Raw genomic sequence first — 72,089 nt, forward strand, 5'->3', positions numbered from 1 at the left:
ATTCATATAATACATAAAAAAGCATAAAACATATTAAAAAAAAGCATAAAAACATATGTAAAAAGAGCATAAAACGTATGAAAAGCATGTAAAAAAATAGCTATGCCGACAGCATTGTCGTCGGCATAGAAACGACAGGGTTTTGGGAGGAACCGTGCCGCAGATCGGTGACGTGGCGCCTATGCCGACGGCTGCCGTCGGCATATCTACGCCGCAGATCGGTGACGTGGCATGCGGAGATATGCCGACGTCCGCCCGTCCCGACCGTCGGCATAGGTTTGACGGCGTTAACGCTGGTCACAGGCGGGGTCGCCGGGCCCACTTTGTATGCCAACGGCTATGTTATACCGACGGCAGCTGTCGGCGTGTTTGTAGATAGGCCGACGGCCGTTCTGTGCCGACGGCTGCCGTCGGCTTATATCAGGATAGCCCGATGGCCAGGCTACGCCGACGGCCAGGATGAGGCTGTCGGCATATCTCAAACTAGACCGACGGCAGCCATCGGCATTGATTTGGCCGTAGGCATAGGTCAGTTTTCCGGTAGTGGCTTGACCATGGGCCCATCCATCGCACTCGCACCGCACCGGCGCCGGCGCGTCGTCTGGCAGCAACGGGTCGCTCTTGTACGGCGACCACAACGAGCCCTCACGGCTCGGTGTGCCAAAGCCCAATGTTCGGGAGGTCTTTACCGGGCCACATGCATGCGGACACGTATCAACCCAGCCACATGTCCTGACTTTGCTAAAAAAAACCACAGGTCCTGACTTTCAAAAAAAAAAAAGGTCCTGACATGTTAAGAGCAACTCTAATGGAACGACTCATTTCGTCCGCGGCCGTCCGTTTGGCTCGGCGCGGATATAAAAGGCAGCCTAACGCATCGACCCAAATGGACACGCGTCCGTTTCTTGTCCGTGGACAATCCATTTCCGGCCTATTTTTGAGCCGGATTTGCGTCGACGTGGACACGCGACGAACGCGCGCGCGCTCGCCTACTCCTGTCCCCGGGCCCGCTGGTCTGTGGCACATTGGCCTCCGCTCACCCCCGGCCAACAAGCAACCACGTCGCCGCCCATTTTTGCCGCCGACTCTTCCAGCTGCCGCCGCCTCCACATCCGCCCAGCAACGTCGCCCCTTCCCCCGTCGCCCTCCGCCGCCGGGGAGCAAACTGCTTCCCACCGCCGCTTCCCCCACCGCACAGCCGCCCGTGACCAAGAAGCCGCCTCGCCGCACCTGCCACATCCGACTGTCACGCTCGTCGGACGCTGTCACACTCATCGGACACCGACAGGGCAGTTAGCTGGTCTGTGGACACCGCGACTCCCCTCGCCAGCCGTCTCCTTCTTCAACGCCCGCAAGCCGTTTGACAGTTTGCCAAGGTATGAAATGGACTCCACTGACGAGTTCTTTTTTCACAATTACCTTTGTGACTCCGACGATTCGTCGTCCGACGATGAGGAGGAGATATTGGCTGTCGTGTTGGTCCATCACCACCTCAACAGCCAGCGGTCGTTGTTCCGTGACTCCATTCCGGGCCACCTTCCGACGTTGAATCGCAACCGAGAGAGAGGGCATTTCCTTCTCTGGAAGGACTCGCCGGTGTTTGCTAGGCTTGCCGAAGGCAACAGCCCACCAGTGAACTTTACTATCAACGGTCACAATTACGACAAAGGGTACTATCTGGATTACGGTATCTATCCTCAGTGGACCACTATTGTCAAGACAATACCCAACCCTGTCGGAGAGAAAAGGAAACGATTTTCCCAAGAGCAAGAGAGTGCTAGGAAGGATGTCGAGCGTGCCTTTGGTGTTTTGCAATCTCGATGGGGCATCATTCGGTATCCTGCTAATACTTGGAGCATGCAAAAACGGTGGGAGGTGATGACTGCTTGTGTGATCATGCACAATATGATCGTAGAAGACGAGCGCCCGAAACGTCTGTACGATCAAGGCTTTCAGTTCTAGGGTGAGAATGTTGTGCCTGAACATGGAGTAGGGGCAACATTTGAGCAGTTCACTCAATTTCATGAAGACATGCGTGATTGTGAAACTGACGTGCAACTGCAAAATGATTTGGTTGAGCATATGTGGGCTCATGTTGGCAACCAATAGATGTATCTTCTTTTATTCGTTTACAAAACTATGTGACAGATTTTTATTTGTATTTGGCTTGTAAAACTATACTATTTATTTGGACGGCCAGACTATTTGGTTTGTAAAACATTTTCATTTGACAATATGTTGAATGCAAATCAATGTAAAATTAGGCGGCCAACCGGCCACGCCGGCACATATGAATCGGCGCGTTGGGCGCGCTGCCGATCCATATCAAAAACAGGGCGGATGCCGGACGGGCGACCGACCCGGACAAAAAAGGACGAAATCGCCGTCCGTTTGGGTCGGCCCGTTGGAGTCGTCTCGCTCTTCCACAGGCATCTCATTGCCATTTTCCACTCCTTTCTTCATTTGTCTTAAAAAACACCCTCCTCCGTTCGCGCCACGTCTCGTCCCCCCTCTTCCCTCACAAAGTGAAACACACCGGAGGACCTAACTATTTTTAGATCAGATCAAGCTTGAAGTTGAAGCTCTAGTAGATTCTTCAAAATGGACCGATCTCTAGAAATATTGTTTTATAAAGAACATATTGCAAAGTTTCACTGTAGCAAAATTTCGAATCGGTCGCCGCTAATATTTTTTGAGAGAGCTTTAAATTAAGCATACATGTTTGAAGGAAGTGGGGGACGTTTTGACATGAACTTCATAACTACTTTTCTTTTTAGAAGAAAAACACTTCATAATTACTAGAATTATGGAACTGCGGGAGTATCTAGGTGTGCTCCTCCTCAACTATCTTGCCCGCAATTGAGAGGGTGCTTGGATACGTTTTAGTCACATGACTAAAAGTAGTGGAACTAAAACTTGCTAGCATTATCCATGCTTGGATCCAAATACTGAAGAGACTAAAATCAAGTTAATGAGCATTTATTATCCTCCAAACCCTCCAATCCAAAACTCGTCTGTGTTAAAAAAAAGGAGTTAAATGAATAGAGTGAGGACTAATTCACATTTTAATAGGGGTACCCCTGACTAAAAATTGTTAGTCTCAAGACTAGTTTTAGCCCCTCTTTAATCAGGGGTGCTTGGAACTTTAGCCTCTTAAATAAATTATTTTTAGTCAAACTAAAATAAGTCCCTTAAATCCAGGCACCCTCTGAGTGCCACCTCAAGGAATAGACAATCATCGTCGGCATGTGGTTGGGGGATCTCGTGCCAATTCTTTCCCCGCTGGCTCACACGACCTCTACTTGAAGGTGGAGGAAGGGAGCAGAGGCACGCACCGCTTCTGCCCGCATTGCTCCTCCAAGCTCGCCACAAACGTCACATTCTTCGCGCCGCCCCATCCTCCTTGCCAAGCTCACCGCATCCTTCGCAAGCGCCACCTAGGACATGTCGTGTAACATACCAATATTTACTTCTTGGTTTTCTATGGCTTCTATTTTGTTTTCCTTTTTGGCGGGTTTTCTTTTTGAATTTCTCTTGTTTTTTCATTGGCTACCTCAAACTTTGGTCACTTGGCATGATAAAATCGACATGGATCCCTTGTCACAACCATGACACCACGCATATTCCAAAGCCAAAGTCATAGCCCATGCGAAATAATTCTTTCCCCGTTAAAGAAAATCATTTTTAAGTGAAAAGAAAATCATATTTTATTCTACCATAATGAAGCAACCCCTACTAATTGAAAAATTCCAAGAAAATTCATGGAGCTCCGCATACTCATAGAATGCCTATATACACACAAATATGGGGCTTCACTTTTCAAATATTGAATTTCTATGGAACATCCTTTCTCCAATCCGCCCAAAGTCTTACAAAAAGTGAAAACCCAATTTCTACTTCTCCCATGTAGATAAGACTTTGGCATTTTGTCTTTAGTCATCCAGAACACCTACACTTGAATGCCATGGTTAAATAGATCATCCTACGATCCAATGGTCCAACTAACTTTATTCCTTAAATAATAGCCATGTCGTTTACAACTTCGGGAGGAATAAAGTCAGGAGTATCAGAATTCAGAAGAACTCAAACTAAAAGATTGTCTAGCTAGGCGCTCAGCTACCTGGTTGGCCTCTCTGCTACAATAAAACATATCTGACACTAGCAAATTCCATCGCCAACTGAGTTCGATCAGGACCAAAATATGCTTCAGGATTGCTTAATGCTTCCAACGCATGCTATCAGACTCGATGACACTTTCATGCACCCAATGTTTGCTGCATTCCAAATATGTAGGTTTCGTCAATACAATTAACCGTTTGCAAAGAACAGGGCCTTTTGCTACATCTTCTGTGTAGAAGATGATATCGTTCTTTGGCCTGACAAGCATATGAATATATGATTCCAGTTGCTAAAAAGAACGCTTCAATTATTACTTTCACATGACCATTTTAGCAGCACAGCACAGCACAGGCAAAATTCAGTCGTATACTGTAGAGACTTGGCCCAGTCTTCCTTAAAAAGTAAGTAAATTGTAATGTTTACCTGAGACGCGGCACCATCACATCACAGCAGGGACGAACAGAGGAGGTTTTTTCTCACGATCGAAGCAGTTTTCCTTTCCTTCCTAGCGGCTGGAACCCTAGCCGCCGCCGGGGAGGCCGATCTTCCAACGCCGCTCTCCGGCGGCTCCCCTCCGCCGGCGACCTCGGTCGTCGGTGGTGAGGGGAGTCGCCGGATCCACGCGTGTGGATCGCTTTTACTCTCTCGTAGTTTAGGTTTTTAGATTGTTCATCGTCTTTGCGTCCGTGACGATGATGACAATGCTGAATAAAGATTCTTCGGATCCTTCCCTGACGAGGCCATCGATCCTATGGTTGGGGATGGATTTGAAAACCAGTCTGTTCAAGCAAGGATGGAGTGGCGGCGGCGGCATCCTCGTGGTGGACCTGTGTCCTCGGGCTCTGCCGTTGCGACGGCGTTTGCTCCAGCGTCGGCGCGGAGCTTGGGAGGTAGTCCAGGAGCGGATGCAGATTGTGGTCTGCATCGACGACATCTGGAAGACGGAGCATGTGCTGAGCTCGTGGTTGGTGGATGGCAGATATGGTTTCCTCCTTCGGTGTTTTAGTCGTGATGGGTCGCCAGATCTGGAGTTCGATGGCGTGTCCGGGGTGTTGCCCCGGTCTGCTTCGTTCAACGGTAAGGGTTTCACTTTTGGTGAGCCACCTTGGAGGTCCGCAAAGCTGCATATCAGCGATGGAGCCGCGTCGAGCTCGGATGAGGAGGTGATTCGTCATTCTTTTCTTCGGTGGCTGCTGTGGTGGTGCCGGAGGCAGGTGACGGATGTTGGTGTCAAGCTCAGAGATGTTCTGCTATCTTTTCAGTTTTGTCATGTCGGTCTTTACGTGACTTGTACTTTGTTCTTTATGATATGAATGAGACACGTATTACCATGCAAAAAAAAATTGTAATGTTTACCTAACATGTTAATCTGGATTCAACTTGTGGTGTCAGCCTTGTAAAGGCATGAACATATTATGAGGAATGAGATTATTTCTACATCAACCTTATCAACAATAAGAAAAGTTAATACAGAAACAGAAAATATAGTGAAGCAGTACATAGTATTGTATCGTGGGGCTCTATATCGGCTTACTTTTGTTCACGACAGAAGTAGCTAGATATCTTTTTTTTGCGGGTAGAAGTAGCTAGGTATCGACCTGGAGTTTATGAGCACAAGCTCACATTCACCCCTGGGAACAGTAAAATTCCAAAAAATAGTAAAACAAATAAAAAATGAATTTTTTGGCAACAAACATTCGATGTGTGTTTCACATGTGTGCAAAATTTCATGATTTTTTGCCTGTTCTCCACAAATGTCACTCATCGCGGAAATTTGCATGCATGTGAAACTCATATCATTGTTTGTTGCCAAAAGTTTTGGAATGTTTTTTGAATTTTACTATTCCAAATGTGATCTCGTGCCCACACGAGTACTTTCACTAATATCTTCCAGCCCCAGAAGGCAAGTACAGTACATACATGTAATTTAAAATTATGTTTCACGACATGTTTTGACAAATGGTAATATATTGATATGAGATTATACCAATTACAGACGGTCCTGCAACGACACAAATATCTGAACATAGTCCACAGCCAAAAAAGAAAAAAGATTTTTGATAAAAAAAAAGATAACAATGATAAAAAAAGGAGAGCCGACATGACCAACAACACACAACAAGCAACAACACCATATGACGCCATTGACAACACGGGAACTATGAGAAATATTTTCCAAAAGCAATGTTTCAGGAAAGGAAGGACGCACAAGCTCCTCGCCTTCGAATCGAACTGCTGAAGATCAGAACAAGGGTTTTCATCTTGAGTGCACATATGAGGAATATCCAAAGCAATGCCCTCAAGAAGGAAACAACACGTAAACACCGCCACTACCAAATGCAACCACCGAAGGCGTAACCCTTGATTTTCACCCCGAAGTTTGAGACATGATACTCTGGAGAGGGTCGAACATCATCGACAGATTCAACATCTTGCGTGCATGTGATCCAGAGCCAGTCTGATAGAGTCTGATGAGACATAGAGGCCGAGATGCGGCAAGCCATAGCCACACCATCCCAGATGTACCGCCCCGAGTCTCCGCTGTTGCTATTGCATTGCCGCTGCCATAATCGAACAAGTCACTGCCCACCTCGCGAGCTGCTGCACGCCAGATCCGCGGTGACCTGAGTCTGCCGCCACATCACCCGTGCCGTTGCAGTTAAGCATTGCCATCAGGGGACAATACCGCATCGTTGTGCCGGAGGAACACGCCACCTCATGAAAACTAAGGATAACATGTGTGTTGCTACTGAATACATAAAAAAATACATTTTATTAATAATTCATTAGATATGACATGCAATTTTCTTTTTCAAGAAACTGAAAACTTTAATATATAAACATCTTGCACACAAAAAGGGCAACTAGATGTACTGAACAGATGAGTTATTTTATTCCTTTGAACATACTGTGGAAACTCGGTGTCTTGTGTATTTTACCAAACATTTCAGATAATTAATTCTTGTCATATTGATGAAGACCATTGATAATTGTGTTGTAAAAATCATAAGATTAAACAAATCAATCAATACAAAGGAATAAAAGATGTTTTTAATACCATATGGATATGCCTACGAGAAGCTAATTACTCCAACTGTGACCATGTCAAAAAATTATAGAGATGGATGGAGATGTACAAACGTAGTGACACACACACCCATCTTAGCAAAATGGCGAGAATGAATGCACAAGGTAGTAGGGCTGCCTTCCACTTCAAATAATTGATCACCTCGTAAAGAGAGAAAAAAAACATTAAGAAACATATGTTACCGCTTTGTCCAGTTCCTCATTTGATAATTCAATTCCAAGAAGCCCCCACCGAATGTGTGTGGAACAAAGAGAAGCGTTCGGCGGGTAGGAGTGAAAAAAAAGAGAATAGAACATAGTCTGGTGGATGGGATAGATAGTAGAATTATCACATCATCTTGTTTCGAGTGCATGAGCATTTTTCAGATACACGAATTTCATTTTTTGGTATGCATGAACTTTTTTTTACAACAATAATTTCATTTTCTAACCAATTTATAGAATTATTACAAATTCAATATAAATTTGGAGTTTGCAATGAAAAAACATTGTGCTGTTAGTGGACCGTGCCGAATATGGCTTTGAAGTCCGGTGCACCTGCGATTCTACTGGGCCGGGCTGAGCGGAGAGTTGGGTCCTTTGCCTTCCCCCTAACAAAGGAAAATATCGTGTGTTGCTCAAAAAAAAAGTAAAAAATAGCGTGTTCTCGCCCCCCAAAAAAGGAAAATAGCGGCGGCGGCGGCGGCGGCGGCAGCCGGAGAAGAAACGACGGCGGTGAGGGCAGTGAGATAACGACCGCTGGGAGTTCGAAGACAGGGAGTGGCGAGTCCGAGTTAAGCAAGGAGCTCTATGAGGCCGCAATCTGCATGTAGGAGAGGATCCGCGCGTTGCAGTCCGCCGGTTGGATCGGCAATAAAAGGGAATCGATGGAGCCCCAGAGCAAGATTCGCGACGAGGACGACGAGATGGAAACCGGAGGGGAGCTTTCGACAGGAAGGAGCAGCGGCGAGTCCCTGCATCTTGCCGCCGCAGTCGAGACCGAGTGGAGGATCACCGGCGACTCCGACGAGAACTCGGTGTTCATCCTGGAGGAGACCGTGCACAGATTGGTTAGCGACATCATGCCGGAATTCGAAGCAAAGGTCGGCGACGTCGCTTCAGTGCTCGAAGCAGAGGAGACCCGGAAAGAGGCACTGGCGGCGCTGAGCTTCGGCTTCAGACTGCAGTTGTTCTCCGAGCAGATCGATGAGCTGCGGCACGAGATGTGCAAGTTGCTGAGGTCGTTCTCGCCGGAAAACAAAGATATAAGGAGCACCATGATCAAATTTATCTCTGAGCCGTACCTAGGCCGTATCTGCAAATTGCAGTGGATCTCTGAACGTGTCAGTATGCTCCAGCGAATGGACCCAGACTTCGACTCCAAAGTGAAGTCAACAATCATCAAGCTGAAATCGGAATCCTTCTTGTTAGCCATGGAGGAGTTGAAGGAGGAGGAGGAGGAGGAGGAGGAGAGCGGCAGGGAAGGAATCGCCGGAGAAGGTCGTGGAGACCAAGAAGTTTCCATGGAGATGGAGGAGAAGAGATTCGCTTCCTACCGCCGCTGCTGGGAACGTTTATGGGGCAATGACCGCAGCTTCGAAGACCAGAGTGAGTAAAGCGTGCATGCTGCTAGTTATCTACTCTTAGTTTTCTTCTTTATACTTACTGCATGTCTCAAGCAAGCTGATTCCTTAAAAGTTAGAATTTACTCCACTTGTAGTATGTAGTCATATTGATTCTACTTTATTCTTCTTGTATGCATAAAAGGATTCTGGCCGCTATATAGTTACTTCATGTTCAATCTTTAACTCATACTTAACTTGGATGCAGCATTATTGAGCCCCATGCTCTTTACACATTGCACAGCTAGCCGCATCCCGAATGAAGCTGTCGCCGGGAGTACCTTGCAGATCCACTCCATCAAAATCTCAACAGCAAAAGAGCTCACATTGCCACTGGAGGTGTATGGGGTGGTCGCAGTCCGAGATGCTGTGGACCATCATCGCAACCCTCTATTCCTTCGTTCAAGAACGCATTGCCAAATCCTTGAAGAAAATGTATGTATGGTATTTTTGTGGTCTTAATCTTTTCTTTGTTGCCTGGCTGCCTGCATCCTTGTTGATTAGTTAATGGCAAACAACGATGCTTGCAGGATTCATTTTTGCGCTTGACTGGCCCGGTTCGTGCAATTGTGTCGATGGATACTGTTTACATCGAAATCCAACTAAAAGTAAAGGGCGCAACAAAATCTGAAGATACAACATTGATCAGTACATTCGGCTTTTACAATGGTGACAGTTCTGGTACCTTTCTCCTGAAAAACAGTTTGTGCACAGTGGAGTTATGCTATGAGCAACTTAAACAGTCGGTCCAGGCCACTATCATGGGTGTGTTTGTTACACCCAAACAGGAATCATTGCCTTTTCCATATGGTGGCCGAGTTATTTGCTCTTCACTGCCTCAGGATGATAATGAAGATATCGCTGGGCTTCCATCTAGGGAAGTCTTGCTGCTTGATTCGAAAGGTGGAAGAATGTCTCTGACTAATAATGGCTACCTTAGTCTGGCAAGAAGTGTAGTTTCTGTGGAGTTAAAAGGAAAGCTGCAAGTCCTCATAATGGCTGAATCACCATCACAAAATGCTGAGATTGCTGCGCAATTCCTCTTCACACCCGAAAAATGCAACATAAGTAAAGGTGAATGTTACCTCCCTGATGGCTCTAAGGTTGAGATTACTGTTGCTTGGTCCCTCATTCCCTCGACGATGCTACAGTCAGGTGACAGTCGTGAGGACAGTGGGATGGTGACCGGAGGATATTCAAAGGAAAGGACTGGCGGGTCCATGTTAAGTGAGGAGGTATGTAAGGCTGGAATCTTAATGCAGGAGAGTATCCGCTGGGTCCAGGCCCGGGAGGAGAAGATGTTAGAGATTGGACTTTGCAACTCCGTGGAACACTCGAATCTTCTGAAGTTGAAATTTGATATGTTGGAGTTGTCGGAAAAGATCTTCGGTCAGGCCGAGTACGAGACCCATTTCAAAATTCGCGACAAGGGTAAGATGGAAACTGGAGGGAAGCCTTTGAAGGGAAGGAGTGGCGATGTTGAATTGTTGAGGATTTGGCAACGAAGGCAGAATGTTGAAGACACTGAGCAAGATTGGTGACGGGGGCAAATTGTTCTCCAAGCAGTTCATGGAGCCGCTGGTCAATTTCTCAATTTCTGTAGCCAGATCTGTCAGAAACATGATTGAGGAGGAGGTAGAGACTGAGACGGCAGGGGTGGTGCCGATGGTCAGCTTCAAATTACATTTGCTCTCCAGGCAGTTTGATGAGCTGTGGGACAACATGGGCCAGCTAGTCTCAACAGAAGCAAAATTTCTAGCGATATGCATGCTTATTCATGAGCCCTTCGCATGCTATTGCTCCACACTGAAGTTTATCTCTGCAGTTTTCAACCGGCTTTGTCAATGGGTGCCAGATTTGACATCGGCAATGGGATCGATAAGGGAACACGAGGAGATAGAGGACGGGGATAAGGATAGGAAGGTTGTGAGTGAGTATGAGGAGGAGAAGAAGGCTGAGGAGTTCTATTTCAATGCCCACCGTGAAAACTGGGAATTTAGTCGCAGCAACTTTGGCAGCTTTGAAGACCCAAGTGAGTAAATGCGCTAGTGATATGGTCGTAGTTAGTATGCTTTTCTTCTTCCACTTACTGCATGTCTCAAGCAAGCGAATTCGTTCTGTAAGCGTAGGGATTTACTCTACTCAGATTGACTCTTCTTTATTCTTCTTGAATGTATAGTAGAAGCAATCTGTGCACTCTTTAGTTAGTTCACGTTAGATTTCTAACACATACTTCACTTGGTTGCATGCAGCGGTATTGAGCCCCTTGCTCTTTACCCACTACATAGCAGGCCACACCCAACTGGGTGCTGAAGTCGGGAGGACTATGCAGGTCTACTCTATTAAAGTCACAGAAACAGAAGGCTATGCCCTTGAGTGGCCGCTGAAGGTATACGGTGTAGTCGGTGCACGAGATGTTGTCGACTATCGTCGCAACATTCTCTTCCTTCGCGCTAGGGATGACTGCCAAATCCTCACAAGAGAGGTATGCACCTGTTCCTTTTGTTATTCCTTGCATATTTATTAACAAGTTAATGGAGAATAGTGATGTTTGCAGGATTCTTTTTTGCACTTGACTGGCCCTTCTCGTGCAATTATGTCTGGTGGCATATTGGAGAACAATGTTACTATTGAAGTCCACCTAACTCTAAAGGACACAGTGGAGTCAAAGGATAGAACATTGATCAGTAAAGCCTTCGTTTATGACGAAGATGATCTTGGTAGTGGTGATGTTATTTCTACGCGTCTTCTCCAGGGCCTTTGTTCAATAGAGTTATGCTGTGAGCATCTTGAACAGTCAGTCCAAGCCACTATCGTCGGTGCTTGTGTTGTAAAGGGCCCATTGCGTTGTGGCAATGGCATCAAGGTCGTTTGCTCCGCTCTACCTGAAGGTAAAACTGAAGGCAGTGTCAAGTGCCCATCTGGGCGTGTTTTGCTGCTTGGTTCACAAGCTGGAACAGTGCCTGTGGGTGGTTATCTAGATCTGTCAAGGCAAGCTGTATCCGTAAAATCAAGAGGAAGACTTGAAATTCTCATACAGGCCGGACAAATCAGTGGAAGTGTCGTCTTCAAAGCTGAAGACAGCAACATAAGTCGAGAAAGATGTCGTCTTGGTGATTGTGAAGTGGAGATAACTGTTGCTTGGTCCCTCCTTGTTGAAAGCCAGCATGATATCTCGGTGATGGGATATATAGCGCCTTATGCAGAAGAATTAATTCCACCTTTGCCCGTCATGAAGCTTTATAGAAGGCCCTCGGTGATGATGAAGCCATGCATCTGATATCGTGTTTACTGTTCCATCATGAACTTGTCTGCTAATTCCTGTACTATGATATATTACCTAGATAAATCCGTTTGAGCGACAAGTATTTCCGGATGGAGGGAGTACAACACTAGCATATGCTCGTTTTTTTCTTAACTATGGTCTTGTGTGTACTATGATACAAGACAAAGCCTATGTATATATTGCTGTTATGCACATATATGGTGTTGTTGTTGAGCTAGGTAAGCCTACTTTGGAATTTCTAGCTTATTGGTGGAGCATCTTATTGGTGGATTGTATGCCAAACCTGTTGATTCATCATGGATCTGGAGATATAGCCTTGTGCTTTCCTCTAGGTTGTACTGCTAGAACCTAGCCGACAATAAAGGATAACCGTTTTTTTCGATTAATAAAGGATAAAAGTTGAAATGCGATATGACAACTCAAACAGTAACAACTCCTAGGGGTATTTTTACTCTTATTATAGATGTGCTTTTCTTATTTTTCGATGAAAGCATATAGGCGCTTTTCTTTTTGGAAAAGCATAGAAGCATAACATGTGCTTCCTGTGAAAGCAAAGTTGCGATTCTCGCGTAATTATAACTATGCTTCTCACATAAGCACATGCTGTATTTTTTTCTTTTTTCGGTGGAAGCACGGATGTTTTTCTCGCGACTATGTTTTTCCTTTTTGAGAAGCGCAACTATGTTTTTCCGCAAAAGCACATGTTGTGCTTCTCGCAAAAAAAACACTGCTTCCTAAAAAAAATACTTTCAACAAAACCTAGTAAAAAACAAGCAAAAACCGAAAAGTTGAAAATAAACAAATTTATATATCTATTCTATACCTAATATTAAAGGACGGAGGCGTTCATAGTTCTCCATACATCATCCCTTTATATTCCTTCATTTTATATTGATTATAGAGATTGACGGCCGAGATTGAAATCCCTTTGGTTCATCGCTGTTTCCTTAGGAATAGATTTAGAAAAAATTCGTCTGCTATAAAAAAAATGAGGTAAATACACCGGGAGTCACAAAACTTACATGCGACCTTCAGTTTGGTGCATAAACTTATAAAGTACGTGATTCTGGTCGTCTAACTTGTCTTCTCATTCATATACGGTGCTTTCTATCATATCCGGCCGTATTCCACACACACGTGGCGTGCCCACGTTGTGGGGGCCCATTGTCAGTGTTTTTTAACCCTTGCATATTATTTATTTATGCAGAAAATTCTCAAATAAAATTAAAACCAAACTTTTTCTGAACCCTTGCATTTTATTTACACGGACATTTCTCAAATGAAATTGAAAACGCTGATACATGCTGGGCTTCGAACTACTCGACCAACCTGATTTTTGGTGATTAGTACGCACAGTTAGCTGCATATAATATGGACAGTACGAAGAAAGTACTCCCTCCGTCCGGAAATACTTGTCGGAGAAATGAATGTATCTAGACGTATTTTAGTTCTAGATACATCCATTTTTATGCATTTCTCCGACAAGTATTTCCGGACGGAGGGAGTAGAAATTAAAACGGGAAAAGCTGTGCAAAACAGATATAACCCCGGTTCAAACCTATGACCTCCTGGCTAGCTCGCCGCATGTGCAATTAAAGAGATATACACAATTTATCTTCTGTATTCTTCTTTCTTTTTTTCTATGTAAGAAAATAACTTATATTCTCAATAAACTTTTCGGACAAATCACTAAACTTTTGTTTGAATTCGAATAATATTAAATTTGAAAAATATAGATAAAAGAAATACAGTGCAGAATGAATGTACACATTTTTTTAGACAAATCAACTAAATTTTTGTTTAAATTCGAATAATTTTAACTTAAAAAATCTAGCGCAGAATGAATGCATGTATTTTTTTGGACAAATCAGCAGAAATTTTTTATCGAATTCAAATAATTTTAAGTTTTTAAATCTAGATAAAGGAAAATATAGGTCAGAACGCTTGTACGTAAATTTTTCGGACAAATGAACTATTTTTTCTGAATTCAAATAATTGCAAATTTAAAAATCTAGATAAAAGAAGATATAGTGCAGAATAAATGTACGTGAACTTCTTTCAGGCAAATTAGTGAGGTTTTTTCGAATTCAAATAATTTTAAATTTGAAAATCTAGATAAAAAATATAGTTCAGCTGATTTTTCCAAAAGAATTTTAAAATTTGAATGATCTTATATTTGAAAAAAAATTGATCACTCAAACAGAATGATCCCACTCTCCCCGTGATAATGTGCATAAATTTCTATTACCTGCGTGTTTTCTTAAATAGAACAAGATTAATAACAACATACACACGAACATTTCTATTCCCCGCATGAATAATTTTTTGAAATGCGTGAACATTTCTAAAATGCAACTTACTTTTTTAGTTACACAAATATATTTTTAAATGATTAACTTTTTAAATATCACATACTTGTTTTACAACGTATGAACATTTTTGAAATATAAGGTTGTTTCTTACATCATTTTATTGCTGTGGGGAATACACGGACATGTTTTTAGTTTTTGTTTATTCCTTTGTTGGGCCGAGCGAACACATTTGTAAGTTTGATATCAATTTATTCTTGGTCAAGTACTCGAGTGGTTAGTGCAGTTATCTCTTAGTTTGCAGGACGTCCGTTCTAGTACCCTGGCGCTATTTTTTTATTCCTCGTCCTTGAAAGATACCATGTGCCTACATGTGCATAATTAAATAAAAATTAAGGATGTTTTTTGTAGAAGAAAGATAATGCATGGCTCACCCAACGCCTCACCACTCACAACCACTGACATGTGGGCCGTATTCATGCTGACACAACATGTGACCACAAGATACGCCTAGATACGAAAGAAGTGACCGTATCTGCACCCATAGGCAAGTTATGTGACCGTAATGATGTATTTTACAATTTTTAGCACCAAACTGAATATTAGATGCAAGTTATATGACTATCACTGATATTACCTCAAAAAAAAATTTGCACGCAGCGGGAGTCGAACAGGATGGCGAGTCATCCGAATGAGCCAACTCACGCCAATGCTTTTGAGAAATGTTAGGAAGTCCAGTCTCAGAGCATCTCCAACAGCCGCGCTAAAGCGCCGCACGCAAAAAACCTGTTAGCGCGCGCGCTGCGGCTGATTTTGCGCGCCCGCCTGCGCTAGCTTCAGCAGCGGCGCTATAATGCAGCGCGCGCGCGCCGTTCCAGCAGGGCGCAAAAATACAGCGCGCGCGCCGCACAAGCCACATATACATTTCAAAGAAGATGAGCAAAAATGATCAAACAAACAAAATAAAAATCAATAACAAATAGTTCAAAATAAATCATTACAACTCAAACAAATAGTTTATCGTTTAGTACAACAACAAATAGTTTAAAATAAATTATTACAACACAACAAATAGTTCATAAATAATACAATGTCGAGTGCAGATATCATCATGCTCTTTGCCGTCCATGCCATGCCCACCACTTCTCAATTAGATCATTCTGAAGTTCCTTGTGCGTTGCGGGACGCCGAATGGCATGATAGAAGGCAACAAAACGGGCTACCCTTTCAGCCCTCCGCCGCACTCGCACGGGATGTCCCAAGAGCTCATACTGTGAGTAGTCTAAATCTTGGCCACGCTCATTCTCGATGATCATGTTGTGCATGATCACACAAGCGTGCATGATGTACTAAAGCATTTTTTGATCCCAAAATCTTGCCGGTCCTCTCACAATAGCAAATTGGGCTTGCAAAATCCCAAATGCTCTCTCCACATCTTTTCTAGCCGCCGCCTGAGCATTGTGGAAATCAAGATTTTTCTTACCTTCCGGTTTTTTCAACGGCTTCATGAAGGTTTGCCACTTTGGATAGATGTCATCCGCTAGATAATAGCCATAGTTGTACGTACGGCCATTTGCTACAAACTGCACAGGTGGCAACTCACCGTTTGCAATCTTATTCATCAGTGGTGACCAGTTGACAACATTGATATCATTCAAAGATCCAGGCATTCCAAAGAATGCATGCCAAATCCAAGTCTCCTGATCGGCCACCGCTTCAAGGATTATAGTGGAACCCCTTTTTTGGCCGTGGAATTGCCCATGCCATGCCTTTGGTCAATTCTTCCAACTCCAATGCATGCAATCTATTGAGCCAAGCATGCCAGGAAAGCCGCGCGCTTTGTTCATCGCCAATAGCCTTGCGGCGTCTTCAGCAGTGGGAGATCTCAAATACTCCTCGCCAAACACTTGCACAATTTCCACAGCAAAGCGCTTGACACACATGATGGCTTGGCTCTCACCCATAGCCAAATGATCATCAACTAGATCAGCCGGGATACCGTATGCCAACATACGCAAAGCGGCTGTCACCTTCAGAAAAGTGCTATGCCCGAGCTCTCCGGTGGCATTCCTCCTTTGCTGGAAAAACCGGTCATGGCTCGCTAGTTTCTCTGCAATGCGCCTGAACAAGTCGGTGCTCATCCTAAACCGGCGACGAAAATACGACCCCGGGTATGTGGGATTCTCCATGAAATAGTTCTTCATCAATCTGTTATGGGCATCAATCCTATCTCTCCAAATTTTCTCCCGACCCATAACCGAACCACCGTGCTTCGGTTTTTTTATTGATATGCATAGCTACGATCATTGCAAGATCCTCCTCCTCTTCCATATCAAATTCTTCTTCGGAAGAATCATACGACGAACTCATCTACAATGTTCAATACTATACTATAAAAACTACAATTCAAAACATGCACCAAATTCATGAAGTTTGAGCAATACATACCTTGTAGGCGTTTTGTCAAACACCTTGCGGGCGTGGCGCGGCAGCGAGCGCTCGGGCGCTGTTCCTCGGACGACGGAGGCGCGCGGGCGCCGGCGATACTAGGAGGGGATGGGCGGAAGCGCGGGCGCGCGGGGATAGGCCGGGGAAGCCTGAGACGGTCGCCGGGGTGCGCGGGCGGCGGCGGCGGCGCGGCCGGTCGGGGGTGGAAGCGCGAGAGGAAGAGCGGGCGCGAGCGCTCGAGTGTGCCGCGCGCTGTAGTGGGCGCCCGAAATACGCCGCGCGGGTAAGTGTTTTTGACCGCGCGCCCAACCCGTTTTAGCGCGCGCGCCGTTTTTGCGCGCCCGCTGGAGCGCCCTGACGCGTTGCGCGCGCGCTAAAACGACCTATTTTGCGGCGCGACGCTAGTTTAGCGCGGCTGTTGCAGATGCTCTCAGGCCCAGTTTGGTCTGCTATAATTTAACCTTTTTTAGGCAAAGATAAAATTTAACTGGGCTGACCTCCAGACGCCCCAGTTTGGTCTGGCCCACGTATGCTCTGCTGTTTCTTTTCTTTTCTGTTTATTCTTTTTTGTTCCTTTTGCTTTCCGTATTTCCTTATTCCTTTTCTATTTTTCTATTTTGTGTATTATTTAAAGTTCATTGCGTGTTTATAGACGAAAATATTCATCGTATTTAAGGAATTTCTCATCCTATATTATGAAAATGTTCATCATATTTCATCAAATGTTCATTTTGTATTTTAAAATTATTCTCCATATATCACTAAAATGTTCAGTATGTATTAGAATATTGTTCAGTGTATATTACAAAAATGGCCAATGTGTATTTAAATATTTTCCAGTGTATATCAAAAAATGGTGTGTATTTTAGAATTGTTCAGCGTATATTACAAAAAATTTCAATATATGTATGTAAAAATTGCACATCATATATAAAAAAATCAATAAATATTCATAATTTGAAAAGTTTCTTCATGTATTTCAAATATTTGATCACTTTTTTCAAAAATTGTCAACCGTCCCATGTGAGCTGTCGTGTGCCCGCAAAAATTAATCGAGTCATCAAAACGCATTGGTAACGGATGCATGCAAAACAATGCTATCGAAACTTACGTCCTCCATGTCTGCTTGGACCGAAATAATCAACCAATTATGCTAGCTATTATATTTAATATATACCCATAACCTCGACCCAATCGTCTCCTAACCGCCGCCTCTCCCCACGTGCTCCAGGCTTTTCAGGCCGATGATGTCATCGCCTCCTCCATATACGCCTCGGGCCTTAATCGCATAGCAAAGCTACGGGAGTGACATCCAGATTGTCATCGAGCTGTTTGAGGTGGCCATTGAGGTGTTCAACATGGGACTGCACACCGGTCTTTTTTTTTTGAGGGTCTGCACACCGGTCTCTCCTATCGTGAAAGCACATGATTACTTGGTGTGACCGTGTGAGCATCACGCCGGACTAGATGGCCTTACGCATATGTACACCATGGACCAGGTCCAACCGTGACACTGGTCTCTGCCGTCGCGAATACACTCAGCTATATGATGACACACTCACACACAGCTGGACATGATGCGGTATTGTACATGCATGTGGCGGGATGACACGTCGGGTAGCATGTTGGCCCCGACCTCAGACGTGATAGATGTGCATGGCAAGGCCCATAATCACAATAGTGCCGGTGGTCTTGACGACTGATCCTTTGCCCCACCATCTATAATTTAAACATGAGTGCTTGCACAGCTAGCTATAACTTCCAATCACCAGGTATGTCTTCTCCAATTAGTTTCTCCTTCTCCACCTTGAGCACATTTTCTAATTTTAGCTGAAACTTCTTAATCGAAGACAGTACATCCTAATGAGATCTCATATAAAAAAACATTTATGATATTAATATTTTGCATTTGAGACATTAGGGACAAGCGCAAGTATAAAAAGCATCTCTAATTGTTTGCACACAAGTGATGGTTGCATCATGAGCTTGGTGATAGACGAGCACATGATTTTTTGTTCTTCCGTTGCAACGCACGAGTATGTTTGCTAGTAAAATCTAAAAACATGTGCAGAAAGAAAGACAAAAAAAATCCCGATGGTACACCTAGAGTGCGACACTGGGAGTCACCTGGATATACCACTTGACGTGCTCAACGCCACGAAAGTGACCCCGCAAAAAAAAAGTGACCCTTGCGGTTGTCCCTCAAGGGGTAACCATTAGCAAGCTGCTCCCATGGATCTAACACATCCCTTGTACCTGAATCTTAAGGACAAACGAACGACTAAAGCATCGACTGAGACTGTTAAATCTCAATCGGCTAAGATTAGCAAAGCCATTTCTTTTTACTCTGCCCCTCGGGATGGCCTGCCCCTTTCCTTGTCCTTTTGGTTTTCTTTTCCTTTCTATTATTTCACTATTTTTTCCTTTTTTTGTTTATGCTTTTCCTTTTTCTAGTTTTTTTCTTTCATTTTTCTTTTTCTATGATAATAAATGAAAATGGAAGAACAGTGTGGCAAAAATGCATGATATTAGGAACAGTATAATGGAGCGAAATATATTGCTCAAAACGTTTTGACGTTCGTGGCCATCTAATTAGATCGAATTGGTCGTCCACAAGCCTCATCTAGTGTTTTTACGTCCGATGCTCCACAAACTTACCTGTTTTTAGAAGTTCTTTTAAACACAGTACAATCGAAGACACTCACATACACTCACCCACAGAACACAAGCACGCACACTCTACATAAACTTACCTAGGTCTGCTATATTCGATCAGGCTGGAAATGAACGATGGGTCAAACCTGGGCTGACGGTACACAACACGAGACAACATATCTTCCTTGCGAGCCTCTTTCTAGTACCAATCTACATATTGATGATATTCCTTTTGCGGGATAAATTTGTTCTTGGATACTCCCTCCATCCATATATATAGGGTTTAATGCGTTTTTGAAACTATCTTTGACTATTGATAAGATTAATAGTATATGATATGTATAGTGTGAAAATTATACAATTGAAAGATTCTTTCACGTACGAATTTGCCGGTATGCTTTTTGTAATTTGCATGTCATATATTATTACTTTAACATGTGGTTAAAGTTAGCCTCAAAAAACGTATTAGACCCTATATATATGAACAGAAGGGGTACTACTTGTACTCATGTCCCTCTCCACCTCTCACACATCACTACACGACAAACTCTTTGATGCTTTTCCGGCCACCACCGGTAGAACCAAACACCTACCGGTACTTTCCATTTCTTATTATAAGATTTGCTCAAATCCAACAAATTTTGATTTAAAAATAAAAAGGAAATCTTTGATCGCTTTTATATAGGGTTAAAATAACAAAAGGTTTCCAATAGTACCGTTTTTTCAGGAAATCCGCATTTCGAGAGCTTTAAGAAAACAACAGGAATATCTATTCTTTATATATGTATATAGTCCAAATCTCCGACATTTTCTCTCTCTGGATAGACGGTGTGGCAATGGTGCCTTTGTGTTCTGGTAGTCCTTTAGCATAGGACGATGGTTTATATGAATCAAAGGAAATTCCCATGAACAGGGAGCCAAACCCGAATCAAATTAAAGCGGTCTAGAGCCGAAAGGGAGTGGACCGAAAAATCCATGGTTCATATCCTTTCCCCGCCTGACGTCCCCTGTTTCCCTAAACTGACCCCACGTCCAGGCCCGCCTGTCAGACTCCGACCTACACGGGCACCCGACCCGGACCGGAAAATAAAAAAACGAAACGAGGTCATTTCAAACGCCGAGACCCTCCCCGAATCGAACGCTAGGGTTTGTTCCTTCCACCATCCCCTGTTTCCTCCCCACCCCACCCCCGCCCCCGCCCCCATGGCCGCCGCCGCCGCCTCCGCGGAGGCCGCCGCCATCACGCGCCGCCTGGCCTCCTGCAACACCGGCGCCCGCGAGCGCGCCGTCCGCCACCTCCTCGCCGACTTCCTCCCCGCCTCCGCGCCCCATCTCTCCGCCACCGACCTCCTCAAGCTCTGGAAGGGCCTCTTCTTCTGCTTCTGGCACGCCGACAAGCCGCTCTACCAGGCCGACCTCGCCTCCCGCCTCGCCGCCGCCGTATCCACCGCCGCGACGCCCGCCGTCGCCGCCGACTTCCTCGCGGCCTACCTCGCCACCATCCGCCGCGAGTGGTCCGCCATCGACGTCCACCGCCTCGACAAGTTCTACCTCCTTAACCGCCGGTTCCTCCACCACGCCTTCCTCTTCCTCGGCGCCCGCTCCTTCGCGCCCGACGTCACCGCCCAGATCGTGGCCGTCATCTCGGAGAAGGCCGTCCTCGCGGAGGCCGACAACGCCACCGGTCGTGGACTCGGGTACCATGTCGCCGATGTGTTTCTCGACGAGATCTTGCCCGTGCTCCCGATTAGCTTGCAGTCGATGGAGCTGCTGTTGGCCCCCTTCTTCACTGTGCTGGAGAAGTCGACCGACAGGGTGCTGGTGAGTAAGGTCAGGTCCAGCTTGTTTGAGAGGTTTCTGGAGAGCGGCAGTCAGCTGCTTGAGATGACGAGGAAAGGTGAAGAGGCGGAGAAGGGGAGCGTGGAGGAGAAGCTTGGGAAGGTCGGGCTGTTGTTTGGATTCAGCAAGAGGTTCCTGGATATTGGGGCGAGTGCTGAGACCGTGCAGGGAAATCGGAAAGTGGTGTTTGGGCTGAGGGATGCTTTTGTTAAGCTCGAAAAGGGATTGGAGCTGTCTGGGGTTAAGATCTCTGAGCCAGAGTTTCAGGGCACTCAGGTGCCAATGGTGGCAGTGGTAGAAAATGGCATGGATTTGGATGAGGCAAAGGTGGAAAAGAAGAGGAAGAAGAAAAAGGCAAAGAAGGCTGCATTAGTTGAAGGTGGGGAGGAGGAGGAGGTGAAGGCTCCGAAGCAAGATAAGAAGGTGAAGAAAGACAAGAACAAGAAGGAGAAAAAAGAAAAGAAGAAGAAAAATAAGGTTGAGGATAGTGATGGAGGGGATAGCAGTGAGCAGAGTATAGATGCCACATCAGAGGACCAACAGATGGGCGATGACACTGATGCCATTACATTTGATGAGGCTTTGATGTCCAATCTTCAAAAGCAGTTTGAGAAGGCTGCTGCAGAAGCCGGGATGCCGGTGACACCAGTTACTGCTAAAGTGGCAAAGAAGAGGAAGCGCTCAAAATCTTCTGATAGGTCATCAGAAGTTTCTGGTGGAGGTGTTGGTAGCGAAGGTAATGTTCCTGCTCAGGATGGAGATAAGAGTGGTAAGAAAGTGAGGTTCTCAATGAAGAGTAATCTAGTTTGGAACCCTCCAACTCCTTTACCACCACAGTGCTTGAGGCTACCACCATCTGCTACTCCAAGAGGGAGTGCACTAAAAAGTGGAGTTCGGCCTGGGCCTATAAAGGAAAGCTCCACTCCGGTGAAGAAGGCAAAGGCAAAAGCAAAGTCTGCAAAGAAGTTGTTGAAGAAGAGCCCTTCCTCGGCTGTGAAGCGCTTGCGGAAGTTGCAAACCTTCTCTGCGTGAAACACTTGAATGTATGATGGCATGTTGGCCGTACCATTCTGCGTTTTAAATTGTGCTCCCATCATAACTTAATTCTTCTCCATTAGGTAGTCTTATACACTGTTGGCTTGCTACCTTTGCATTATTTATGGATTGCTTAATTATGTGTCTTGTCATAGTGCATTCTTGATAATCATGTGATGATTATTGTTTCGTAGTAGCAGAGCCCTTTTGATTTTTCGCTCTCTGATAATTCCCTTTTGGTTCTAACTTCATTTGCATCATGGCAATGGCTTAGTGCTTGTCATAGTGCATTCTTGATAATCATGTGATGATTATTGTTTCGTAGTAGCAGAGCCCTTTTGATTTTCCGCTCTCTGATAATTCCCTTTTGGTTCTAACTTCATTTGCGTCATGGCAATGGCTTAGTGCTTGTCATAGTGCATTCTTGATAATCATGTGATGATTTCGTAGTAGCAGAGCCCTTTTGATTTTTCGCTCTCTGATAATTCCCTTTTGGTTCTAACTTCATTTGCATCATGGCAATGGCTTAGTGCAGTTCATGATTTATAATTGACTGATTCGTACAAAGTACAAACTGCATATGCAATGTCATATTGTTAGTGCTGAAGACAGGCTGATTGTTCTCTTTGTTCCACGTTGTTTCCTTTGGAGGAAGTTAGACATAACAATACTTAGAAACCTTGCATGATGAAGATAGCCCTTGATATATTTTGCTTCCTTTTGATGGGCAATACTCATGGGCTGCTTTCTACAGACTGCAGCCGCAATCTCGTATTGGTAGTGGCGAATCAGGCTGATTGTTCTCTTTGTGCCTGATTGTCGGTATATTTTGATGGGCAATACTCATGGGCTGCTTTCTACAGACTGCAGCCGCAATCTCGTATTGGTAGTGGCGAATCAGGCTGATTGTTCTCTTTGTGCCTTGATGTTTCCTTTTAAGTTAGATTAGACGTCACAATCTAGAAGCCTTGCATGATGAAGATAGCCCTTGATATATTTTTCTTCTGTCAGTATACTTTGATTGCCATGGCCCCTGATTGTCAGTATGTTTTGCTTCTGTAGTATGCTTTGATCGCCATGCCCCTTGAGCCTTGATTGTCAGTATATTTTGCTTCTGCCAGTATACTTTAATTGCCATGCCCCCTGATTGTCAGTATACTTTGCTTCTGTCTAATATATTTGGATGTATGTTTTTTTTTAATATTGGATGATTTTTAATGGATTTGTGGTAAGTAGTTAAATCACTCTTACGGGTCGTACATCTGTTTTGACCTGGTTTGGGAAATGACCAACTAGATGTCTTCTGCAAGACTGCAACTTTTGGTTTGATTCATGGGTAATACTTGTGAAGTTCATCTTGCAATTCAATATGAGTTAATTGGATTGTATGAATGATGATGTCTAAGGTAGTAAGGTTATTTTGTTCAAATACCCTGAGCCTAGGATGTTCCTATGTAATCTTACATTCTGAACTCACAAGCTCATTGTCAAATTTGGTGGCTAACAATCATATGCGTCTTGGGCGATACCCCCCCTGATTGTCTATATTGGATGGATGTTATATGAGATTTTTGTGGTAAGTAGTTAAATCGCTGTTATGGGTCATGCATCTGTGTTGATCTGGTCCGAAAAAATGAGCAACTAGATAGCTTCTGCAACTTTTGGTTCAATTTAGGGGTAAATTAAATCTGTACCTGTAAAGTTCATCTTGCAATTCAGACTGCATTACTTGGATCATATGAACAATGATGTCTTTGGTTATTTTGTCAAAAACTCTGAGCCCAGGATGCATAACTTTTTTCTGAATCGGATGTAATACAGGCACCTTTTATTGTGTTCACTCATTTCAGTCCGTATGTAGCACATATTGAAATATTCAGAACATCTTATATTTGTGAACGGTGGAGTACCTATGTAATCTTACATTCAAAACTCACAAGCTTAGTGTTGAATTTGGTGACTAAATTGTGTTGGTTTATCTTATCAGTCGTGTGACTAGCAATTGTATGCATTTTGCTATCTTCCGCAATGTTGTCTTTGCTGTGTTCAGACTTTTGTCTAGATCATGCCGAATTTCTCTCTGTCTGTTGCTGATCATCTCTGAGCTGGAACTTTCAGTCCTCCAAAATTACTACTTGCCGTTGCAGGGTGTCGTTTCAGCCTGAGCTTCAGTGCCGCTGCTGACAAAAACATAGTGTCATTGTCATCCTTAATGATAGTGGAAAAGCTATTTTGTTACAGTATCTTTCTTTGAGTTATTCATTCATCCTCATCGGCTGTGAATTGTGATTGAACTCGTCTATTTTGAGTTGTATGATTGGGATAAGTTTTTCTGTGTGGTATACGGTAGTGCCACTTGGTCGCATCATCTCGGCAAACTTACATTAAGAAATTGAAATTCGAGAGCAGTTACTAAAAATTAACCTGACCAAATATGGTTTCATCTATTTTTAAGCCCTAGATACCTCCATTGCACCTATGAAAACCTTAATGCCGTTTCACTTCTTTTTTTCTCAGCATAAAGCTTCTCTGTGACCCCTTCGACGCCCTCCAAACATCAACAGCTGCACATTCAATGCCAAACGGACGATACTGCCCGTCAACGCTGTTTCGTTACATCTCTGTCAGTTGATTCGCTCGTCATTATTATATACTCCATCCATTCCTAAATATAAGTCTTTATAGAACTATAGACTACATACGGAGCACAACGAGTAAATCTACACTCTAAAATGCATCTACATACATCCGTATGTGGTTCATAGTGAAATCTCTACAAAAACTTATATTTAGGAACGGAGAGAGTAGTACAGTTACTCGACGTTGTAGTGTCACATTGGGTGGTTTCAATAGATGAATAATGAGTTGTATTATTATTGGGAAAATTAGCGTGGTAGACGATACTACGACCATTTGATCACACCATTTCGCAGTCCAATTTCCGAAAGGAAGTACCGAAAATTAGCTACAGATCAAAGATAGCTTTCCTCTATTTTTAAGGCGCCGGCTGACCTCCCTCGCGCCAGGAGCTCGCACGCCCTGCACCGCTCGTACGCCGGGCCAGGCAACAACCTTTTCCTTTTCCCTCGAATGGTTTGACTTGGGCGCGCCGCCCATGACCGACACGAGATGATAGCGATGCCGTCGTCGGCGTCCTCCACGCCGGCCGCCGACGTGTTGGGCGTGCCGCCTCCGCTGCCGCAGCCGCCGGGCGCGGACGTGTCCATCATCGTGGGCGTGCTCACGGGCGTCCTCCTGGGGCTCTTCCTCTTCCTCATCTACGCCAAGCACTGCAGGCAACGCGGTGCCCGCGGCGCGGCCGGCCGCCTGGGCCTCGGGTTCCGGGCGTCGTCGACGTGCGACCGGTGCTGCTCCGGCCTGAGCCTCTCGGTCGTTGACGCGCTCCCGGTGGTCAGGTTCGGGGACATGGGCGGCGCCGCGGCGGCCGCGCAGCCGGAGTGCGCGGTGTGCCTGGGCGCGTTCGACGCGGCGGCCGACGAGCTGCTCCGGGTGCTGCCCAAGTGCCGCCACGCGTTCCACGCGGACTGCGTCGACACGTGGCTGGAGGCGCACTCGACGTGCCCCGTCTGCCGCCGCCGCGTCGGCAAGGAGGACGCATTCGCGGTGATCCCCAAGCTGGAGGCCGGCGCGGATCACGGTGACGCGGAGTGGTATCCGGCCCGCGAGGCGGAGATGCAGATCGTGGTGCGCCGACCGGCGTGACCAACCGAGGGAGCGGCATTCGACCGATGCATTTCCGGGTCACCATGCACGCCTTCGCCGTGATACCCGAGCTCGACGCCGGTCAGGCTGAGCTGCAGATTGTGGTGCACCGACCGGCGTGACTGACCGAGGGACGGTGGTTGGCCACGAGGGGTTCGGTAGCCGTCACTGTGCGGTCTAGCTGACGGCCGTCATTCGTTCATGATCTTGCTCCATTGCACGCGCGGAATGTCGCCGGCCGGCCGGCCGGAGGGAGCGGGCTTTTTGATAGCTATACTAGGCGGGCGTTCACCGTTCGTATGTAAAGTGCACAACACGCGTGTATATATAGTTTTGGAGTTGTCACGTGACATACAAGAACCCCTGAAAATCTCCACGTAGGTTAGTAACAATAGCTCGTGCAAATAAAGAGCTTACAAAAATCAGATTTGTTACCTCTAAATGCTAAAGCTAAGCTGTGGCGCCTCAGCTTAGGGAGACCGGAACACCCCGTATTATTCCAGCGCAGAGTTCAGGTCTTTTGGAATACGACACTGCTTGGTATAGAACAAATCAGCTCTTTATTACAAATACTCAGGGTACAAGGGTTCAAGTATTACAACGGCATATCTCGGCACGGCGACACTACGTCTGCGAAAGTAGCACTATGCTAGCAACAGAACAATTCAAAGCAGCGGAATAGCTTCTAGCAGCGGAACAACAACGATAATGATGGACTTCACTCCGCAGGGACTTTGGCTGGAACGCGTATCCTAGCTCGCAAACTCGGGATCTTCGACAAGCAAGCAATCACGGCATGACCTGCAAACTAGCATGACATGCCAGGTGAGTACTTTGAATGTATTCACAAACTCACAGCAACCAAGACAAACAACATCATGGTATTTACAGGCTAAACAATGATGAACATGACACTACTAGAACAATACGAGATGAGCATGGCATGGACATATTACTTAAGATGTGGACAATTATGATACTAACATGCAGCATGTTTAAGATATCATGATCCGACTTACTATGTTCAGAGGTTACCTCATAACCACCATAGATATCAACTTACCATCATGGACATCACACGATCACCTTAGGATCAACCAAGCTTGGTATTAACAATACCATAGTGAACATCACATGACCACAAGGAGCTCGATCTTTACTCGCGGTCATCACATGACCCACAAAGATCAACCAACTTCGGTATCAACGATACCATTGTGATCCTCTCACGATCACATAAAAATCAACCAACTTCTTTCCTCATCGAGCCAGGGTTGTTTATTAGTCAGGTTATTTAACTGTTGACCCATAGTGTGACCTATTACGAACTGGGCCCATACCCGCGGGCACGGCTATCGATAGATTACACACTCTGCAGAGGTTAGTACATTGTACCCACACCACAGAACCCATGTCATTGTACTCCCATTCGGGTGGACCAACTGTGTTCTAACAAAACAAATCTATTGCATGCCACTCTCCTGGCCACTCTGACAAACTCCCCTTTGGGCTAAGTCATGGGTGGCCTTGGATGCCACTCTGGACATCAAACAGCCACCATCGTGGCAAAACAAAACTAAACGGTCCCAAACAGGGACAATGGATCCATACAACTCGGGTACACAAGGTTATCGCCGCCTACCGGGCCAGGGTAGCACGCGCACATAACCTTCCCTAGTTGGAGGAACCGGCGAGAGGCATGGCAATAGAATGCATTAAGGCCTTCCCATACAGGCAAGTGTGGCTGCACTGGTCAGCTCGATTTGATGGCACTATGACTCAGCCAACATGTGTTGAAGTTGTATTAAAGTACGATTTAACTTGAATGCAATGAGCTGAGTCATAATAAAAATGACATGATGAAATGACAATGCATATGAGCATAATATCAACATAAACATGGATGTGCAACATAACCATTTAATATATAAAGCATTAGCATCAATAATAATAAAGCACTTAGTCTACTAGATGCAGATGAACATGGCATAGTGATGATCATGAATAGCACATGAACTTTTTTTCATAACAGACGATAATAATGCATCAGAGAACATCACTATTACCAGCATGTAACAATAGCAATAATGGCATATGAGAATTGACGGAGATGTGCCCTAGAGGCAATAATAAAATGGTTATTATTATATTTCCTTAATCATGATAAAGGTTTATTATTCATGCTAGAATTGTATTGACCGGGAACTTAAATACATGTGTGGATACATAAATAAATACCGTGTCCCTAGTGAGCCTCTACTAGACTAGCTCGTTGATCAAAGATGGTTAAGGTTTCCTAACCATAGACATGAGTTGTCAGTTGATAACAGGATCACATCATTAGGAGAAAGATGTGATGGACAAGACCCACTCGTTAGCTTAGCATAATGATCGCTCAATTTATTGCTATTGCTTTCTTCATGTCAAATACATATTCCTCCGACTATGAGATTATGCAACTCCTGAATACCGGAGGAATGCCTTGTGTCCTATCAAACGTCACACATAACTGGGTGATCATAAAGATGCTCTACAGGTATCCCCGAAGGTGTTTGTTGAGTTGGCATAGATCGAGATTAGGATTTTTCACTCCGAGTATTAGAGAGGTATCTCTGGGCCCTCTCGGTAATACACATCATAAGTTTGCAAGAAAATGACTAAGGAGTTAGTCATGAGGTGATGTATTATGGAACGAGTAAAGAGACTTACTGGTAACGAGATTGAACTAGGTATGAAGATATCAACGATTGAATCTCGGGCAAGTAACATACCGATAGACAAAGGGAATTACGCATGTTGTCATAACAGTTCGACCGATAAAGATCTTCGTAGAATATGTAGGAGCCAATATGGGCATCCAGGTTATGCTATTGGTTATTTTCCGGAGAGGTTTCTCGGTCATGTCTACGTAGTTCTCGAACCCGTAGGGTCCGCATGCTTAACGTTCGATGTCGATTTGGTAATATATGAGTTATGTGTTTTAGTGACCGAATGTTGTTCAGAGTCCCGGATGAGATCACAGACATGAGAAGGAGCTCCGGAATGGTCCGGAGGTAAAGATTGATATATAGGATGATGCTATTTGGTCTCCGGAATGGTTCCAGAATGCACCAGAAAGTTATCGGAATACCGAAAGGGGTTCCGGAGGCACCGGGAGAGTATTGGGCCTTATTTGGTCATGTAGAGGGAACACACCAGCCCACATGGGCTGGTGTGCCCCCCTAAGGCAGCCACGCCCAATTAGATGGAAGGGGGAGGCGCCACCTCCTCCTACCATATCTCCGGAAGGGAGAAAGGAAAGAGAAGGGGCGCCTTCCTCCTTTCCTTCTCCCTTGTGCATTATATGGAAGGGGGGGGGCACCACTAGGAAAACCCTAGGGTGGCCATCGGCCCTATTGGAGGAGCCTTAGGGCTGCCTCCTCCCCTCCCACACCTATATATGGGGAGGGGTGCCACACAATACACAGCTTATTCCACGCCGTGTGTCGGCACCCCTCCGCTCTAGATCGTCGCAGTGCTTAGGAGAAGCCCTGCAGGATTGCTTCACCACCACCATCACCACGCTGTTGTGCTGAGGGAACTCATCACCACCTTGCGATGCTTGCTGGATCAAGATGGCAAGGACGACACCGAGCCGAACCTGTGCAGAACGCGGAAGTGCCGTGTGTTCGGTACTTGAAAGTGCAACTAATCCCTGGGTGGTTGTGGTAATTCCTAACAACATATAGCTCATTGAACTAATATACTTTCAAGATGTTTATTTCAGAAAGTTCAATGATTGGCATGGAATGGACTAGAGATGTGGACCCCTCAAAATGCTAAGGACAAATATTGGCAAAAGCTCAAGACTCTTCATTTCTATTTTAGTGATCCAAGATCACATTGAGTCCATAGGAAAGCCAATACTATTAAAAGGAGATGAGATGTTGCTTAATGGTCTACTTGCTCAAAATGCTTAGTGATATGCTCCAAAGCCCTCAACCATATTCTCAAATCCAAATATGTCCTAAACCTAAAGTCAAACTCGGCCCCACCGATTTGATTCATCCGGCGCCACCGAGTTCACTTGACATAAGCCATAGCCAGAAACCCTAATCAGTTCGGTCTCATCGATAGGGATCTCGGTCTCACTGAGATGGGATTGCAAACTCTCTGTTTCCCTTCGCAACATTTCGGTCTCACCGAAATGAGCGATCGGTCCCACCGAGTTCGCAATGCAAATTCTCTGTTTCCCTTTCGTAACGTTTCAGTCTTACCGAAAGGAGCGATCGGTCCCACCGAGTTTGTCCGACCCACTCTCTGTTTGCTTGTTACTGAAATCGGTCTCACTGAGTTGAAGTAATCAGTCAAACCGAGATCAAGTTTTGCCCTAACCCTAGCTCATCGGTCCCACCGAGTTAATCATGTCAGTCCCACCGAAAATCCTAACGTCCACATTTTGAACTGAATCGGTCTCACCGAGTTCACATATTTGGTCTGACCGAGTTGGCTCTTTTGTGTGTAATGGTTAGATTTTGTGTGGAGGCTATATATACCCCTCCACCCTCCTCTCCGTTAGAGAGAGCCATCAGAACGTGCCTACACTTCCATCATTCATTTTCTGAGAGAGAACCACCTACTCATGTGTTAAGACCAAGACATTCCAATCCAACTACAAGAATCTTGATCTCTAGCCTTCCCCAAGTTGCTTTCCACTCAAATCATCTTTTCACCATAGACAAATCTGTGAGGGAGAGTTGAGTGTTGGGGAGACTATCGTTTGAAGCACAAGAGCAAGGAGTTCATCATCAACACACAATCTATTACCTTTTGGAGAATGGTGTCTCCTAGATTGGTTAGGTGTCACTTGGGAGCCTCCATCAAGATTGTGGAGTTGAAGCAAGGAGTTTGTAAGGGCAAGGAGATCACCTACTTCATGAAGATCTATCCAAGTGAGGCAAGTCCTTCGTGGGACATGGCCATGGTGGGATAGACAAGGTTTCTTCTTTGTGGACCCTTCGTGGGTGGAGCCCTCCGTGGACTCGCGCAACCGTTACCCTTCGTGGGTTGAAGTCTCCATCAACATGGATGTATGATACTACCACCTATCGGAACCACGCCAAAAATCTCCGTGTCTACATTGCGTTTTCCACTCCAAACCCCTCCCTTTACCTTCATATGCAATGATTTACATTCTGCTGCTATACTCTTAGAATTGCATGTGTAGGTTGATTGCTTGACTTGTGCTAAGTTGTTAAAATCTGTCAAGACTTAAAATTGGGAAAAGGCTAGATTATTATTTGGTCAAGTAGTCTAATCACCCCCCTCTAGACCTACTTTTGATCCTACAAGTGGTATTAGAGCTTTGGTCTCCATTTGCCTTGATTTCCATAGCTTTGGTGATCATAGCCTTGGTTTCACAACCTAGGAGAGTATGGCGTCTAGTGAGGGAAATTACCACCGTAGAGGTCCTTATTTTGATGGCACTAATTTTGCTAGTTGGAAACATAAAATGAAAATGCATATTCCTAGACATAACCCCGCTATTTGGGCTATTGCATGTATTGGCTTGCAAGGTGAATTCTTCGATGGAAGGGAACCGAATCGTGAAGCTACCATGGAAGAATTGAAGATGTTGCAATACAATGCTCAAGCTTGCGATATCCTCTTCAACGGATTATACCCCAAAAAATTCAACAAAATCAGCCGTCTTGAGTATGCAGAGGAAATTTGGGATACTTTGATTGATATGCACGAAGGTACCGACTCCATCAAGGAATCCAAATTGGATGTGCTTCAAAGTCAACTTGACAAGTTCAAAAATAAAGGATGGTGAAGGTGTCGCTGAAATATACTCTAGGCTTGCTCTCATCACAAATGAGATTGCCGCCTTAGGAAGTGAAGAGATGACCGACAGATTCATCAAGAAGATCCTAAGAGCCTTGGATGTAAAATATGGTACCGTGTGCACATTGATCCAAATGATGCCCAATTACAAAGATCTCGAGCCAACGGAGGTCATTGGTACAATTGTTGCTCATGAGATGTCACTCAAGGATAAATAAGAGCTCCATAACAAGTCTAGTGGTGCTTATGAAGCTTAATGTGATGCTCCTACATCATCAAGTGAGAAACAAGTCTTCAATGAAGAATTGAGCCTAATGCTGAAGAACTTCAACAAGTTCTACAAGAGTAGAAGCAAAGAGAGAAGTTCCAAATCAAGGTCCTACAATGACAAAAGATCTTCTAGTCATGATCGCAATTGCTTCAATTGTGGAAGACTCGGACACTACTCAAGTGAGTGTACGGCTCCCTACAAAGGAAGAGAAGACTCACCTAAAAGGAGAAGCAAAAGAGAAGAATCACCCCACCAAGAGAAAGAAGGAGTAGAGATGATCGTTATGAATGAAGGTCCTCTCGCAGAAGCAAGGATTCAGAAATGAAGGACAAGTCATCAAAGAGCTACACAAGACGAAGACATCAAGCTCATGCTGGTGACACTACAAAAAAACAGACACATCCGTGACATTTTGGGCCGAACGAATTTTTTTCCTGTCATACTTATGACACTTCTATGACAATAATTGTGACAAAACTCGGTATCATCATAGATGTGGTGGGCCCCTACTTCTATGACAAAAAATCATGACAGAAAATGGGCTTTTCATCCTGGGCGGGCCGGAGACGCAGCTGCATGACATTCTTTGGGCCGTCCATGACGGAAAAAACCGTGGTAGAAGCGAGGGCGAGGAAACTTTCGGGGAGTTCCCGGTTACGGTGGGTGGTCGGGGGCCGAGCGATGCGTGTTTGTCTCATACACGTACGCGCGTGTGTGCGAGGTGTTGGCTCTAACTGAACCCGAGCGAGGCGTTGGGCTCTAACTGAACCCGAGCGATTGCACTGCAGGCTACGCGTTACTGAACCCGAGCGATCGATCGATGACTGTTAACTGAACCCGATCGAGCGATTCCTTCGCTACTGCTGCTAACTGAAACCGATCGATACTGCCTCTGGATGAATAGTGAGCGTTGCCGGGGGGGGGGGGGTTGGATGAATAGTGAGCGGTGGGGGTGGATGAACAGGACCCCGTGGCGTTGCCTCTGGATGAACAGGACCCGACCAATCGAGCCGGTTGGGGCTGGATGAACAGGACCCCGTGGAGGGCTGGATGAACAGGACGACCCCGTGGAGGGCTGGATGAACAGTAGACGGTGGAGGGGTGGATGAACAGTAGCCCATGGAGGGGTGGTTAAACAGGAGCCCGTGGAGAGGGGTGGTTGAACAGGAGCCTGTGGAGTAGCGCGCGGTGGAGGCTGGATGAACAGGAGCTCGTGGAGGCTGGAGGAGGTCGACGGTGGATGAACAGTAGCCCGTGGAGGCTGGAGGAGGTCGACGGTGGAGATGAATAGTATCCCGTGGAGTCCTGTTTTGCGGTACACCACACCCCTCCCGATGAACAGGACCCCCGTTTCGACCGTAGCGCTCCAACACAAGTCCGTTTCGTCCGTTTTGCGGTACGCCACACCCCTCCCGATCAACAGGACCCTGTTTCGACCGTAGTTGGTCCGTTTCCTCCGTTTTGCGGTACGCCGGACCCCTCCCGATGAACAGGATCCGGTTTCAAACGTGGCTGGTCGAACACAAGGCCGTTTCCTCCATTCTGCGGTACGCCAAGCCTCGTTTCCATCGCGTGTTCCGTCCAAGCCGGTTGGCTCCCACGCGTTCTGTTGCCTCCCGATGAACACGACGCATTTCGTTGCCTCCCCATGAACACGACGCATTCCATTGCCTCCCCATGAACACAACGACGATGCAGTTTCTCCATTCCGACCGAACCATGCACACGAGCCCTGGCCGTACGTATACGCGAGTAGGCGTTCGAGACCCCGCCCGTATGTACGTACGTGGCCGTATTTACTTTCTTGCACCCTGGCCGTTGTACGTACGTGTACATGCTACGTGCGCGCCTTTACTACAACACATGCGTGCCTCTACATCGACCAGTATGTACGTACACGTTCGCGACCAGAATGACAACGCTACATACGCTTCGACCAGGTGGGTCCCGACTGTCAGGCAATTCCTTGTGTGCGAAGATGTAGCTGGTGGGTCCTAGCAGTCAGGGGGGTGAATCATTTTTTTTGCTCGGATGCACTTCCTTGCGTGCGAAGATGTAGCTGGTGGGTCCCAACAGTCAGGGGCGAATCATTTTTTTTGCCCGTAATATGGACGCACTTCCTTACGTGCGAAGATGTAGCTGGTAGGTCCCAACAGTCAGGGGGGAAACATTTTTTTCGCGAAATACGGTGGCCGTCCGGTGGGTCCCCGCTGTCAGGTGGAGGAATAATTATTTTACGCGTAATAAGGAGGCACTTCCTTGCGGCTGCTGTGGACCCAGCTGTCAGCCTCTCCACGTATAGTACTCTTCCGATGGAAGTCAGTCATTGACCATGTTGACCACGCCACACCGAGAGCACCACGGCAGTGGACGACGGCGAGGCCTAGGAAGGGGACGACGCGTAGCCGGGGAAGACGCGACAGTGGATGCCCACGCGGAGAGGAGTACGAGGGTCCACTGGTTCAACTGCGGTGTGAGGCTGCCGTCGCCGCAGAATAACAGGGGGTGTGGGTGAGTAGAGGGATGGCCTAGCCAGCGGTGGGAGTAGTAGGAGGCGGTGAGGCCTCCACGGCATCACAGACGGCCATGGGAGGCAGGAGCATGCGACACGACCGGCGCTGCTTTGGGCGCCTGGAGCAATAAGACCAGAGTTTGAAGAAGCACTACGGCCGTTGGATGGACATCGTACGATCACTAGAGCTAGAATCGTTCATATTGACTAAAGTTGACAAAGGCCTCCGTCCCAGTCAACTTAGTAGGCCCACAAGTCAGCCTCCCACCATGGTTGGTCCCAGCTAGCAGGGGGAGTATTCATTTTTTTGTGCATAATAAGGAGGCACTTCCGGTGGGTCCGAGCTGACAGCGGTGGGAACGTTTTTTTCACGAAATAGGGTGGCCCGTCCAGTGGGTCCCAGCAGTCAGGGGAAACGTTTTTTTGTGAAATACGGTGGCCCGTCTGGTGGGTCCCAGCAGTCAGGGGGGAAACGTTTTTTTCACGAAGTACTGGTGGCCCGTCCGGTGGGTCCCTGCTGTCAGGTGGAGGAATAATTATTTTCCGCGTAATAAGGAGGCACTTCCTTGCGGCTGCCATGGACCCAGCTGTCATCCTCTCCACGTACAGTACTCTTCCGATGGAATTCGGTCGTTGACCACATTGACCACGCCACACCGAGAGCACCACGGCGGTGGACGACGGCGAGGCCTAGGAAGGGGACGACACAGAGCCAGGGAAGACGCGGCAGTGGATGCCCACGCGGAGAGGAGTACGATGGTTCACTGGTTCGGCTGCACTGCCGTCGCCGCAGAATAATAGGGGGTGTGGGTGAGTGGAGTGGAGGGATGGCCTGGCCAGCAGTGTGAGTAGTATGGGGGCGGTGAGGCCTCCGCGGCAGCACAGCCGGCCACGGGAGGCAGCAGCAGGCGGCATGACCGGCGCTGCTTTGGGCGGCTGGAGCAAGAAGACCAGAGGTTGAAGAAGCACTACGGCCGTTGGATGGACATCATACGGTCAGTCGAGCTAGAATTTTGCATATTGACTAAGTTGACAAAGCCCTCCGTCCCTGTCAACTTAGTAGGCCCACTATGCTGGGTCCCAGCTAGCAGGGGGAGTATTCATTTTTTTTGTGCATAATAAGGCGGCACTTCCTTGCGTGCGAAGATATAGCTGGTGGGTCCGAGATGTCAGCGGCGGTAACGTTTTTTCCGCGAAATACAGAGGCCCTTTCGGTGGGTCCCAGATGTCAGGTGGACGAATCATTATTTTGCGCGTAATAAGGAGGCATTTCCTTGCGTGTGACCGTGGACCCAGCTGTCAGCCTCTCCACGTACAATCCACTTCAGATGCATGTCAGTCGTTGACCACGTTGACCATGCCACGCGAGAGCACCAGGGCGGTGGATGACGGCGAGGCCTAGGAAGGGAACGACACGGAGCCAGGAAAGACTCGGCAGTTATTTCCCACGTGGAGGGGAGTACGACTGTACGAGGGTTTACTGGTTCGTCTACCGTCGCCGAAGAATAACAGCAGGTGTGGGTGAGTCGAGGGATGGCTAGACCAACGATGGGAGTACGATGGGGCGGTGAGGCCTGCGCGGCAGCACAGCCGGACGCGGGGAGGAGGGAGCAGGCAGTCCCGCCGACGCTTGTTTGAGCGGCTGGAGCAGGAAGAGCAGAGATTGAAGAAGCACGACGGCCGTTGGATGGACATCCAACAGTCACTGCTTGTGCGTCAACCTTTTTTTAGGAAAGCCTCAAATCTGTGGAAAACAGCATATAGGCCATCTGCCATGATTTCTAATAATTTACAACTCATTTGCTAATTCTTACGGTTTTTTTGGAGCCCATATTATTTTTGTTAGCATTACAGCCCATATTGTGGCCATGGTTAAAAAATTATACGAAATTGTGCATATGTCGGTGCGGTCTGAACTGTTTTTAATCCCGAAATTTTGAGTCACATTCAGACTGATTTTAAAAATAAATGTATATCAATATAAAATCCAATAAATTGTCCACACATAAAAATCAATGCAATTTAAAACCTCGGAATGAAAAAAAGATATTTGAACCTATTGCCGGTTTGATGTGTTTTAAAAATGTACAGCCCATTTCTCATTACTGATAGGCCATTTTCTCGGCCAGCCGAATGAAGCTCTCCTCGTCTTGAAAGATTTGCAGCCCAACAGGCCTGATAAAGCGACTTACTTGACAAATCACAAAAAAACTGGGCTAGCCATTTTCAGAAAAAAAAAACTACTGGGCTGGTCTGTGGTAAACATAAAAGAAAAGGCTGTCTAGACAGGCCAGAGTGTCCCGCACAGCCCAGTTGACACCCTGCTTCTGTCTCAAAAACAAATTAGATAATTGCCACTCCAATTATGGCGATTCATAAAAATGCCACTGCAATTTCCAAACTTTGAAAAATGCCACTGCAATTTTTGCAAACTTTGAAAAATGCCATTGCAGTTTGCAAACTTTGAAAAACGCCACTCCAGACTTCGAAAAATGCCACTAGAAATGGCATGAAATGGCATTTTTCATAGTTTGGAAATTGCAGTGGCATTTCTCGGAAACAACATATTTGGAGTGGCATTTATCAAATTAACCTAACACAAAAATAACTGGGCGAGATGCTGGGTCCCTGGTGTCATCCGCTCGTTGTGCAATTCTCTCATTTATTGACTACGTTGACAATGGCATGGGACCCAGATGTCAGAAATCCACTAGGAGGAGCCATTTTTTATTGGCTTGAAATAAGGAGGCACTTGCTTGTGTACTGCCATGACCTTGGCGGGTCCTTGCTGTCATCCTCTCCACGTACAATCATCTCCTGATTGTGTACGCGTCAACTTGGTAGGCCCACAAGTCAGCCTCTAAACCCATGGAGGACAAATGCAACCCATTTAAAAAAATAACAGCCCATTCCATACATTCAAACAGAAAGTTCAACATTCAGAGCAAAGTAACAGGTCTGATCCACATATAGAGTACTGAACTTCCACGTTGACAACCATCATAGCCAAGTTAACTATCTACTCACACTAATACTCTAGTAGCGTACAAGTACTAACTTACTCTTAGCTAACTAGATGATGCCGGCCGCCATCTGCGGTACACGCTAAATGCCGGCACCGGCGTCCTGTGCCTCGCCTCGGACTTGCCAGAGGTGCGATAGGGCGTGTTGCTCGCGCGCGTTGGCCCTTTCCATGCCGGCGTGGTCCACCAAAGCTTCGGCTTCCAAGCGGGAAACCCACTTGACGAGCTGGTAGTAAAAATGGGCGTCGCGAAGGCATGCGTGCCCGACAGCCTCCAGGGCTATTTGCCGGGCGACGACCTCCACATAGTCGGCCCAGTTACCTGTGCTCTGCTTGCGACTCAGAGCGTCCGTGCACTGCTGCTCCATGTCCCACTGGCGGCGCAAATTGGCGATACGCTGCTCCTCCGCCCGGCGATCGCGCTCCAAAAACTCCTGCTCCTCCGCCAGGCGGTCGCGCTCCAACAAGTCCTCGATCTCCGCATTGCCATCTAAAGACAGATAGAATGACTCCTCCCTCCGTCTGCCTTCCGCTGAAAAACCGAACACTAGTTCCGGCGGTGACCGCCTCCGGCGTCGCCTACCATGGATGGGCGGGGGCATGGCGGACGTGGCAAGCGACGTCGGGCCGGTGGGGGCTTATGAGAATATGGCGAGTTGGGTCACGGTGCCACCGGAGAAGGCCGGGAAACAGTACTTATAGGCAGAAGGTAGCGCGATGGTCATCGGAATTCAATGCATAAGCAGGCATGGCCTAGCGCGCCAGCGTGCCGTGGAAAACTAGAGAAACTAAAATTATGACTGTGTCGTCCCGTCCCGTCTGGGTCGCACGCCGGCATGACGGTCAAACGAGTGCACTTTAATTATCTCCCTCCTTGTCAATAATGATTCCACGGATTTAAAAAGCCCGCAACAATTAAAGCGCATCATTTTTCGCATCAGTTAGCTGCCTTAATTATGGCCGACTGCATGCAGGCACTCAGAATCGCTCGCAACCAGTATGTGGAGCAGCATGCAACGAGTCGCAGCCGAGGGCACGCATGCAGCCACTTAAATCGCTGGAATTAATTAGGCTTAAACTTCTGCATGCCGTTAATTATTGCCATGCCTTGGTCTTGCTGCTTTGCTCACGGGACTAATAAACCCAGACGGAGGGAGTACCTTGGTTGGTGAGAGGTTTGAATTAAGCCCTGCAAACCGGAATGGAGGTACTAGTACGTGCGTGATCCGCTATTTATTCGTGTAGGATCGAGTAGGTCATTTCTTGAATTGAGCCCTGCAAACCAGAAAGGAGGTAGTACGTGTGTGATCCGCTATTTATCCGTGTAGGATCGAGTAGGTAGGATAGTGTAGCTTGTCATTTTCTTCAGAGGTAGGCGTTTTTATTCAAAAAACTGCCACTTCGGATCTTGCGTCGCAAATAAAACTGCCAGGAGCACATTAGTAGGCTAGCTAGTGATCGATCAGTAACTTGTAAACACCGAGCAAACAGAAATAAGTAACTGTTAATGCATCTCAATGATTCACAGATCATATACAAATATGTAGCTCCAAAAGCAAAGATCAACCACTTCGGATCTTGCGTCGCAACTTAAACTAACTAGTACAATTCCCATACATAAGATCAACATGTTAATGCATCTCAATGATTCACAGATCATATACAAATATGTAGCTCCAAAAGCAAAGATCTAGAAAAAACATCTGTTCTTCCTACTAACATGGATGCTTCTCTTGGCCAACATTCAGTACAGACTGAAAGACAAATTTGTTTGTGAAGTCTACAATTCCTCTTGCAAACGTAAGTGGTTTCACCAACAGCTGGAACCATGAGAATGAACCACACATGATGGAGGAACATCCACTGCAATATGATTTGGTCTTCTCTCGATCACACCGCGAGACTATTTTCGGAATACAAACTTTAACTTAGGCAAAATGATGCCCATTGTATAATCAGACCAAAGCAATGAAGCACCTAGTGTTGGCCAATAAATAGTACAATACTACTTTTCTGCAGTCCATGAAGTGACTATCCAATCTTTCTGTGTCTATTTTCAAATGGCACTGCATGCAGTGACTATACTATTCTCTTGTGCAGTTCAACCAAAATTGCGGACACTTTGTTTGTTTGCCAAATAGCAACAGGCAGACATCTCTGTCTGCACAAATATCAAGCAGCTAGTAAACATATACCACACCTTGTATTTTCGGTTTAAACATGTCTCTTCCGCTTAGCATCTGTCATGTTCTGCACTGGACAATCTGATACAGTTATGTTTTGCCCTGGACAATTTCATACTGAATTGATTTGCTGGTTCAGAGCAGAAATATAGCGCCTATTCTTCATCAGACCAAGGATATCCATGTTCGCAGTGATGGAAGAGGTGAAATCGATACAACCGAAATTGAGCATCCAATCATTGAATCCTGTCCTGCACCTCCAATGTAGGTCCACCCTGCCAATAAATTCACATGCAAACCACTAGTATTACTATCTAATGACAGTACAAAAAGAGTAGCAAGATAGTAGCAAACCATGTACCTTCGTAATGAACAGCTCATAGTGCCACCAATTGGATATAAAGGTTTGGAAGAAAACATGCTCCTAATGTTGAAGCAGTTGGACATTTTGTGCACTTCCACTAAAATCGAGCATCCCTGTTTGCATAGATATTGAAAGTGTGATTACTGTAAAAACAACACTAGTTGAAGCATAGACTCACAAATATAAGCATTCCAATTTGTTAATGGAAAAGGTAGCAAGACTGTTTCTAACCACCTGTTTGAAGGAATAAATAAGGCAACAATGGCTGATGTCAGAAAGGCATATATAGTTCTTTTTGAAAGAATGATCGACTCCTGACCTTTCCTCTTCTTTTAAGCATATTTTGTTTAGTTCAACTAAAATAAAATGCCATCACCGCCTTGACAATTCAGTGACACTGTACAAAAGGAAATGACTTAACATTACATCATGATGTCAGGTATGTAGTCGACATGCATTAGAGACAAACATACATACCTCCTCCAATAACATAATGAACATCAATTTTAACAAAGGTGTGGCTAGCTTTATCGGGATAATTTGAGTGAACTCTACACCCTCTGTTCCTTAATATAAGACGTTTTCGCGGTTCAATTTAAAGTACCCAAACATCTAGTATTTAGAAAAACAGGTAGTAGTTTTCTTGAGCACATATCTGGGAAAGCTTGCCACACTTTATTTATGTCCATACGCTAATGCAACACCATTCGAATACTACAAATATACACTAATCCAGTGGCTAGTGCAATAGTAGAGTAGTTAGTTTATTACAGGGTACAGTACAATGGTTTTTACTGAACATATTTCAATAAACTCTAGCACTGGAAGATTTCTATAAGAATTAACAATACAAAATGTAAAGGTAACAAGTTTCAGCATTGGTATACTAGCTGTGCATGAGCATTAAACCAAATACAAAAGTCTGAAGGTAACTAGCATTATTAACTAATGACAGTATAAAAAATTGCAAACCATGTACCTCCAAGGTAAATATCATTTCGAACTCGGGGGACCTTAAAAATTGCTATCCCAATCTTGATAATCGATCAAACATAAAAACTTGATCGAACGAATCAAGAGAACAGCCGGAGGAGGAGGTGCCCACTCTTGACCTTTCCTCTTGTCTTCATAATTTTTTGTGCAGTTTAACCAAAATAAAATGACATCAGCGCCTTGGCATTTTGTTGACACTGTACAAAAAAACTAACTTATCTCATGAAAGTGAGGTATGTAATCTATAAGCATTAACAGTGCAAAAATCTGAAGGTAGTAACAAGTTTCATCGTTGGTATACTGGCTGTGCAACAGCATTAGAATGCCTTAGCTGAAAAATCTTTAATACATCCACAATCAACAGCTAACCCTGAAATAATCCTGTGACATTAAATGGCATTGCTTAAATTTATCGGTGGCATTAGACTGAGTGCGGCATTAGTTAAATGTGGCATCACTTTAGTAGTATCATTGCTTGAATTGACTGCTGGCGTTATACTAACAGCAAAAAAGTGGCAATAAGAGCATGGGAGGCCCACTCGGATAATGGGTGCACCAGTACGATGTACCTCCACAGACGCAGAGTGGTGAGGGAGGTATGGTTGCCCAGAGCAACAAATATCCAGGCAGCATATGTGGATTACGTCCCATTTTTGTTCTCTTTAGCCACCTTTTTCCTATGTGAGGACAACAAACCGATCGACCTGGTCATTCTCTATTGTGTTGTCATGCCTTTCTACCCTCCTTCAACCAAGAGACACAAGACTCGTTCCTTAGCTACTGATTTTCCCCTTTTCAACCTAGATGCGAGTTTGATGCCTACTCTCTTGGATAGTACAGTCTCCCTTCCTTTCCTTGTTCAACCCAGACATGGATTAGTCTGCATGAAGTAGGGTTTGCTTTAATAGTGCAAATTATGGTTTTCGTCTGCGTGTCCAGCAGAGCAGAGGATAGCAAATTGGGAAGATGGTGGAGTGAAAAAAGATCCACATGCAACGACGTGGCAGATGGGGCAATAAAACAAGGGTATGGTTTGAAAAGAGGTAGCATACCTGAGGGTCGGCGGGAAGTGGCTTCGCTTGTGGTCGTCGTCCTCTGCACACACTACGACAACGAGCTTGGGGATGGAGGCCATCCCCCGCGGGCGCTAGGTCTGAGAGGACGGCCTTGTCGTCAGTGCGTGACCTCACTAGCCGACGACGAGTGCGTCAACACTGCACGTCCTTTTCTTCCCCGGTGGATCTGTGACCACCGGTGAGGAGGGAGAGAGAGGCCGTCTTTTTTAGATCTGGAGAGAGGGTGATAGTGTGAGAAGCAAGTGGGCAGCCCTCAGCAAGAAAGTGCCGAAGCTCCAGCATATATATCTTTTTTATACTACTAGTACTGGAGGTGGAGTAGTGGTAGAGTAGTTTATATTTTCTCTGCGTACAGTACCAGTTAGTCGTGCTTCAAAACTGAACGACACGCCATTAAAAAAATAAAGGTCGATAACTAATGCGGCACCTCGGGCCAACGCAGCCATATCGCATTTTGCACGAGAAATTACACACCATGTTTCGTTGACATGTGGTCCCGTTCCAACATATCAGTGAGACGACGACGACTCCTTTTCTACTAGTATTTCTGAACGGACATGTAGGCTGGGGTGCCTCTTTGTGAACCGTGGCAAACTGGCAACCGTCCACCGACTCTTCACTTTTCCCTCTCGATTTGGAACTGCTGTCGCACGCTCTTCCTCTCCCTCCTCCATTTGCCTTTACCCTCCCTTCTTCCATTGTTCGATCGTCTTCTCCATGGAGGGAACAGGCCGGAAACAACCCCGTTATTCTTGCCCCGATCTGAAAGATGATTTGGTGGAGGAACTCATTGATCGGGGCGACATCATCACCTCGGCTAGCATGGCAGGTTCGTTCAAGACCATTCTCGACTCAACTAATAACATCATTACAAGGAACCCAAGAGTCAAGGAGCGGTTTGATCTCCCCTATCTTCTTCGCCATGACCCTGCTCATTGGCGCGGGGACGACAGAGGCTTCTCCTTGTGCAAGTTGATGCCGCTTGATAATGATACGTATGATGTTAAGATGCCATCGCTTGAGGGTAAGGCTTGGGCAGGCGCAAATGGAGATTGGGTTGTTTACATTGGGTCCAACTGCGAGTGGGAACTTGTGAATGTGTACATTCGTCACCGTGTTCCACTTCCAAAAATCTCAGCAGACTGCCCAGAGGTTGAGCACACCAGTATTGTACGCACGTTTAAATACGATCATGGTGACTGTCTTCTATGGAAGATAGCAATTTTTCGAGTTCCCAACCGCTCTTGGAATTACAAGAACTATGAAGTTGTTGCTATCTTCGACAAGCTTGTTGCCATCCTTCATGGTTCGACTGGATGGATATTGCTCAAAAATTAGTTTCTGTACACGGATGAGTACTGTGATGCAATTCAATACGAGGGCCTTGTGTTTGCTTCCACCACTCATGGCACATTTTTGCATGGGATCCTCGTAGTTTCGGTACGTTTGTCTTCCACCATAATTATAATTGTTTCATCCACATGCATGCGGGTTAGCAAGTTTCCCTTTACTAATTAACCTTCTTCTTGTGTTTCCAAGGTCCTGTGAACATTCCACCACCTATACTTGAAAATTTTTATAACCAAGGGGGAGATGACGATGGTGATGATCACGAGCATGAGGACGAGCATCGCCCATATACTCTGTGGCGCCTAGCAACTAATTCCAATGGATCACCTCTTCTTGTGTGTATATAACCCACTGATGACGTTACTACTAAGGAAGCAGGTGTAGTCTCCCATGGTCGCACTCTCCGGACCTATTCCAACACCCGTTGCATGGTATTCGGGATGGATACTAGTGTGCTAGCACCAACATCTTCTCCCTGGTACAGAATTGATAGTCTTGGAGAAAGCTCGCTCTTCCTTGGACAAAACTATCCAATGATGGTGAAAGGCAATCCAACTGCTGTTGACACAATGTTACTACCATTTTTGAGAAGCAACTATATCTATACCTCGGACATTTGGGTGATTCCCTACCCTGGTACTGATATAGTAGGCCGCTTCAGCATGGATGATCAGTCATGCATTGGTCTCGAGATTGACAATGGATGGCCCTTCCCAGAGAATCACTTGTGGTTCGAAGCAAGCGTTTCCAACGCCGAGGATTGGTTGAGTTGAAGTTCATTTCATTGCTTGTTATTTGTTGTGTGATGAAAACTTTAGTATTTATAATGTATCCTCGTTGTCGATGTGGGTTGATGACCTGTTTTAAGTAATAAAATGATATGCCTGTGATAAACTTACTAAATTTATGAATGGCTTTCGAGTCGCTTCTCTAAGTGAGTGGTGCGACAAGGCAAAAAAAATACTTTTCGAATACATAATTGTACGTGCATTGCAACAGGTTATCGGATGAGGCCAATCAACAATAGTAGTACACTATTTGTACTAGCTTCACATGCTTCACGCGTCGTGTGGGTGTTTTTACTGTAGCCATATGTTAATGTGTTTGTCGGCGTTCTGGGAACGGGGGTACCCAGACTTGCCTGCCTGCGGCTTGCAGCGTGGCTCAAGGAGTGGCCCAGTACGGCCCATCTTCATCAACACAAGCTCAAGACTCTCGCGAGGGGCCAAGCCTCGCGGGGCGGACGACAGGCAGCCGCCTCAGGCACAGCCTCGTCAGGAAGGCTCGCGAGGTGGCGGAGAGATCAAGGCGGGGGTACCTCGTGAGGTGCCCGTGACGCAAGCCATGATGATTGAGGCCAGGCGGGCGCCGGCCTGCGCAGTGTCCTTGTTTCCCCTTTGGTGCAAAGGGAGCAAGCACAGGCCAAGGTATCAGGAAAAGGCTACCGTTTCGGTGAAACAAGACCAAGACCAGCAGAACGGCAGGATGGAGGTCACCGTGGAGCCCAAGACGGCGTCATCGTCAGAGTCTTTAGCAGGCAAGGACCAACTTTAGTCAGGATAAGTGTACTAGATGTTCCCCTTCAAAATGGCCAATTGTTGGCGCCCTTCCCGCTCAATATTTGGGGAGAGGACCAGGGCCTCGCTCTATAAATAGGGTTATCCACCACAGTAGATGGGATCAAATCCTTCCCAAGAGGCAACACCTCCGCAAGAACATCCCTCGCGAGACTGTTTTTCCCTTGTATTGTTTGTCATCAGCCCCAGAGGCAATCCACCACACCACACACTGGAGTAGGGTATTACACCACAATGGTGGCCTGAACCAGTATAAACCTCGTGTCTCTTGTGTTGTTCATCTTCGCTAGCCTAGATCCTTTGCGAGGCGACGAGACGTGAGTTGGTAGAGGAGAGATCTTCGCGCGCACCCCAAAGTTCGAACCTCAAGGGTCTGCCAGAACCTGAAATCCAACATTTGGCGCGGCAGGTAGGGGTGCACCGGAATCCTTCTTCCGTCGCCTCATGTTCCGTCGCATCGTCATCCTCATGTCCGGTGACCGGACGGGCAACGCCGACCCCTGGGCGGCCTGGCCCGCCCGCGCCGAGCCGCCTTCCCAGAGCGACCTCAACCTTGTGCCCCAGGCAGCCCGCGCTTCGCAGGGCGCTGCGGGCCGCGGGCGTCGCGACCAAGCACCGCCTGCCCTCATGCTGCGGTAGGTGCGGTCAGCAGCAAGGGCTTCAAGCCACGCCGCGGCCACATCACCGTACACCCGACGGGAGCAGGCGAACTCAAGAGCCGCGCTCACGGTGGCCCGAGAACTACTACGATGCAGGCTACTGGAGGGCGACAACGACGTGCTGCTGGAGCGAGTGGCAGAGCTCCTGGGCTCCGCTGCCTCGGGAGCTCATCCCTTCTACATCCAGCTGCCACCCCAGATCCAGGGTGGACCGTATGGAGGCCCCATATGCGCCCGCGCAACTCCGAGCGGGTTCCAAGGCCTCCCCAGCGCTAACCTGGCCGTCAGCACCGGGCGACCAGCAGTACCGTCTCCACCTCAGGCCGACGAGGGAGCATTCACTGCAGCCCACGGCCCCAGTGGGCCGCCACGTGATGTCTACTACACAACCTTTTTCTTGTAGACGTTGTTGGGCCTGCAAGTGCACAGGTTTGTAGGACAGTAGCAAATTTCCCTCAAGTGGATGACCTAAGGTTTATCAATCCGTAGGAGGCGTAGGATGAAGATGGTCTCTCTCAAACAACCCTGCAACCAAATAACAAAGAGTCTCTTGTGTCCACAACACACCCAATACAATAGTAAATTGTATAGGTGCACTAGTTCGGCGAAGAGATGGTGATACAAGTGCAATATGGATGGTATATAAAGGTATTTTTAATCTGAAATAATAAAAACAGCAAGGTAGCGAGCAATAAAAGTGAGCGTAAACGGTATTGCAATGATAGTAAACAAGGCCTAGGGTTCATACTTTCACTAGTGCAAGTTCTCTCAACAATAATAACATAGATAGATCATATAACAAGCCCTCAACATGCAACAAAGAGTCACTCCAAAGCCACTAATAGCGGAGAACAAACAAAGAGATTATGGTAGGGTACGAAACCACCTCAAAGTTATTCTTTCGGATCGATCTATAAAAGAATTCGTACTAGAATAACACCTTAAGACACAAATCAACCAAAACCCTAATGTCACCTAGATACTCCATTGTCACCTCAAGTATCCATGGGCATGATTATACGATATGCATCACACAATCTCAGATTCATCTATTCAACCAACACAAAGTACTTCAAAGAGTGCCCAAAGTTTCTACCGGAGAGTCAAGAGCGTGTGCCAACCCCTATGCATAGGTTCATGGGCGGAACCCGCAAGTCGGTCACCAAAACATACATCAAGAGGCACATGATATCCCATTGTCACCAGAGATAAGCACGGCAAGACATACATCAAGTGTTCTCATAAAAGACTCGATCCGATAAGATAACTTCAAAGGGGAAACTCAATTCATCACAAGAGAGTAGAGGGGGAGAAGCATCATAAGATCCAACTACAATAGCAAAGCTCGGGATACATCAAGATCGTGCCATAGAGGGAACACAAGAGAGAACACGAGAGAGAGAGAGAGAGAGAGAGAGAGAGAGAGATCAAACACATAGCTACTGGTACATACCCTCAGCCCCGAGGGTGAACTACTCCCTCCTCGTCATGGATAGCCCCGGGATGATGAAGATGGCCACTGGTGATGGATCCCCCCCTCCGGCAGGGTGCCGGAACAGGGTCTCGATTGGTTTTTCGTGGCTCTGGAGGCTTGCGGCGGTGGAACTCCTGATCTATCTTCTGTTCTGGAAGTTTTAGGGTACGTAGGTATATATGGGTACAAGGGGTACGTCGGTGGACCTCCGGGGTGCTCACGAGGTAGGGGGGCGTGCCCAGGGGGGGCGCCCCCACCCTCGTGGGCAGCTCGGGACTCCCCTGACGTGCCCTCCAAGTCCATCAGGTGGGTTTCCTTCCAAAATTAACTTCTCCAGTTGATTTCATTCCGTTTTGACTCCGTCTGATATTCCTTTTCCTCGAAACACTGAAATAGGCATAAAACAGCAAATCTGGGCCGGGCCTCCGGTTAATAGGTTAGTCCCAAAAATAATATAAAAGTGGATAATAAAGCCCAATATTGCCTAAAACAGTAGATAAAGTAGCATGGAGCAATCAAAAATTATAGATACGTTGGAGACGTATCAAGCATCCCCAAGCTTAATTCCTGCTCGTCCTCGAGTAGGTAAATGATAAAAAGAGAATTTTTGGTGCGGAGTGATACGTTGGCATAATTTCAATGTAAATCTTCTTAATTATAGCATGAATATTTAGACCCGAAATATTCAAGACAAAAGTTCATATTAACATAAAAGTTATAATACTTCAAGCATATTAATCAAAGCAATCATGTCTTCTCAAAATAGCATGGCTAAAGAAAGTTATCCCTACAAAATCACATAGTCTGGCTAAGCTCTATCTTCATCACACAAAGTATTTAATCATGAACAACCCCGATGATGAGCCAAGCAATTGTTTCATATTTTAGTAATCTCAAACTTTTTCAACTTTCACGCAATACATGAGCGTCAGCCATGGACATAGCACTATAGGTGGGACAGAATGGTGGTTGTGGAGAAGACAAAAAAAGGAGAAGATAGTCTCACATCAACTAGGCGTATCAATGGGCTATGGAGATGCCCATCAATAGATATCAATGTGAGTGAGTAGGGATTGCCATGCAACGGATGCACTAGAGCTATAAGTATATGAAATCTCAACAAAAGAAACTAAGTGGGTGTGCATCCAACTTGCTTGCTCACGAATACCTAGGGCACTTTTGAGGAATCCCATCATTGGAATATACAAGCCAGGTTCTATAATGAAAAATTCCCACTAGTATATGAAAGTGACAACATATGAGACTCTCTATCATGAAGATCATGGTGCTACTTTGAAGCACAAGTGTGGTAAAAGGATAGTAGCATTGTCCCTTCTCTCTTTTTATCTAATTTTTTTATTTGGGCCTTTTCTCCTTTTTTATGGCCACTCTTTTTTTTATTTCGTCCGGAGTCTCATCCCGACTTATGGGGGAATCATAGTCTCCATCATCCTTTCCTCACTAGGACAATGCTCTAACAATGATGATCATCACACTTTTATTTTTCTTACAACTCAACAATTACAACTCGATACTTAGAACAAAATATGACTCTATATGAATGCTCTAGCGGTGTACCGGGATATGCAATGAATCAAGAGCGACATGTATGAAAGAATTATGAAGGTGGCCTTGCCACAAATACAATGTCAACTACATGTTCATGCAAAAAGTAATATGACAAAAGTTATGTATGTCATATGAGCGGAACGGTGGAAAGTTGCATGGAAATATATCTCGGAATGGCTATGGAAATGCCATGATAGGTTGGTATGGCGGCTGTTTTGAGGAAGGTATATGGTGGGTGTATGATACCGGCAAAAAGTGTGTGGTATTAGAGAGGCTAGCAATGGTGGAAGGGTGCGTATAATCCATGGACTCAACATTAGTCATAAGAACTCATGCACTTGTTGCAAAAATTTAGAAGTCATCAAAAACCAAAGCACTACGCGCATGCTCCTAGGGGGATAGATTGGTAGGAAAAGACCATCGCTCGTCCCTGGCTGCCACTCATAAGGAAGACAATCAATAAATAAAATTGTGCTCCGACTTCATCACAAAGCAGTTCACCATACATGCATGCTACGGGAATCACAAACTACAAGACAAGCATTCTTTAAATTCATAATCACCCCAACTAGCATTGCTTTGATATTATCACCTCCATATCTCAAAACAATTATCAAGCATCAAACTTATCTTAGTATTCAACACACTCAAAAGAAAGTTTCACATATCTTGAATACCAAGTATATTAATGTTAAGTAGATTACCATGCTAGTAATGACTCTCAAAATAATCTAAGTGAAGCATGAGAGATCAATAATTTATTTAAAACAAATCCACGACCGTGCTCTAAAAGATCTAAGTGAAGTACTATGAGCAATACAATAACTACTCCGAAAGATATAAGCGAAGATCAATGAGTAGTCGAATAATTATGCAACTATGTGAAGACTCTCCCATTTAATAATTTCAGATCTTGATACTTTATTCAAACACCAAGCAAAACTAAATAAAACTATATTACAAGGATAGCACAACTCATGTGAAGAAGCAAAAACTTAGGCTCAACCGATACTAACCGATAGTTGTTGAAGAAGAAAGGTGGGATGCCTACCGGGGCATCCCCAAGCTTAGATGCTTGAGACTTCTTGAAATATTATTTTGGGGTGCCTTGGGCATCCCCAAGCTTGAACTTTTGTGTCTCCTTAATTCCTCTCATATCATGGTTTTTCTATTTCTCAAAAGCTTCATTCACAACAAACTCAACAAGAACTCGTGAGATAGGTTAGTATAAACCAATGCAAAACCTTATCATATTCTACTGTAACAAATCACTAAAATTATTATTCAACATTTAATAATAAATGCCTCTGCATATTTAATACTCCTATCCACAAATAGAATCATTAAACAAGCAAACATATGCAAACAATGCAACCATAACAGCAATCTGTCAAAACAGTACAGTCTGTAAAGAATGCAAGAGTATCAATACTTCCCTGACTCTAAAAATTATGAACTAAAATTCCCACTGTAATAAATTTATCAGATCTTAATATGCAAAAATATTCAATGTTATACCATTCTGTGACTTTTCTAGGGAATTTTTTCAATAGCGGTAAACTTTCTGTTTTCAAACAGCAACATGTATACTAGCAAAATAAGCATGGAAAAGGCTATCCTTGACTTTTTTATTGAAACTAAAGATGCAAAACATTATTCTAACTAACAACAAGAAAAAACTAACAAAATAAAATGACGCTCCAAGCAAAACACATATCATGTGGTGAATAAAAATATAGCTCCAAGTAAAGTTACCGATAGACGAAGACGAAAGAGGGGATGCCTTCCGGGGCATCCCCAAGCTTAGGCTCTTGGTTGTCCTTGGATATTACCTTGGGGTGCCTTGGACATCCCCAAGCTTAGGCTCTTGCCACTCCTTATTCCATAGTTCATTGAATCTTTACCCAAAACTTGAAAACTTCAACCACACAAAACTCAACACAAAACTCGTAAGCTCCGTTAGTATAAGAAAATAAATCACCACTTAGGTACTGTAATGAACTCATTGTAAATTCATGTTGGTGTAATATCTACTGTATTCTAACATCTCTATGGTTCATACCACTTAATACTAGCCATAGATGCATCAAAATAAGCAAACAACACAATGAAAACAGAACCTGTCAAAAACAGAACAGTCTGTAGTAATCTGTATCAAACGTATACTTCTGGAACCCCAAAAATTCTGAAATAAATTGCTGGACATGAGGAATTTGTCTATTAATCATCTGCAAAAATAATCAGCCTAAAAGCACTCTCCAGTAACAAATGGCAGCCATTCTCGTGAGCGCAAAAGTTTCTGTTTTCTACAGCAAGATCATATAAACTTCACCCAAGTCTTCCCAAAGGTTCTACTTGGCACTTTATTGAAACAAAAGCTATAAAACATGATTACTACAGTAGCATAATCATGTAGACACACAAAAACAGTAAGGGTAAATATTGGGTTATCTCCCAACAAGCGCTTTTCTTTAATGCCTTTCTAGCTAGGCATGATGATGACAATGATGCTCACATAAAAGATAAGAATTGAAGCATAACGGGAGCATGATGAAGAATATGGCTAGCACATTTAAGTATAACCCACTTCCTATGCATAGGTATTTTGTGAGAAAACAACTTATGGGAACAATAATCAACTAGCATAGGAAGGTAAAACAAGCATAACTTCAAAAATTGAAGCACATAGAGAGGAAACTTGACATTATTGCAACTCCTACAAGCATATGTTCCTCCCTCATAATAATTTTCAGTAGCATCATGAATGAATTCAACAATATAACAAGCACCCAAAGCATTCTTTTCATGATCTACTAGCATAGAAAATTTACTACTCTCCACATAAGCAAGATTCTTCTCATTCGGAATAGTGGGAGTATCATAAGAGACTTGAACACTAAAAATTGTTTCCACATTAAAAGAGTAATGTTCAGAAAAAGGGTAATCATAATCATGACAAAATTTGTAAATATAATCATCACTACTTTTTATACCATAAGTTTCATCACAATAATCATCATAAGTAGCAACATCGTTCTCATCATAATCGATTGAAACCTCTCCCAAGATAGTGGAATCACTAAATAAAGTTGACACTCTTCCAAATCCACTTTCATATTCATCACAAATAGATTCATCATCCTCCAAAATAGTGGGATCACTACTTCCTAAAGTTGACACTCTTCCGAACCCACTTTCATCAATATAATCATCATAGGTAGGAGGCATGCTATCATCATAACAGCTTTGCATATCAAAACTTGGGATGCTAAAAATATCATCTTCATTAAACGTAGCATCCCCAATCTTGGGACAAACATTAATTCCAGCAAATATATTCTCAAATATTTCATCCTCATCAAACATAGCTTCCCCAAGCTTGGGCCATTTCATATCATAAGCGTAATCACTCTCATCATTAAAAATATGAATAGCACCAATAGTATAGCAATTATCATCATCACAAGTAGTAGTAGGAGCAACATCTGGGAGATAGTTGGTTATACGTTTCATTTCTTCATAGCCCATAAGCAAACTAAGTTCATTATAATGTGTAGGGGAAATCAAGTCATCACAATTTTTGGACATGATTAGATCATGAAACAATTTGCATTGGATAGCTAAATGACCACTTTCATTGCAAAGTACACAAGTACGGTCAAGATAATTTAAATCTTCAACACAAACATCTAGCCTTTATTGCAACAATTTAGTTTCTAAGTACTTATGCCTCTTGCAATATCTGTCTTCCCTATTTGGTGTGTACTTGCAAACCCAATGCACTCCATTAAAATTGACACGTTTATAGGAGGCATTTTCATCATAACTAGTGCAATCATCATTAGTACCATGGATATTCAAAGAATTCGTACTAACAATATTGCAATCATGCTCATCATTCAAATATTTAGTGCCAAACAATTTAGAGATTTCTTCTTCTAGCACTTGAGCACAATTATCCTTTCCATCATACTCACGAAAGATATTAAAAAGGTGAAGCATATGAGACAAACTTAATTCCATTTTTTTGTAGTTTTCTTTTATAAACTAAACTAGTGATAAAACAAGAACAAAAATATTCGATTGCAAGATCTAAAGATATACCTTCAAGCGCTAACCTCCCCGGCAATGGCGCCAGAAAAGAGCTTGATGTCTACTACACAACCTTCTTCTTGTAGACGTTGTTGGGCCTGCAAGTGCACCGGTTTGTAGGACAGTAGCAAATTTCCCTCAAGTGGATGACCTAAGGTTTATCAGTCCGTAGGAGGTGTAGGATGAAAATGGTCTCTCTCAAACAACCCTGCAACCAAATAACAAAGAGTCTCTTGTGTCCCCAACACACCCAATACATTAGTAAATTGTATAGGTGCACTAGTTCGGCGAAGAGATGGTGATACAAGTGCAATATGGATGGTAGATAAAGGTATTTGTAATCTGAAATAATAAAAACAGCAAGGTAGCGAGCGATAAAAGTGAGCGTAAATGGCATTGTAATGATAGGAAACAAGGCCTAGGGTTCATACTTTCACTAGTGCAAGTTCTCTCAACAATAATAACATAGATAGATCATATAACAAGCCCTCAACATGCAACAAAGAGTCACTCCAAAGCCACTAATAGCGGAGAACGAACGAAGAGATTACGGTAGGTTACGAAACCACCTCAAAGTTATTCTTTCGGATCGATCTATAAAAGAGTTCGTACTAGAATAACACCTTAAGACACAAATCAACCAAAACCCTAATGTCACCTAGATACTCCATTGTCACCTCAAGTATTCGTGGGCATGATTATACGATATGCATCACACAATCTCAGATTCATCTATTCAACCAACACAAAGTACTTCAAAGAGTTCCCAAAGTTTCTACCAGAGAGTCAAGAACGTGTGCCAACCCCTATGCATAGGTTCATGGGCGGAACCCGCAAGTTGATCACCAAAGCATACATCAAGAGGCACATGATATCCCATTGTCACCACAGATAAGCACGGTAAGACATACATCAAGTGTTCTCATAAAAGACTCGATCTGATAAGATAACTTCAAAATTGCTCACAAGAGAGTAGAGGGGGAGAAACATCATAAGATCCAACTACAATAGCAAAGCTCGGGATACATCAAGATCGTGCCATAGAGGGAACATGAGAGAGAACACGAGAGCGAGAGATCAAACACATAGCTACTGGTACATACCCTCAGCCCCGAGGGTGAACTACTCCCTCCTCGTCATGGATAGCGCCGAGATGATGAAGATGGCCACCGATGATGGACCCCCCTCCGGCAGGGTGCCGGAACAGGGTCCCGATTGGTTTTTCGTGGCTCTGGAGGCTTGCGGCGGCGGAACTCCCGATCTATCTTCTGTTGTGGAAGTATTAGGGTACTTAGGTATATATGGGTGCAAGGGGTACGTCGGTGGACCTCCGTGGTGCTCATGAGGCAGGGGGCGCGCCCAGGGGGGAGGGGCGCCCCCCACCCTTGTGGGCAGCCCGGGACTCCCCTGACGTGCACTCCAAGTCCATCAGGTGGGTTTCCTTCCAAAATTAACTTCTCCAGTTGATTTTGTTCCGTTTTGACTCCGTCTGATATTCCTTTTCCTCAAAACACTAAAATAGGCATAAAATAGCAAATCTAGGCTGGGCCTCCGGTTAATAGGTTAGTCCCAAAAATAATATAAAAGTGGATAATAAATCCCAATATTGCCTAAAACAGTAGATAGAGTAGCATGGAGCAATCAAAAATTATAGATACGTTGGAGACGTATCACCACTCTACCACCCCCAAGATAGCACTTCAAGCAGGACTGCGTGGCGCATGGGGCACTACAACGAGGCGTTCGGGACGGTGGCCCCGGAAGCTTATGTACCCCACATGGTGGATCAAGGGAGTGTGCTGGAAGAGGACCATGGCTTGTTCCTTGGGCCAACCTGGGGGGAAGAGGCGCCGGAGGCCGGGCTCTTTCAGGAACCCCAAGAGAGCATCGACGACCACACTGTCGGGTACCGCTAATTCCTCAGGTGCAGGCTTACGCTAACCATGGGTCGCAGGAGTTATTGGTCGCCACATCAGATGGCTACACCGACGCTGCAGCCTCCTATCCCTCAGGAGGAGGACGCTGGGGTCTGTAGGAGAGGGGCCAAGATCCAGGCTTGCCCCCGTGGCGCTCAGAGCAAGGTGTTCTCAGGAGGTAGGCCCTCTGCCGGGGAGGTGCCTCAGGGCTTGCCCCCGGCAGAGGACCCATGGTCGTCGGGGGAACCGCTGGCGACCGCTCTATCCCATCGGCGGCGTCCTTGGTCTCCGGTCGCCGTCGATGGCAATAGAGTGTGGCGCAAGGCGGGGCCCTCGTCTGGCGATACGAAGCAAGGCCGGTACCTCTGAAGAAGGCCCAGTGCCTGTGAAGCTCGCCGCCCGTGACACTCTCACGTAATAATGAGTTGGGGCTGTACACGCCCCGGAGTCTCCGGAGAGCCGCCCTCGGGCCTCGGGGGCTCCCGCCCACGCCTAGTGGCAGCACTTAGCTCCGCGCTGGTGAGAAGACGTCGAAGACTAGACTAGGTGCCGGACGCGGCTTCTTTTTGCCTTTTGCCTTGTTTTCTCTGTTGTCAAGTTGCTTCGATTTGAAGTTAAGTTGGATTTGAGTTTGAGACTTGCGTGTGTTCGGGGAAGGGGTGTTTAGTCTCGTTTGAGCAATCTCTCGCGTTTTGGTTTCAGCCTTGCGTCCAAAGTTAGCGTCAGCTGCCTCCCCTCGCAAGCCCCTTGCGAGCCGGGCTGGGCCAAGAACACCTATAATCCGCTGTCGCCGCGTCCTCTCAGGAGGTTCTCATCGCATGATCAATGGGTTCACCTAGAAGACACTCAAGGCACTGCGGCCCCCGCAGGCTCGCTCGGGACCCGCCCGGGTCAAAGGTACACAGGTCAGCTGACTCATCATGGGGCCATTAGCTCAGCACAAGCATACAAACGGCATTATGTCTACAAGTATACTAACTACAAACCTTTACACGAGGGGCTTCCCCTCCCAAAATGCTCTTACGATCTTCAGGGCCGAGCCCGAACTCTCTCCGCGCAGGGTAAACAGCGGAGGTGGCACGCGATCAATTGGACAAATCTCCCAATGCATCTTCAGGGATGCCTCCGGAGGCATCACTGGCCTCACCATTGCCCGTGCCATTGCCGTCATCAATGTGATGCTCGTTCACAACGCCGCCCGCCAGCAGTGGCGAAGGCCCTGACAAGGGCGTCCACGTTGTCCTCCACCCACTACGCCAGATCGCCCCGGATGGATACGGGCACCGGTGCAATGGTAGCATCAAAGTCGAAATGGGGGTCCCTATCTTGAAGATAACTGAAGACGCGAGCGAAAGCACGTCCAAGCAGCGCTCGGCTCCTCTCCTCAACGAGCCGCTGGGCCCTGTCGGAGCGGGTCTCTAGCTGCGTCACCACATCAGTGAAGAACAGGTTGCCAGCGTAGTTGATGACGCGAGGCTCCGCAACGGCCACCTCACAGATGTTGCCCAGGGCCGCGTTGGCCCTCTACCTGAGTGTTCGGAGAATTTGGCCGTGCACATGCTCCAGGGTCTGCCGCTGACGGATCTCGTCCTCATTCCATCGCGCAACGGCCTCGGCTTCATCAACCCTCTATCGGAGAAGAAGCAGCTCGATGCGGGAAGAAGCTAGCTCCGCCTGCACCGTGCCAAGGGCGGCTGCGGAGGCATCCGCGCGCCGCGTCACTTCAGCCAGCTTGGTCCCGAGGGCAGCGGTCCTACCCTCAGCTTCGGCCCTAATCAGCCCCAACCTCCTTTCGTACTCGTGCTCAAGACTCAAGCGAACTTCCGCCACGCGGCGATCGACCTCTTCTTGGACATGGGCCTCCCTCGCGCCAACTTCGTCCTCTGCTTGGGCCACGAGGCGCTCCCTCGTCTCCAGCCGCTCAATGTCAAGATTGCGCTCAGCGGCCTCCAATGTCAGCGCCTCCTCACGCCTCAGGAGCTCCCCCTCGTCATCAGGTGCCCCCTTCAGCGACACGAGGGCCGCCTGGCGCAGCTCCACTTGCCGCTCCAAAGAGTTGCTCCAGGCCTGGAGCTCCCACGTGTGCTCCTCCGCCGCCTTGCACCATCGGTCTGCTTCTTGGGTCTCCTCGACGGCTTGGGAGCGGGCCTCCCACGAGGTCACCAGTGACGCTTCAGCCTTCGCATCTTCCAGATCATGCTGGTGGCGTGCAAGATTGATGGCCACCTTCAGCTTGCACCACTCATCAGCAAGGCGCAGGCCTTCGGCCTCGAGGCGTGCATCCTTGCCAGCAAGCTCTACACCGAGCTGATTCACCGCGTCCGCCGCCTTTTGAAGGAACTCTCGGCGAAGGGTGCTGCATTCCCGAGCGCGCCTGAGCACGTCTTCCATGTCGTCCTCCGCCCCTGGCGCATGCGGAGGGCCCTGAGGTGGCACGCCCCCTCTCGGCAGGGGGGTGGGGGCTGGTACCCCCATAGTCATCGGGCGAGCCCCGCCGGGGATCCAGCCCGGCGCCGGTTCGTCCCCTGAGGAGGAACTCAAGATCGACTTCAGCGAGTCACCATCTACAACTAAAGAGGGAGCGCAAGGCAGGCTGGCAGTGCCCCAAGGGAACTCATGAAGGAGATACACGAGGTGTGCGAGATCAAGATGCTCTGCGCGGCAGCCCACTTCTCCTAGCAGCCCCACGGCAAGGGCGGTACTCGAGCTCGAGGCACTCAAAATCGGCGGAGAAGGTGAATCTTGAGGGGATGGCTCCCCAGCCGTCTCCATAAACTCGGCAGGAAGGGCCTTGAAAGACTATAATCAGCTGAAGCAACGGGAAAGTAAGGACCCGAGAAACAAGAGGACTTACTCGTCGGTGGCGAAGTACTTCCTGCGCTTCAATAGGCGGCAGGGGCGATTGTCGCCACCCAAGGCTTCCTTTCTCTTACGGAGGGCCTCGAAGTCTACGCGGAACCGGCCCAAGCGCTCGGCGCAGGGGTCGGTCTGCGGCACGGAGGAGGCATCAAGATGAACGGCGTCGGGGGCATCGGCCTGGGACATGCCGCCAGGCGCCGCCACGTAAAGGACAGCCAGGGCCTAGGGAGCCCCAGCCTCAGGAGCCGCAGGCTACAACCCCTTGCCTTCCACTGCTCCGGAGCGGGCTTCGGGGGATGCTGCCCCCGGGGCTTCACGCGGCATCGGCATCTCGACAACAGCCCCCTCAGCCCCGGCTGTCCTCGCCTCCCAGCTCCATCACCTGAGGCGGGACCACCGTGGGCAACCGGAAGAGCAACCACAGCAACTGGGTTCTCGCGGGGCCCCGTGAGGCCGACTGGGCGCAGCCACCATTCATCGAAGCTGGGCATATGCTTCACAAATTCAACCCTCCCTGAGCAAAGATACAAGAGGGCAGCCCCTTGCCGAAGGCTGCCCGGGGAAGGATCGCTAGTCAGGACCTTGAGCACTGTCCTCAGCACTTCGGGCGCCAGATCTTCCTCCTGGAGCCTCATACGGTCTTCACGCCCCGCAAAGGCCCACATCCGGTGGGAATGACGCTGGAGAGGAGCAATGCGGCGCTGAAGGAACTCCTTCACCACCTTGGGCACCGTCACATCAAGCGCCCTCAAATTCCCAAAGCGACGCCAGACGAAGGCGAGCCGGGGGCTCGTGAGCATCTCATGGCCCCAGCCCGAGTTGGGGACAACGGGCAAGGTTGGGTGCGAGAGCAGGGGGCTGGGCACTCCGACATCCACGTACAGCCACCACTCTCGGAACCCGGCCGTAGGAGGAGGAAGGCTGAAATCGATCCCTGAAGTAGTCGTCTCTGGCATGGCGAGCAAGCTCACGCACCCCGAGCATTAAGTGGGGTCACTCAGGCGCAAAGAGAAGAAGTGGCACAGCAGGGCAACAGAAGGAGGAATGCCCACCATGGCCTTGCAAACAAAGGCGAAAACGGCAAGGAGAGTAATGGATTCGAGACCCAAGTGCATCATGTGGATCTGATAATGGGAGAGCACAACATTGAAGAAAGCAGAAAAGGGGGGAACCAGGCCCGCCCACAGGGCGTCAGCGAAGAATCAGACCTCCGTAACGACCCTGTCGAAGGATGAATGAGATGCAGGCCAGACCGTCGTCCTCCCGCATTCATTGAAGATGGTGGCGAGGGTAGAGCTGACCTTGTCCAAGGCTTCTGGGTTGAGTATGATCGACCGATCAATGGTAGGAGCCGCTGCCGGCGGCGAGCGGGGCGAAGGCGCGGGCTTATTCCCCGTCTCTTTCTTCGCTGGCGCCATGGTGGCGGGAAGGGGGGAGAGAGTTCGAGTTGGATTGGAAGCGGAGGTTGGAGCTCAAGGGGAAGGAAGAACAAGGGACGCGCGAATGGCGAAAAGGGAATGACTGTGTGCAACCACAGGTCTGCCTAGCCAGGCGCGTAATGAGGGGCGTGGGGAAACGGAGACGCCCACGTCCAATCAAATGCCATGTGGCGCCCAAAGCCGTAGGCTATTGGGGCCCGTGGCGCTTCGCACTTGCCCCTTCGCTTCCCTGCTAAGCCAAGTCCGAGCGCGCCTTGGGCCCGGGGGCTACTGTCGGCGTTCTGGGAATGGGGGTACCCACCCTTGACTGCCTGCGGCCTGCAGCGTGGCTCAAGGAGTGGCGCAGTACGACCCATCTTCATCAACACAAGCTCAAGACCCTCGCGAGGGGCCAAGCCTCGCGGGGCGGACGACAGGCAGCCTCCTCAGGCGCAGCCTCGTCAGGAAGGCTTGCGAGGAGGCGGAGAGATCAAGGCGGGGGTACCTCGTGAGGTGCTCGTGATGCAAGCCATGACGATCGAGGCCAGGCGGGCGCCAGGAGGGCGCCGGCCTATGCAGTGTCCTTGTTTCCCCTTTGGTGCAAAGGGAGAAAGCACATGCCAAGGTATCAGGCAAAGGCTACCGTTTTGGTGCAACAAGACCAAGACCAGCAGAACGGCAGGATGGAGGTCACCGTGGAGCCCAAGATGGCGTCATTGTCAGAGTCTTTAGCAGGCGAGGACCAACTTTAGTCAGGATAAGTGTACTAGATGTTCCCCTTCAAAATGGCCAATTGTTGGCGCCGTTCCCGCTCAATATTTGGGGAGAGGACCAGGGCCTCGCTCTATAAATAGGGTTAGCCACCAAAGTAGATGGGATCAAATCCTTCCCAAGAGGCAGCACCTCCGCAAGAACATCCCTCGCGAGGCTGTTCTTCCCTTGTATTGTTCGTCATCAGCCCCAGAGGTAATCCACCACACCACACACTGGAGTAGGGTATTACACCACAATGGTGGCCTGAACCAGTATAAACCTCGTGTCTCTTGTGTTGTTCATCTTCGCTAGCCTATATCTTTTGCGAGGGGACGAGACGTGAGTTGGTAGAGGAGAGATCTTCGTGCGCACCCCAGAGTTTGAACCTCAGGGTCTGCCGGAACCCAAAATCCGACAGTGTTCGCTGTACGTAACCAGCACCTCGAATCCTCGATACTACCAGTAGGAGTACTATATAAGTAGTAGGAGTAGTAGGGTGGCATGGGCCAGAACAAACATTCACGTCCAGGAGTACGACCCATGCCACCACCATGACATCCATCTCACACCATATTTCTTGGAGTCCGTGCTAGAGCAATCTCTTCAACCTCGTAGTTTCTCTAACTTCAACCATCGCGCAACGGGCGAGGTGGGGGTTTGCCGATAGTCGGTTTCCTCAACTGCGGTCCCACTTGTAAGGCCAACTCCAACGCACGACCCCAAACGGACCTCCGTTTTGCACGAACTCCAAAGGCAATTTTGACTAGAAAAGCAAGACCAAAGAAAACAAGAACCACAAGAATACATTTTATAGAAGATATCCAACTTCCATAACTGCACCTATAAGTTGGATTAGTGCCTTCTCGATGCATTCATTGTTGATCTGCGGAGGCTCGATCTTGCGTGCTTCTTTCTTCTTCTACTTTAAAGAAGTAGACGTTGCTTCCTCGCATCTAGTCTCATGTCTAGCCTCTATTCTAGTAGGAGTATCAGCAAGTGCACTAGTCTCATCTCTAGCCTCTATGCTAGCTAAAAGTGCTAGAACATCTACTAAATTGCGCTCTATCAATATATTGATGTACTCTTCTTCCCAATACCAAAACTTGCATCCATTCTACACAATAAAATTTTAAGTTAGCACAACTAGTCTAATCCAAGAGCACAACCGAAGATTTGGTCAGGTTCTTCCTCCTTTTGCCGACACGTGGGACATCCAACATCCAGGTCGTGTCATGCAAGAAAATAGAGTGGTAGTTGAAGCCACGTGATGTGCATTTTGGGTTAAACTGTAAATAGAATCTTACTACTCTTGAATAACTCCAAAAGCGGCCACCGAAGATCTTTATTGGATTTTTTTTTCATCACCAACACGTCGAGGTGAAAGATGTGCAGGTTTAGTGGGTCCTCTTGCATTTTCACTGACATGTGGGACCACATATGAGCAAATAGATGATGGGCTCCGTGCGTCCGCTGGCTGGCTAAGAAGAGAGATAGAGGAGGGCTGAGCATGGACTCCAAGAAATTTGTTATACGTGCCTCGATATAGGCTCGATATAGAGGGGTGGCATGGGCCATAACAAGCATTCACGTCTAGCAGTACGACACACGCCACCCACACGAGTCCCATCCGACACCAATTTTCTTGGAGTCCATGCTACAACCATCTCTTCTCCCTCCTGTTTTCTCAGCCATCGCGCGGTGGGCAGGGTGGGGGTTTGCCGATAGTCGGTTAGCTCAACTACGGTCCCACTTGTAAGTGAAAATGCAACACCGCACGCATTCCCCCTCGAGCGGCGTGCCGGACCAACCGTGTGAGGGTGCGATTTGAACACGGCAGGCTTTTCCTTTTGAACTTGTAACTTGTAAAATTTGGTTCTGCTCCATGGCGCGACCGCTAGATAGAAAATAATGATTTTGCCTAGAGTAATGAGAAGTTTCGTTCTGGCGCCGTTCATGCATGGAGTACGTACGAAAATTATGAAGTTGATGCGAAAGGTAAGATAATTACTAGTAGTACCATATACTACTACATGGATTTGACAGAAAGATAAAAAATACATACAGATCCATCAACGACATCCTCACGCCCTAGTGCGCCGGGTCACCAACCGATGTGTGAGGAGCAACGGCGTTGGCGGCGAGCTCAACGTGCTTCTGAACAATGCCGTCCAAGGTTGCCCTGCGATCCAAGAAGGCCAGCGTCCTATCGTCCTCCTCTTGCATGTAGTAGCCCTTGTGGACGATTTCCGCGTAGACGTGGGTGATTATGTCGATGGTGTCTTGCTGCACCAGGCGCTGCGCGGCGAGCGCGACCTCGAGGTGGACATTCTACGGTGCGACGGCGGGCAGTCGCAGGGCCACCAGTGCGTCAAAGAGGTTCTCACCATAGTGGCCATTGAGGGTGGCGGGCATCACAGAGCCTGGGCGCGTCGGCTGGAGGCGTACGTCAGAGTCGTCTGTGAGCTTCTTGATGACGGTGAACTTGTCGAGGAAACCGACGAGGACCTCGTCGAACAAGGAGACGAAGCTGTCATCCAAGCGGCCCCTCGCGCTGGCGGCCTCAAGCAATACCTGGAGACGTTCCTCGGTGCCGGGCCGCAGGACGGCGTCGTGGACCATCTGACACAGCCGGCTGAGCTCGCTCTCATCGCCTCCATGGGTCTAGGTTAGCTTCTAGTCAACCGATCTTGCGATTCGAGTGATCACTCTTGCCCTTGGTTAGCATGTGACCTATTACGAACTTGGCCCATATCCGCGGGCACGGCTATCGATAGATTACACACTCTGCAGAGGTTAGTACATTGTACCCACACCATAGAACCCATGTCATTGTACTCCCATTCGGGTGGACCAACTGTGTTCTAACAAAACCAATCTATTGCATGCCACTCTCCTGGCCACTCTGACAAACTCCCCTTTGGGCTAAGTCATGGGTGGCCTTGGATGCCACTCTGGACATCAAACAGCCACCGTCGTGGCAAAACAAAACTAAACGGTCCCAAACAGGGACAATGGATCCATACAACTCGGGTACACAAGGTTATCGCCGCCTACCGGGCCAGGGTAGCACGCGCACATAACCTTCCCTAGTTGGAGGAACCGGCGAGAGGCATGGCAATAGAATGCATTAAGGCCTTCCCATACAGGCAAGTGTGGCTGCACTGGTCAGCTCGATTTGATGGCACTATGACTCAGCCAACATGTGTTGAAGTTGTATTAAAGTACGGTTTAACTTGAATGCAATGAGCTGAGTCATAATAAAAATAACATGATGAAATGACAATGCATATGAGCATAATATCAACATAAACATGGATGTGCAACATAACCATTTAATATATAAAGCATTAGCATCAATAATAATAAAGCACTTAGTCTACTAGATGCAGATGAACATGGCATAGTGATGATCATGAATAGCACAGGAACTTTTTTTCATAACAGACGATAATAATGCATCGGAGAACATCACTATTACCAGCATGTAACAATAGCAATAATGGCATACGAGAATTGATGGAGATGTGCCCTAGAGGCAATAATAAAATGGTTATTATTATATTTCCTTAATCATGATAAAGGTTTATTATTCATGCTAGAATTGTATTGATCGGGAACTTAAATACATGTGTGGATACATAAATAAATACCGTGTCCCTAGTGAGCCTCTACTAGACTAGCTCGTTGATCAAAGATGGTTAAGGTTTCCTAACCATAGACATGAGTTGTTAGTTGATAACAGGATCACATCATTAGGAGAAAGATGTGATGGACACGACCCACTCGTTAGCTTAGCATAATGATCGCTCAATTTATTGCTATTGCTTTCTTCATGTCAAATACATATTCCTCCGACTATGAGATTATGCAACTCCTGAATACCGGAGGAATGCCTTGTGTCCTATCAAACGTCACACATAACTGGGTGATCATAAAGATGCTCTACAGGTATCCCCGAAGGTGTTTGTTGAGTTGGCATAGATCGAGATTAGGATTTTTCACTCCGAGTATTAGAGAGGTATCTCTGGGCCCTCTCGGTAATACACATCATAAGTTTGCAAGAAAATGACTAAGGAGTTAGTCACGAGGTGATGTATTATGGATCGAGTAAAGAGACTTACTAGTAACGAGATTGAACTAGGTAAGAAGATATCAACGATTCAATCTCGGGCAAGTAACATACCGATAGACAAAGGGAATTACGCATGTTGTCATAACAGTTCGACCGATAAAGATCTTCGTAGAATATGTAGGAGCCAATATGGGCATCCAGGTTATGCTATTGGTTATTTGCCGGAGAGGTTTCTTGGTCATGTCTACATAGTTCTCGAACCCGTAGGGTCCGCATGCTTAACGTTCAATGTTGATTTGGTAATATATGAGTTATGTGTTTTAGTGACCGAATGTTGTTCAGAGTCTGGGATGAGATCACAGACATGACAAGGAGCTCCGGAATGGTCCGGAGGTAAAGATTGATATATAGGATGATGCTATTTGGTCTCCAGAATGGTTCCAGAATGCACCGGAAAGTTATTGGAATACCGAAAGGGGTTCCGGAGGCACCGGGAGAGTATTGGGCCTTATTTGGTCATGTAGAGGGAACACACCAGCCCACATGGGCTGGTGTGCCCCCCTAAGGCAGCCACGCCCAATTAGATGGAAGGGGGAGGCGCCACCTCCTCCTACCATATCTCCGGAAGGGAGAAAGGAAAGAGAAGGGGCGCCTTCCTCCTTTCCTTCTCCCTTGTGCATTATATGGAAGGGGGGCACCACTAGGAAAACCCTAGGGTGGCCATCGGCCCTATTGGAGGAGCCCTAGGGCTGCCTCCTCCCCTCCCACACCTATATATGGGGAGGGGTGCCACACAATACACAGCTTATTCCACGCCGTGTGTCGGCCCTTGCGATGCTTGCTGGATCAAGATGGCAAGGACGACACCGAGCCGAACGTGTGCAGAACGCGGAAGTGCCGTGTGTTCGGTACTTGAAAGTGCAACTAATCCCTGGGTGGTTGTGGTAATTCCTAACAACATATAGCTCATTGAACTAATATCCTTTCAAGATGATTATTTCAGAAAGTTCAATGATTGGCATGGAATGGACTAGAGATGTGGACCCCTCAAAATGCTAAGGACAAATATTGGCAAAATCTCAAGACTCTTCATTTCTATTTTAGTGATCCAAGATCACATTGAGTCCATAGGAAAGCCAATACTTTTAAAAGGAGATGAGATGTTGCTTAATGGTCTACTTGCTCAAAATTCTTAGTGATATTCTCCAAAGCCCTCAACCATATTCTCAAATCCAAATATGTCCTAAACCTAAAGTCAAACTCGGCCCCACCGATTTGATTCATCCGGCGCCACCGAGTTCACTTGACATAAGCCATAGCCAGAAACCCTAATCAGTTCGATCTCACCGATAGGGATCTCGGTCTCACTGAGATGGGATTGCAAACTCTCTGTTTCCCTTCGCAACATTTCGGTCTCACCGAAATGAGCGATCGGTCCCACCGAGTTCGCAATGCAAATTCTCTGTTTCCCTTTCGTAACGTTTCAGTCTTACCGAAAGGAGCGATCGGTCCCACCGAGTTTGCCCGACCCACTCTCTGTTTGCTTGTTACTGAAATCGGTCTCACTGAGTTGAAGTAATCAGTCAAACCTAGATCAAGTTTTGCCCTAACCCTAGCTCATCGGTCCCACCGAGTTAATCATGTCGGTCCCACCGAAAATCCTAACGTCCACATTTTGAACTGAATCGGTCTCATCGAGTTCACATATTTGGTCTGACCGAGTTGGCTCTTTTGTGTGTAATGGTTAGATTTTGTGTGGAGGCTATATATACCCCTCCACCCTCCTCTCCGTTAGAGAGAGCCATCAGAACGTGCCTACACTTCCAGCATTCATTTTCTGAGAGAGAACCACCTACTCATGTGTTAAGACCAAGACATTCTAATCCAACTACAAGAATCTTGATCTCTAGCCTTCCCCAAGTTGCTTTCCAGTCAAATCATCTTTTCACCATAGACAAATCTGTGAGGGAGAGTTGAGTGTTGGGGAGACTATCGTTTGAAGCACAAGAGCAAGGAGTTCATCATCAACACACAATCTATTACCTTTTGGAGAGTGGTGTCTCCTAGATTGGTTAGGTGTCACTTGGGAGCCTCCATCAAGATTGTGGAGTTGAAGCAAGGAGTTTGTAAGGGCAAGGAGATCACCTACTTCATGAAGATCTATCCAAGTGAGGCAAGTCCTTCGTGGGACATGGCCATGGTGGGTTAGACAAGGTTTCTTCTTTGTGGACCCTTCGTGGGTGGAGCCCTCCGTGGACTCGCGCAACCGTTACCCTTCGTGGGTTGAAGTCTCCATCAACATGGATGTATGATACTACCACCTATCGGAACCACGCCAAAAATCTCCGTGTCTACATTGCGTTTTCCACTCCAAACCCCTCCCTTTACCTTCATATGCAATGATTTACATTCTGCTGCTATACTCTTAGAATTGCATGTGTAGGTTGATTGCTTGACTTGTGCTAAGTTGTTAAAATCTGTCAAGACTTAAAATTGGGAAAAGGCTAGATTATTATTTGGTCAAGTAGTCTAATCACCCCCCTCTAGACCTACTTTTGATCCTACAAGTGGTATTAGAGCTTTGGTCTCCATTTGCCTTGATTTCCATAGCTTTGGTGATCATAGCCTTGGTTTCACAACCTAGGAGAGTATGGCGTCTAGTGAGGGAAATTACCACCGTAGAGGTCCTTATTTTGATGGCACTAATTTTGCTAGTTGGAAACATAAAATGAAAATGCATATTCCTAGACATAACCCCGCTATTTGGGCTATTGCATGTATTGGCCTGCAAGGTGAATTCTTCGATGGAAGGGAACCGAATCGTGAAGCTACCATGGAAGAATTGAAGATGTTGCAATACAATGCTCAAGCTTGCGATATCCTCTTCAACGGATTATACCCCAAAAAATTCAACAAAATCAGCCGTCTTGAGTATGCAAAGGAAATTTGGGATACTTTGATTGATATGCACGAAGGTACCGACTCCATCAAGGAATCCAAATTGGATGTGCTTCAAAGTCAACTTGACAAGTTCAAAATGAAGGATGGTGAAGGTGTCGCTGAAATATACTCTAGGCTTGCTCTCATCACAAATGAGATTGCCGCCTTAGGAAGTGAAGAGATGACCGACAGATTCATCAAGAAGATCCTAAGAGCCTTGGATGTAAAATATGGTACCGTGTGCACATTGATCCAAATGATGCCCAATTACAAAGATCTTGAGCCAACGGAGGTCATTGGTACAATTGTTGCTCATGAGATGTCACTCAAGGATAAATAAGAGCTCCATAACAAGTCTAGTGGTGCTTACGAAGCTTAATGTGATGCTCCTACATCATCAAGTGAGAAACAAGTCTTCAATGAAGAATTGAGCCTAATGCTGAAGAACTTCAACAAGTTCTACAAGAGTAGAAGCAAAGAGAGAAGTTCCAAATCAAGGTCCTACAATGACAAAAGATCTTCTAGTCATGATCGCAATTGCTACAATTGTGGAAGACTCGGACACTACTCAAGTGAGTGTACGGCTCCCTACAAAGGAAGAGAAGACTCACCTAAAAGGAGAAGCAAAAGAGAAGAATCACCCCACCAAGAGAAAGAAGGAGTAGATATGATCGTTATGAATGAAGGTCCTCTCGCAGAAGCAAGGATTCAGAAATGAAGGACAAGTCATCAAAGAGCTACACAAGACGAAGACATCAAGCTCATGCTGGTGACACTACAAAAAAAGACACATCCGTGACATTTTGGGCCGAACGAATTTTTTTCTGTCATACTTATGACACTTCTATGACAATAATTGTGACAAAACCCGGTATCATCATAGATGTGGTGGGCTCCTACTTCTATGACAAAAAATCATGACAGAAAATGGGCTTTTCGTCCTGGGCGGGCCGGAGACGCAGCTGCATGACATTCTTTGGGCCGTCCATGACGGAAAAACCGTGGTAGAAGCGAGGGCGAGGAAACTTTCGGGGAGTTCCCGGTTACGGTGGGTGGTCGGGGGTCGAGCGATGCGTGTTTCTCTCATACACGTACGCGCGTGTGTGCGAGGTGTTGGCTCTAACTGAACCCGAGCGAGGCGTTGGGCTCTAACTGAACCCGAGCGATTGCACAGCAGGCTACGCGTTACTGAACCCGAGCAATCGATCGATGGCTGTTAACTGAACCCGATCAAGCGATTCCTTCGCTACTGCTGCTAACTGAAGCCGATCGATACTGCCTCTGGATGAATAGTGAGCGTTGCCGGGGGGGGGGGTTGGATGAATAGTGAGCGGTGGGGGTGGATGAACAGGACCCCGTGGCGTTGCCTCTGGATGAACAGGACCCGACCAATCGAGCCGGTTGGGGCTGGATGAACAGGACCCCGTGGAGGGCTGGATGAACAGGACGACCCCGTGGAGGGCTGGATGAACAGTAGACGATGGAGGGGTGGATGAACAGTAGCCCATGGAGGGGTGGTTGAACAGGAGCCCGTGGAGAGGGGTGGTTGAACATGAGCCGGTGGAGTAGCGCGCGGTGGAGGCTGGATGAACAGGAGCTCGTGGAGGCTGGAGGAGGTCGACGGTGGATGAACAGTAGCCCGTGGAGGCTGGAGGAGGTCGACGGTGGAGATGAATAGTATCCCATGGAGTCCTGTTTTGCGGTACACCACACCCCTCCCGATGAACAGGACCCCCGTTTCGACCGTAGCGCTCCAACACAAGTCCGTTTCGTCCGTTTTGCGGTACGCCACACCCCTCCCGATCAACAGGACCCTGTTTCGACCGTAGTTGGTCCGTTTCCTCCGTTTTGCGGTACGCTGGACCCCTCCCGATGAACAGGATCCGGTTTCAAACGTGGCTGGTCGAACACAAGGCCGTTTCCTCCATTCTGCGGTACGCCAAGCCTCGTTTCCATCGCCTGTTCCGTCCAAGCCGGTTGGCTCCCACGTGTTCTGTTGCCTCCCGATGAACACGACGCATTTCGTTGCCTCCCCATGAACACGACGCATTCCATTGCCTCCCCATGAACACAACGACGATGCAGTTTCTCCATTCCGACCGAACCATGCACACGAGCCCTGGCCGTACGTATACGCGAGTAGGCGTTCGAGACCCCGCCCGTATGTACGTACGTGGCCGTATTTACTTTCTTGCACCCTGGCCGTTGTACGTACGTGTACATGCTACATGCGCGCCTTTACTACAACACATGCGTGCCTCTACATCGACCAGTATGTACGTACACGTTCGTGACCAGAATGACAACGCTACATACGCTTCGACCAGGTGGGTCCCGACTGTCAGGCAATTCCTTGTGTGCGAAGATGTAGCTGGTGGGTCCTAGCAGTCAGGGGGTGAATCGTTTTTTTTGCTCGGATGCACTTCCTTGCGTGCGAAGATGTAGCTGGTGGGTCCCAACAGTCAGGGGCGAATCATTTTTTTTGCCCGTAATATGGACGCACTTCCTTACGTGCGAAGATGTAGCTGGTAGGTCCCAACAGTCAGGGGGGAAACATTTTTTTCGCGAAATACGGTGGCCGTCCGGTGGGTCCCCGCTGTCAGGTGGAGGAATAATTATTTTACGCATAATAAGGAGGCACTTCCTTGCGGCTGCTGTGGACCCAGCTGTCAGCCTCTCCACGTATAGTACTCTTCCGATGGAAGTCAGTCGTTGACCATGTTGACCACGCCACACCGAGAGCACCACGGCAGTGGACGACGGTGAGGCCTAGGAAGGGGACGACGCGCAGCCGGGGAAGACGCGACAGTGGATGCCCACGCGGAGAGGAGTACGAGGGTCCACTGGTTCAACTGCGGTGTGAGTCTGCCGTCGCCGCAGAATAACAGGGGGTGTGGGTGAGTAGAGGGATGGCCTAGCCAGCGGTGGGCGTAGTAGGAGGCGGTGAGGCCTCCACGGCATCACAGACGGCCATGGGAGGCAGGAGCATGCGACACGACCGGCGCTGCTTTGGGCGCCTGGAGCAATAAGACCAGAGTTTGAAGAAGCACTACGGCCGTTGGATGGACATCGTACGATCACTAGATCTAGAATCGTTCATATTGACTAAAGTTGACAAAGGCCTCCGTCCCAGTCAACTTAGTAGGCCCACAAGTCAGCCTCCCACCATGGTTGGTCCCAGCTAGCAGGGGGAGTATTCATTTTTTTGTCATAATAAGGAGGCACTTTCGGTGGGTCCGAGCTGGCAGCGGTGGGAATGTTTTTTTCACGAAATAGGGTGGCCCGTCCGGTGGGTCCCAACAGTCAGGGGAAACGTTTTTTTGCGAAATACGGTGGCCCGTCCGGTGGGTCCTAGCAGTCAGGGGGGAAACGTTTTTTTCGCGAAGTACAGGTGGCCCGTCCGGTGGGTCCCTGCTGTCAGGTGGAGGAATAATTATTTTCCGCGTAATAAGGAGGCACTTCCTTGCGGCTGCCGTGGACCCAGCTGTCATCCTCTCCACGTACAGTACTCTTCCGATGGAATTCGGTCGTTGACCACATTGACCATGCCACACCAAGAGCACCACGGCGGTGGACGACGGCGAGGCCTAGGAAGGGGACGACACAGAGCCGGGGAAGACGCGGCAGTGGATGCCCACGCGGAGAGGAGTATGATGGTTCACTGGTTCGGCTGCGCTGCCGTCGCCGCAGAATAACAGGGGGTGTGGGTGAGTGGAGTGGAGGGATGGCCTGGCCAGCAGTGGGAGTAGTATGGGGGCGGTGAGGCCTCCGCGGCAGCACAGCCGGCCACGGGAGGCAGGAGCAGGCGGCACGACCGGCGCTGCTTTGGGCGGCTGGAGCAAGAAGACCAGAGGTTGAAGAAGCACTACGGCCGTTGGATGGACATCATACGGTCAGTCGAGCTAGAATTGTGCATATTGACTAAGTTGACAAAGCCCTCCGTCCCTGTCAACTTAGTAGGCCCACTATGCTGGGTCCCAGCTAGCAGGGGGAGTATTCATTTTTTTGTGCATAATAAGGCGGCACTTCCTTGCGTGCGAAGATATAGCTGGTGGGTCCGAGATGTCAGCGGCGGTAACGTTTTTTCCGCGAAATACAGAGGCCCTTTCGGTGGGTCCCAGATGTCAGGCGGAGGAATCATTATTTTGCGCGTAATAAGGAGGCATTTCCTTGCGTGTGACCGTGGACCCAGCTGTCAGCCTCTCCACGTACAATCCACTTAAGATGCATGTCAGTCGTTGACCATGTTGACCATGCCACGCGAGAGCACCAGGGCGGTGGATGACGGCGAGGCCTAGGAAGGGAACGACACGGAGCCAGGAAAGACTCGGCAGTTATTTCCCACGTGGAGGGGAGTACGACTGTACGAGGGTTTACTGGTTCGTCTACCGTCACCCGAAGAATAACAGCAGGTGTGGGTGAGTCGAGGGATGGCTAGGCCAACGATGGGAGTACGATGGGGCGGTGAGGCCTGCGCGGCAGCATAGCCGGACGCGGGGAGGAGGGAGCAGGCAGTCCCGCCGGCGCTTGTTTGAGCGGCTGGAGCAGGAAGAGCAGAGATTGAAGAAGCACGACGGCCGTTGGATGGACATCCAACAGTCACTGCTTGTGCGCCAACCTTTTTCTAGGAAAGCCTCGAATCTGTGGAAAACTGTATACAGGCCATCTGCCATTATTTCTAATAATTTACAGCCCATATGCTAATTCTTACGGTTTTTTTGGAGCCCATATTCTTTTTGTTAGCATTACAGCCCATATTGTGGCCACGGTTAAAAAATTATACGAAATTTTGCATATGTCGGTGCGGTCTGAACTGTTTTTAATCCCGAAATTTCGAGTCACATTCAGACTGATTTAGAAAATAAATGTATATCAATATAAAATCCAATAAATTGTCCACGCATAAATATCAATGCAATTTAAAATCTCGAAATGAAAAAAAGATATTTGAAACTAATTGCCGGTTTGATGTGTTTTAAAAATGTACATCTCATTTCTCATTACTGATAGGCCATTTTCTCGGCCAGCCGAATGAAGCTCTCCTCGTCTTGAAAGATTTGC

The 72,089-nt window shown here is 47.0% G+C and overlaps 3 protein-coding genes across 3 annotated transcripts; all 3 read left to right on the forward strand.

Annotated features, from left to right (window-relative positions):
* The first annotated feature begins 7,849 nt into the window (after positions 1-7,849).
* LOC123042343 (uncharacterized) lies at positions 7,850-10,588 on the forward strand. The gene is made up of 3 exons (XM_044464818.1): positions 7,850-8,793; positions 9,016-9,242; positions 9,338-10,588. Exons 1-3 carry the CDS (start codon positions 8,073-8,075, stop codon positions 10,346-10,348), a joined length of 1,959 nt encoding a protein of 652 aa, XP_044320753.1. The 5' UTR covers positions 7,850-8,072; the 3' UTR covers positions 10,349-10,588.
* A 10,051-nt stretch (positions 10,589-20,639) lies between these two features.
* Positions 20,640-22,519, forward strand: LOC123047015 (ribosomal RNA processing protein 1 homolog). The gene has a single exon (XM_044470494.1). It carries the CDS (start codon positions 20,709-20,711, stop codon positions 22,374-22,376), a length of 1,668 nt encoding a protein of 555 aa, XP_044326429.1. The 5' UTR covers positions 20,640-20,708; the 3' UTR covers positions 22,377-22,519.
* Positions 22,520-25,517: 2,998 nt separating this feature from the next.
* On the forward strand, positions 25,518-26,376 carry LOC123042344 (RING-H2 finger protein ATL43-like). Its single transcript, XM_044464819.1, has one exon. It carries the CDS (start codon positions 25,518-25,520, stop codon positions 26,100-26,102), a length of 585 nt encoding a protein of 194 aa, XP_044320754.1. The 3' UTR covers positions 26,103-26,376.
* The last annotated feature ends 45,713 nt before the right edge of the window (positions 26,377-72,089 follow it).

Source organism: Triticum aestivum, chromosome 2B (assembly GCF_018294505.1).
Source record: "Triticum aestivum cultivar Chinese Spring chromosome 2B, IWGSC CS RefSeq v2.1, whole genome shotgun sequence".
In the NCBI taxonomy this organism is placed as follows: domain Eukaryota; kingdom Viridiplantae; phylum Streptophyta; class Magnoliopsida; order Poales; family Poaceae; genus Triticum; species Triticum aestivum.

Coding starts and splice junctions, on each gene's coding strand:
- LOC123047015 (XM_044470494.1), top strand. CDS start 20,709: ATGGCCGCCGCCGCCGCCTCCGCGGAGGCCGCCGCCATCACGCGCCGC.
- LOC123042344 (XM_044464819.1), top strand. CDS start 25,518: ATGCCGTCGTCGGCGTCCTCCACGCCGGCCGCCGACGTGTTGGGCGTG.
- LOC123042343 (XM_044464818.1), top strand. CDS start 8,073: ATGGAGCCCCAGAGCAAGATTCGCGACGAGGACGACGAGATGGAAACC. Junction 8,794..9,015: donor CCGCAGCTTCGAAGACCAGA/GTGAGTAAAGCG, acceptor ACTTGGATGCAG/CATTATTGAGCCCCATGCTC. Junction 9,243..9,337: donor GCCAAATCCTTGAAGAAAAT/GTATGTATGGTA, acceptor CGATGCTTGCAG/GATTCATTTTTGCGCTTGAC.